Source organism: Macrosteles quadrilineatus, unplaced genomic scaffold, assembly GCF_028750875.1.
Source record: "Macrosteles quadrilineatus isolate MER2022 unplaced genomic scaffold, UCM_ALF_1.0 Scaffold_4__1_contigs__length_99947679, whole genome shotgun sequence".
Taxonomy (NCBI): Eukaryota; Metazoa; Arthropoda; class Insecta; order Hemiptera; family Cicadellidae; genus Macrosteles; species Macrosteles quadrilineatus.
Genome location: NW_026542597.1, coordinates 41,343,043 through 41,412,403, shown reverse-complemented (window position 1 = coordinate 41,412,403; position 69,361 = coordinate 41,343,043). Strand labels below are relative to the sequence as shown.

At 35.6% G+C, this 69,361-nt stretch overlaps 2 protein-coding genes across 4 annotated transcripts in view; one reads left to right on the top strand and one right to left on the bottom strand.

Annotated features, from left to right (window-relative positions):
• Positions 1 to 9,538: 9,538 nt before the first annotated feature.
• LOC128991295 (nuclear pore complex protein Nup98-Nup96) lies at positions 9,539 to 54,634 on the bottom strand. Of its 2 annotated transcripts, none has more exons than XM_054414068.1 (32): positions 54,527 to 54,634; positions 52,394 to 52,597; positions 51,751 to 51,999; positions 50,394 to 50,611; positions 49,592 to 49,739; positions 49,064 to 49,240; positions 45,882 to 45,982; positions 42,808 to 43,105; positions 41,820 to 42,009; positions 38,131 to 38,248; positions 36,316 to 36,459; positions 35,810 to 36,054; positions 35,166 to 35,237; positions 34,609 to 34,769; positions 33,809 to 34,030; positions 32,885 to 33,138; positions 31,474 to 31,596; positions 30,409 to 30,541; positions 25,946 to 26,074; positions 24,940 to 25,089; positions 23,586 to 23,836; positions 23,028 to 23,174; positions 22,477 to 22,687; positions 21,678 to 21,863; positions 20,749 to 20,983; positions 19,768 to 20,028; positions 16,559 to 16,714; positions 14,527 to 14,682; positions 13,858 to 13,955; positions 12,168 to 12,220; positions 11,138 to 11,325; positions 9,539 to 10,085 (listed from the first exon to the last, which is right to left on the bottom strand). In XM_054414068.1, exons 1-32 carry the CDS (start codon positions 54,534 to 54,536, stop codon positions 9,881 to 9,883), a joined length of 5,493 nt encoding a protein of 1,830 aa, XP_054270043.1. In that variant the 5' UTR covers positions 54,537 to 54,634; the 3' UTR covers positions 9,539 to 9,880. The 2 variants fall into 2 exon arrangements, with proteins under 2 accessions (XP_054270043.1, XP_054270044.1); XM_054414069.1 differs by having other exon boundaries at positions 41,820 to 41,997.
• Positions 54,635 to 60,578: 5,944 nt separating this feature from the next.
• The window catches only part of LOC128992172 (39S ribosomal protein L47, mitochondrial), a 10,514-nt gene continuing 1,731 nt past the window's right edge, over positions 60,579 to 69,361 (top strand). The window contains exons 1-5 of one of the 2 annotated variants that reach the window (XM_054415619.1): positions 60,579 to 60,639; positions 63,442 to 63,567; positions 66,151 to 66,321; positions 67,913 to 68,009; positions 69,104 to 69,221. In XM_054415619.1, the coding sequence (XP_054271594.1) occupies positions 63,467 to 63,567; positions 66,151 to 66,321; positions 67,913 to 68,009; positions 69,104 to 69,221 (487 nt within the window). In that variant the 5' untranslated portion in view covers positions 60,579 to 60,639; positions 63,442 to 63,466. Of the gene's footprint in view, positions 60,640 to 60,847; positions 60,869 to 63,441; positions 63,568 to 66,150; positions 66,322 to 67,912; positions 68,010 to 69,103; positions 69,222 to 69,361 lie in introns of those variants that run through there. The other variant, XM_054415618.1, reaches the window with a different exon arrangement.

Here is a 69,361-nt window from a genome sequence, read left to right as displayed (position 1 = left end):
CGTCACAACATAGGTAAGTGTTCGTCCGAAAACTCTTAGTACGCTGAGAACAAATTCGTTAGCTAGACTTTAGTCTAAAATTAACCTAAATATATATGTTTAGAATTGAATGAATTTTTAATATGTTGTACATTCAAGTGTATACTTTAATTTAAAATGATAAATTTTGGGGAATACCGTCACAACATAGGTAAGTGTTCGTCCGAACATTCTTAGTACGCTGAGAACAAATTCGTTAGCTAGACTTTAGGCTAAAATTAACCTAAATATATATGTTTAGAATTAAATGATTTTTTAATATGTTGTACATTTAAGTGTATACTTTAATTTAAAATAATAAAATTTTGGGGAATATCGTCACAACATAGGTAAATGTTTGTCCGAACATTATTAGGACGCTGAGAACAAGTTCGTTAGCTAGACTTTAGGCTAAAATTAACCTAAATATATATGTTTAGATTTTAATGATTTTTTAATATGTTGTACATTCAAGTGTATACTTTAATTTAAAATGATAAAATTTTGGGGAATATCGTCACAACATAGGTAAATGTTTGTCCGAACATTCTTAGTACGCTGAGCGCTAATTCGTTAGCTGGACTTTAAGCTAAAATTAACCTAAATATATATGTCTAGATTTTAATGATTTTTTAATATGTTGTACATCCAAGTGTATACTTTAATTTAAAATGATAAAACTTTTGGGGAATACCGTCACAACATAGGTAAATGTTCGTCCGAACATTATTAGTACGCTGAGAACAAGTTCGTTAGCTAGAATTTAGGCTAAAATTAACCTAAATATATATGTCTAGATTTTAATGATTTTTTAATATGTTGTACATTCAAGTGTATACTTTAATTTAAAATGATAAAATTTTGGGGAATATCGTCACAACATAGGTAAATGTTCGTCCGAACATTATTAGTACGCTGAGAACAAATTCGTTAGCTAGACTTTAGGCTAAAATTAACCTAAATATATATGTTTAGAATTGAATGAATTTTTAATATGTTGTACATTCAAGTGTACACTTTAATTTAAAATGATAAAATTTTGGGGAATATCGTCACAACATAGGTAAATGTTTGTCCGGACATTCTTAGTACGCTGAGCGCTAATTCGTTAGCTGGACTTTAAGCTAAAATTAACCTAAATATATATGTCTAGATTTTAATGATTTTTTAATATGTTGTACATCTAAGTGTATACTTTAATTTAAAATGATAAAATTTTGGAGAATACCGTCACAACATAGGTAAATGTTCGTCCGAACATTATTAGTACGCTGAGAACAAGTTCGTTAGCTAGACTTTAGGCTAAAATTAACCTAAATATATATGTCTAGATTTTAATGATTTTTTAATATGTTGTACATCCAAGTGTATACTTTAATTTAAAATGATAAAATATTGGGGAATATCGTCACAACATAGGTAAGTGTTCGTCCGAAAACTCTTAGTACGCTGAGAACAAATTCGTTAGCTAGACTTTAGGCTAAAATTAACGTAAATAAATATGTTTAGAATTGAATGAATTTTTAATATGTTGTACATTCAAGTGTATACTTTAATTTAAAATGATAAAATTTTGGGGAATACCGTCACAACATAGGTTATTGTTCGTCCGAACATTCTTAGTACGCTGAGAACAAATTCGTTAGCTAGACTTTAGGCTAAAATTAACCTAAATATATATGTTTAGAATTAAATGATTTTTTAATATGTTGTACATTTAAGTGTATACTTTAATTTAAAATAATAAAATTTTGGGGAATATCGTCACAACATAGGTAAATGTTTGTCCGAACATTATTAGGACGCTGAGAACAAGTTCGTTAGCTAGACTTTAGGCTAAAATTAACCTAAATATATATGTTTAGAATTGAATGATTTTTTTAATATGTTGTACATCCAAGTGTATACTTTAATTTAAAATGATAAAATTTTGGGGAATATCGTCACAACATAGGTAAATGTTTGTCCGAACATTCTTAGTACGCTGAGCGCTAATTCAATAGCTGGACTTTAAGCTAAAATTAACCTAAATATATATGTTTAGAATTGAATGATTTTTTAATATGTTGTACATTCAAGTGTATACTTTAATTTAAAATGATAAAATTTTGGGGAATATCGTCTCAACATAGGTAAATGTTCGTCCGAACATTCTTAGTACGCTGAGCGCTAATTCGTTAGCTGGACTTTGAGCTAAAATTAACCTAAATATATATGTTTAGATTTTAATAATTTTTTAATATGTTGTACATTTAAGTGTATATTTTAATTTAAAATGATAAAAGTTTGGGGAATATCGTCACAACATAGGTAAATTTTTGTCCGAACATTATTAGGACACTGAGAACAAGTTCGTTAGCTAGACTTTAGGCTAAAATTAACCTAAATATATATGTTTAGATTTTAATGATTTTTTAATATGTTGTACATTTAAGTGTATACTTTAATTTAAAATGATAAAATTTTGGGGAATATCGTCACAACATAGGTAAATGTTTGTCCGAACATTCTTAGTACGCTGAGCGCTAATTCGTTAGCTGGACTTTAAGCTAAAATTAACCTAAATATATATGTCTAGATTTTAATGATTTTTTAATATGTTGTACATCCAAGTGTATACTTTAATTTAAAATGATAAAATTTTGGGGAATACTGTCACAACATAGGTAAATGTTCGTCCGAACATTATTAGTACGTTGAGAACAAGTTCGTTAGCTAGACTTTAGGCTAAAATTAACCTAAATATATATGTCTAGATTTTAATGATTTTTTAATATGTTGTACATCCAAGTGTATACTTTAATTTAAAATGATAAAATTTTGGGGAATATCGTCACAACATAGGTAAATGTTCGTCCGAACATTATTAGTACGCTGAGAACAAGTTCGTTAGCTAGACTTTAGGCTAAAATTAACCTAAATATATATGTTTAGAATTGAATGATTTTTTAATATGTTGTACATTTAAGTGTATACTTTAATTTAAAATGATAAAATTTTGGGGAATACCGTCACAACATAGGTAAGTGTTCGTCCGAAAACTCTTAGTACGCTGAGAACAAATTCGTTAGCTAGACTTTAGGCTAAAATTAACCTAAATATATATGTTTAGAATTGAATGAATTTTTAATATGTTGTACATTCAAGTGTATACTTTAATTTAAAATGATAAAATTTTGGGGAATACCGTCACAACATAGGTAAGTGTTCGTCCGAACATTCTTAGTACGCTGAGAACAAATTCGTTAGCTAGACTTTAGGCTAAAATTAACCTAAATAAATGTGTTTAGAATTGAATGATTTTTTAATATGTTGTACATTTAAGTGTATACTTTAATTTAAAATGATAAAATTTTGGGGAATATCGTCACAACATAGGTAAATGTTTGTCCGAACTTTCTTAGTACGCTGAGTGCTAATTCGTTAGCTGGACTTCAGGCTGAAATTAACTTAAATATATTACACGTCCAAACACTCCTTGTATGCTGAGAACATATATATGATAAAATTTATATGTTTCGATTTATTTATACTTTTTGGTGCGTATATGTGCTATATTACATATACACAGTTATTAGTTTTAGTTCGGAAAACTATTAATTATCCATAGAAGGTAAATTCAAATGCGAGGTCTTTTTTTTGTGCATCGACTGTACTGCTCAAACCTAGGCGTTATCTGATTGGTCGAGAGGGCGAAGAGGGGAAATCGTTGTGGGAGGGGGAAAAATGTAGGGTCGACAGCTGGCGATAGCTGTCTTCACGATCGTCCCTTTGGGTCTATGCCACTTTATAGTGCCCACTGTCCATTTCAAGCTAGATATGGCATCAAATTTAACCCTGTTGTACAGACAGATACCTAGGTCACTTATAGTACCCACTGTATAATTTTGGCATCAGATGTGATGCCATATTGAACAGCTGTCCTCAGAAGGTATAGCTAATTCTCAAGTAGGGGTGGTGTTTGGACTCTGCTCTAGACACCAGCAACTATACCCCATTCACAAAGTTTAGGCAGTTTGAGGGGAAGTTTCCTCACTCTTAGATTGAACTACAGCTTTAAACTTCCCAAAATCCACTCTTTTCACATATGGGGGGATGGCTCCTTTTTTACCCCTTGGGGTGACACCTCTAAAGGTACATCTCACAGAGAATCAACTCATGCCCTTATTTCACCAAAGAATCCCTCACCAAGATCTGCCACAGGCAGATAAGTTCCACAACAGGAAGAAACTAAATGAACCCTCCTATAGTAGTCGTCAAATCTAAATCAGTGGTTGTAGGCCTATATATCAAGGTGTTTGAAGAACACAAGAGCCAAAAATACATTACTTCAACTATACATAACTTCAAACAGGACTTTTCTATGGGTTTTGCCAAGGCCCCCTAGAAAAACAGGCCATGCTGCAGGATCCATGACGTCACACTAGTGGATGGATTCACTGCAATATCCCATGTTTTAGGCGAATAAGCTGACTGTTTGTCGGATTTTAGAACAACTATCCACCACTATGACGTAGTGTGGCGCTGCATCATGGCATGTTTTTCTAGTAGGGCCTTGGTTATGCTCACACTAAATACAGCAACCTTGTCCATAACAGAAAATATGACAGCTGGTGTGTGTAGACCCACCACGTCCCTGCGATTTTATTACTGACAAACTCACTAGCATTCAACAATGTATTCTATTTTACTGACACAGCTGGTCGGTTAAAAATTCTTTTTGCACCTGGACATTTGGTAAAAAAAGAAAGCTACAATCAGATATCAAAAATAAAATAGACGCGGACTTTCACATGATGAATTTCAGTAAAAGTTTTAAAAATTTTGCCAAGGAATGAAGAGCATGGATATCAACTACAGTTACCATCACCCCCACTCCACAGTCAGACACTAATGTTAACACCCCGACTCCACGTGGGACTCACGGTTGATGTCCACACACCTCCACTCATCCATTAACTGAGGTTGATATGTTGAGTCGACACCTCCTCTGTGGTGTCTAGGGCTTATAAATATAAATAATTCAGAAAATACGAGCAAGGCTGCTTGGGCAGTTATGTGTTTGAAAAAAAAAAACATACATGTCTGAATAAAAAAAAATGTTTTTCCAAAAACATAAAAAGATTTATAAAAGTCATAAAGATTTATTATAGTGAACACATTTATTTGGTTTTTGTTCTAAATTTGTAGTGCAAAATCGTGAAATTTTTCATTTTTTTGGTCATAATTTTCTAAAGACAAATGGCAATTGAAATCTCTTTACATTTCTATGTAGGAAAATTAATTTCAAACATTTTGCTTATCTTGAATTTTATATGACAAATTTTGGTTCATGCAGCAAAGTTTTACTTTTAAAATTTCAAAAAACAATTTTTTCTACAGGGTAGTCCACGGGAAACGGATGGATTTTAAAAAGCTATTGCTCTTAAAGTCTTAATTATAGAAAAGTTTATTGACATAAAAATAGAGCATTTACAAAATTAAATACCTTTTTTTTTATTTTTAAAATTACCTACAATTGCGGTCATTGAAACAGGCACACATTTTCAAGCCTTGCTCGAAAACGTTATACTTTGTTCAATAACTATTCATTGATTCGTTCAATTTGGCTCCTAATTGGGGCCTTCAACTCTTCCAGAGTACGCGGTTTTTCTTTTAAAACACATGTCTTCAGGTGACTTCACAGGGAAAGGTCATTCATTGACAAGTCTGGTGAACAAGGTAGTCACACAACATCACCAAACCATGAGATCACACGACCAGGAAATAACATTTTAAATGGTGCCATAGAGGAATTGGCCTTGTAAGAAGTTGCCCCATCTTGTTGAAACCATATGTTTAATTCCATTTGGAAATTCTTCATTTTATGACGAAGAATTTGAGTAAGAGTTTCAATAGGTTTGCTCTATTGGTTGTTTATATAAATTTTCTAATATGACTGCAAAACCGCCAAAAACGCCTTGCCACTACAGAGTTCACCCTTTGCCAGTTGGGGACAACTGTCTTATCCACAGCATATTTATGAAAAAGCTCAGGGGTGCCCATCCCCCCCTAGACTCATGACGCACCCCCCCCCTAATTGAGCAACAGCCCCCCCCCCATAAATGATGTACACAACAAATGAGAAACATTATTCCCCCGCCCAGCACTATTTGTAAAAAGAAGTTTTATAATTTTGTTTAGATATTTAAAATTCAAACCCAGTTAATCTATATCAATAAAGTTATAGTTTTGTCTGTACATTGCTCAGAGTTATACATGTTTTGGGTTATTTATGTTTTATACATTGAAGAAGTTGAAACATGCCTTATCTCCATTTATGTCCGTCTGTCACGGCCCAGAAGGCATTTTATGCAGCCTACTCATGGCCTACTCTGAAGAAAACTAGAGTACCGATTATGATTCTAAAGGCCTTTTCACACCGGCGTACTGGACGTACTGTACGTTTGGTACGTTTTTTTTTCAACAAATCGCTGTCCATGTTATCATATGGGCTCGTTCACACCGCGCGTACAGAACGTACTGTACGTACAGTACGTACGCGATGGTTTTGTGAGAATCGCTCGGAGAGCGATTTTTCTAAATCGTACGAGGCGTACGCGAGCTCGCGCATGCGCAGTGGTCACACCAAAACCACGTGCTCAGCCAGTGTTACTTGTCTGACTGCAAACGAACAAGTGTACGTTTTGAAAGTTTCTGTGCGGTGTGAAAGGACCGCGTACTGTACGAACTGGCCGTACCAAACGTACAGTACGTCCAGTACGCCGGTGTGAAAAGGCCTTAATGGTTTAATTGTATCCACAGGATTGGCGAGAGAGACCTTATAGCCATTAAAATATGGCCTCACTATTTTGGAAATAAAATAACGGACGATCAAAAATACAATTTTGTGTGATTTTTCTAGTTTATTTTTTCCATGTTTACTACATACGTCATTAATTTATGAAATACTAATAATCTGTTAAGAGAACACGTCATATATGAAATTACGAACAGCTGTTTTGATAAAGATTCCTTTTCCTAGCTGTCACTGATATGTTTACATAAATGTTCTTTAAGAATACTGTGTAGGCCCTAACCATTTCCGATCACGTTTGTAAGCAAATCCAAAACCAAGTGAGATTAATAACCGTGTGGCTTTGGCTTACATAACGGGTTTGATTTATCACGAGTACTAATATGTAACTGTAAATTAAATTAAATAACTAGCCTCATCCAGGTCGGGAACCGGAGATTCTGTGTGTATCAAGTTGTACTTGAATTTTGATTACAGGGCAAAGACCATGAATCAGTGTTGTACAGGACTAGAAAACTTATCTTTCTATATAAATAAAATTAGAGTTTTATAAGTCACCTCAATTTAAGGAATTTTTATTGCCACAGAATATCCATAACGAATTGTCAGTGTCTTTCTCGATATAACGATCCCCTCTCCCTTCCTTTAAAAACATCACAGCTCCTTTGATGAAAATGAAATGGAAATAACGTTTGCGCCAACAAAATCGTCTGCTCCGTTACACTTCTGTCTGCTGTGCGCTATGTTACAATACAACAGATTTCAGATTCAGATACAACAGCTGGGGAATGATGACGATATAATGCTTAGTACACTGTGATTGAGTGATAACCATGGTAACTTTAGTTAGGCTGTGATTGGCCAATGAGTAGGCCTAAATATGGCGACTTGTTGAATTTGTGTATGAATTGAAGAGAAACCTATTAATGAACAGAAGAACAAAGAAAGAGAATAACAAGATTGTTCTCGTTACATTCTTTTTAAAGAGTGTTATAATTATCTCCAAATATAATTTTACACTTTTTTATTACTTAATATATCAATTCCTATGCACAGCACCTATAGGTAGCCTACCCGTCTATCATGAGCAGTACCTTATAACACTTTCTAAAGGTTCCTTTAATATTTACGTTATTGTTAGCAATGTAATGTTTGGCTAGTGATTAGTTGAGTTTGAGTTAGCTACAATTTTAAACGTTGCCGTTTGTACAACTGAACCAAGATAAATGATTTGAAATTTACAATAATAATAATTGTGCAATATTGAATTTCGTTTATAAAAATGTAAATCGTGACTTAATGGCTGTTTAGAGCGTTTTAATGAGTTTGTCATCTGTTTTTATACTATATTGGATTAACCGTATTTTTCATTCCCCCCCCTCTCCCTATTAACTCAGGTAATCGAGTATACACAAAAGTGTAAAGTTTTGTAGCCTATGCTACTTGCAACTTGATTGTATTTTAATGAGCTTTATGTCAACAAAGCGTTCTGCTGTGCTTAAGTCGCGGTGTAGCTGGACGTGTCTGTACCACGCGTTATCTTTTATCTATCACAGCAGTTGAGCCATCCCGTGCGCTCCCTCCCTAGATCTCACGTCTTGCTAATCTTAAATAATAACTTTCTACACGAATCCTAAACTATCCTAAAATCCTATTTCAACTAATTTAATTCAATAATATAACTATTGTCATTAATTATCCACTTTCTATCTGGCGATTTCGTAATGTATTTTGGATTGTCGTCACGTTGAACACTGTTGCAATTAACTTTAGCCCCCCCCATTTGAATTTTTTGAGCCCCCCCCAAGAATTTCAATGACGCAGTCTGCGTCACGGCCCCCCCTTGTGGGCACCCCTGAAAAAGCTTGATGTGTTACATTGGTGAACCAAACAATCAAAGCCTCGTCTAAGTACAAAATTGTAATTAATATTTGCTGGACTAGTTTCTGAGCATACATTTTTAGTAATAGATCATAAAACTAGACTGGAGTTAATTAAAATTTCAATCATTTGAAAAAAAATTAGGTAAATAAATAAATAACAAATCAATTCAAAATTACTATTATTTTTAAAACAATACTAATACAATAAACAAAATTTTATATACAGGTATGTGGTATTTTATGTTATACAGTAATAGTATTCATATAAGAACAGTTAACTAAACATTGATACAGAAAAGCAAAACTTACCAGATAAAAACTTTTGAGTTCTTGATGAAGAACTTGTGCATTTGCTTATTGAAATAAATTATACATTAAACACAGGGACAATAATATAAACTAGGACCAAGCAAAAGGTATGTTATTAACCGTCTTTGTAATATTTACACAATTTGTTTAACATTAACACTATCCGTTCAACATTGATATCAAATATAGAAACTCATAAATCTTATAAACTAGCTTAGGTAGAAAATTAAAACTATAATAATAAATACAGTATGAACAAAACACTTAAGAAACTTACAAAAAGAGTTTCTAAAACTTATGAGGAATGACTTTCAATTACCCTCCTGCAAATCAACCTTTACAGGGTGTCTACTAGTTTGTGGTAAGAAAATTACACAATTTTTAACTGTAGCTAACCAAAATAGATTGTTTAGAGCTAAACATAGAGACTTTGGCGGACCTCCATTACACTAAATTTTAAAAATGTCAACAACTCTGTTACTAACGATCACCTAAACTATTAATTACTCTTTGAGTTGGGAAAGTTTATTACAGCCTATCAAATATCTCCATTAGGAACATTAAACACCTTACCTGGCATTCCTATCCAACAAATAGAATATTCAAATATTTCTCAATTGAACCTAACTTGACTGAAAAAAAAGCTGATCGATAACAGATAAGGGATAAATACTTATACGGTTTGATAGATAGAATTTTATAACACGTTTCATCGACATAGGCTTAAACCCAAAATTACTTTTAACCACTTAGCCCGACCTAAATTGATGGAAATATCTCTACAGCACCGAAGTACAGAGTAAAAACTCATAGATTATAATCCAAAGCGAACGACAGCCATAACATTGGCTTATTTTGTGTTTGTTTAATCGTCTCATCGTGTAATTGTTCCTAGGAGACTTGTTATTATCTCCTGAAGCTCTTGTTTGCTGTAGTCCTCCGGCAGTGGCAGTTGGTGTACCAGGGTTGCCAACACTGACATTGACATGTCCATGGTCTGGGCGTTGCTGCCCTTCTGTAGGATCAACACTGTGCGGATCAGACTCACTGCTCGCTTGGCTATCTCTACTTGACATAACCTGCAAAATTAAGTTACATACAATAAAATACACTGATATAAGTGGTTATTTAATAATTCTCATAGTCTTGTTATTTTGTTTACTTTAACACCAAAGAATCTATCCAGAAAGAAACCGAGACACTTTTACTTTCTCCCCATGTAGGCCTACATACATGGTATATGTAAAAATGAAAATTATTGATTTGGTCAACATTTCTGAGTTTGAGTTTAGAGTAGGAAGGAAATATGCCTTTTAATGTCAGGCTACTGGGAGAAATTAAGTGTCAGTTTGCTGATACCGTTTATTTTATATGGTACCACCTATATTTTTACAAACACAATGGCATTAAAAATAGCTTATTTTTTACAGGTATGTAAAAGGAATTGTCTAGAAGTATGCAAATTCAATTATTGTTATTACTTCAGACATAAAGAAAAACGGAAGCAACTCCAGGTCTTTTCTAGAAGAGGGATTTACTCATTGACATTGTGCTGTGTTAGAGAAGGTTAGGTTAATTTAACTTTGTTTTGTATCACGACACCCAACGTAACATTTACGAAGTTTATCTTTTTCTAAACACATTAAAAAGGGTGAACGAATAAAAATTGACGTCTTAAAAAATCTAAAAAACAAACAAAACAAGATCAAAACTTTTGATTCTGTAAAACTTACCTTGTTTGTAGGGATGGACAGATTGTACTTTTAGTTTGGGACGGGACACAATTTTTTTCCGATGCAAAAAAAGGTTAAAAAAACTAGATTAAATATTCTTATATAATATCTTATATTTGTTTCTTATATAAGAAACAAAACCAATTTGCACTGGTAACAATTTACACGAGTAACAGGAAATGTTGAATAAAAATTGTTTGTGAACAAGTAGGGATTACTTCTTTGTGATTATCTTAAACTAAACTTTAAAAAACTAAACTCAACAATCCTAACCTACCGACCACTGCAGCTTACACTAAAGTGGGGACCCTATTCTTAAACCAGACCACAACTTAAATCAGTGCAGTTCGCCTTTTTTATTTTTCAAAATACAAATATCACAAAAGTATTGTCAGCACCTGTGTATCGCTGTAGGTGTGGGTAGCTGAGGTATCCGGGTACACAGGCTAGTGAACAGTGGCTGAAGTCTCTCTAGGTGATAGCCAATGGTGTTGTCCCTGTGCTGAGTCATCAGCAGACTCACCTGGTGCACCATGCTGAGGTAGTCGAGCAGCAAAGACCCTTCGTGGCTCCAATTACTGATTACCTGTGAGCACAAATATTGTTTAGGACTTCATCAATTACTGGTAGTTGAGAGAGGTACAGTAGAGCGTCAACAATCTGAACCAATTGGGACCTTAGGTAGTTCAGATTACCGCTACTGATTTGTTAGGATTTTCAAACAAAACCTAGAAATGACTAATAGACATATATAGAGTTTATACATTACATTGTAAACGAACAAAACACTGACGCACATTCACTCATTTCCCTGTCAGGCACCAACTGTTTGGCCCGCGAAATTGTAAAACACCTGTTGTCTCTGTGCCAATTCAATATTTTAAGACCCTCAGAAACGGTTCGGATTTTTGACGTTTTGATTTTCAACACTCTACTGTAATTGATAGAATGAGTTGAGAAATCTAGATTGAGATGGTTCAGCCTCTTAAGAAGAATGGAAAATGATAGCATTAAGAATTCCCACAAAAATGAGTGAGCTCCACAAGAACGGAAGAAGACCAAGAGGAAGACTTAGAAGAAGGTGGATTGACCAGGTGACCAGGTGGTGCTTTTGCAGCAACCCATTTATAAAACTTGGTAAGATTTTGTGATTTTTCAAATTTAAAAAATCAAAAGGTAGCAAATTGCCTAAAGTGAAAGTACAACTTTCAAATAATTTACTCGTCCTATCAACAGCTCAGAAAGCTCCTTTGCAGATATGTGAACGCCTCAGTTTCGCAAATAATCTGACACAAATTGGATTCGAACCTCTCATCGTCACAAAAGATAGATCTAGGACTTCCAAAAGGTTACAGCATGCAGATACATCGATCGTCCTGACACTCTTGATAAGTTGAGCTATAAAATGATAATTAGACATTTATTTACCTTACTATGAGGAGCCAGTCGTTTCAGCAAACCTTCCAGGTATTGGTACTTATCTAAAAATAAGAATCATAATTAGTAAATATTGTGACAAGTGTAACTTAAGTGTTTTAAAGCTTTGGGTTCACCCATACATAAAGCATATCCAAAACAAATGTTTTGATGAAGAATAGTAAAACCTTAAGGTAAAGAATACTTATACACATTTCTTATACTCATACAGTTCTTATACACATTCTTATATACATTTCTTCATCACAGCACAAAACTGTACAAAAGTATGCTAAACAGGAACCAGGAACATTCTTAAGACTTCCTTGCTTGAGCCACCCTTTTATGCAGACGTGTTCAACTATGTTTCTTGGCATACTATCTTACTACTTTGTTTTGTACGTGCTTATACTATAACTTCTAACTATATAATGATAATGTATTATTGTATTATATAAATGCGGGTTTACACGATGCCAGTAAGTGAGATTGTTAGAAGACTACTGACTGGCATGTGATTGGCAACACTTCAGGCCAATTGTCCTGAAATTCTGTTATCTCTGGGAGTAGACTGAGGACAACTGTGCTCCGACATTATGCGTATATAAAGTAAAAAAGTACAATTTTTTAAAATTTGAAATTTACTTCTGTTTTAATAAAGTGGATTCCTGTTAAAATAAACAATAAAAAAAGATATACTAGAACTTAATTTAGTCTGTAGGTTTGTTTCAACAGGATAACTTATTTAATTTTATGAATAATTTAATGTATAGTTCGGCCGCTTAGAAAGCTGAAACATTGGTTTAGCATTAGCGCGCAGGTTGCTTTCTAAGCGGCCGAACTATAGCCTTGTAGCTGATAAGACAGGTGACTTTTAGGACCAACAATCAATTCTTGATTTCAATTTAACTCTTTGAAACAGTGCTTGTAGCTAAATATGAGTTATGGGTGAGAGTAGAATGGAGTGAGATGCTGCGATTTCTTTGTTAAAAGCCCAATGATCAGAGACAGCTGGGTCCAGTTTTGTTTTGAACTATCAATAAATTACCTACCTACTTTTCTCAGAATCAAACTGGCGACCTTTTGATTAGGCCTGATAGGAATACAAATAATAATAGTAAATTATTTATAATTAACTTTGTATCAAAATATCAATGGAAGTGTGGTTTGTAAACATAAAGAGTTATCAGAATTTTAAAATAGCTAATGACAAAACAAATTGTCACTAGTATATACCAGGAGCCAGTACTTTAGGGTGATTTACTGATGTTGCTAACACAAGTGTTTCTTACCAAAAAGTACAATAAAATTTTAGGGTTTATGAAGGATATTCACTAGAAAATAAAATCTGCATTTGTGGGGTGGGGGAGTATGCTTAAGCAATTTCTATCTATTGTGCAATAATTGTGAAGTAATAATTCCATTGACCATTATAAAAGAAAGTATTAAGAATAATAAGAACTCTTCAATAGACACATGTACACAACATAATATGCAAAATATCTCCACCAATATGCAATATATTGTATATTGGTAATATGCATGCTATGCATTAGTGTGTTTACACATGTAATCCACCTGTATTAGAGGTTCTGATAGCAGAACTTATTTTTTAGAAATGTTGATATTCTAAAACTTAAAAAAAAAAGAAACTTGTATCGATTGTTTATTGCTTTATTTTTGTCAATAATATAGTACAAACCATTTATTATTGCTTTGGCAGATATATGTTGTATAATCACTTTGTGTGCTTCATTCCATTGTTCAGCTTCCAGTAGGAACATTGCTGCTTCTTTGTGTCTGTAAAAAAGATGTTGTTGTTAAAAAAAAAATAATCTCTTTGTAATTTACCAACAACTATAGCTAGCAGAGTCTGCGGCGAAAAAATAATGACTTTTCAATCTCACTATCTAAACAGACTGCAATCGTGATCAAATTCTATAATTATGTGTGGTTTTCAATCCAATCAAACTTATTTCAAAGTCAAGATTTATTTTAAATAATTACAACTTTATGGATAACATGTAACATTGGAATCACAATTAAACAATAAACATTAATGAGTACTCTATACTATCAGGCAACCGAGGAATTTGGGAACAATGTAAGGATGTGTAGATGGACTATGTATTACCACTGTTGGGGCATCAATAATTTGGGAGATAGGAACTAGACCAGTCCCATACACATCACTTCCAATTGGCAAGTTATAGATGTTTCCTCAGAATAGGTTGATAAAAACAATCAATACTAACTAGTTGGGGTTTCAGACCATGTGTACCTCCCCGATTTTCCACAAATTCTGATAAAAAGTGTTCAAAATCTGGTTACATGTTCATACAAAATTTAACAACTGTTCATAGATACTTACTGGAAGTGTGAGGAAGCCTTGATAGCCTTAACTTGGTACACCCACTGTCGAGGAATGTGAAGTTGGTTGATGAGGAATGACTCCACCTTAGCAGCATCTTCATCTTGCGACAGTGAGATGTGACGACCTAGCACATCTAACACAGCCTTGCGTCGTCTGCAACATAACATCATGTATGTAAAATATAGACTACATCATAAAAACTGTACAAAAACCACACAATTTCAACCTTTCATATGGACTGAAGAAGTCGATCAATTTAAATAATTTAATATATCTTTTTATTTTTAAAGAAACCCTAAAAAGTAGAAATGTGATTATCATAATTGTGTTAGTTATCTGAACATTTTCACATAAGCCTTTGAACTGTTTCTCCAAACAATTAATCTCAATACAGTAGACCCCCTCTTAACCGACCTCGTATTAACCGATAATCGGATTATCCGCCTTTGATTGTAAAATAATACAGTTTGTTTTAACCGACCTTGCTTTGAGAGCAGCTCGGTTTAACCGCCGCTTTCTAGGAATATCGGCATTTCCGCTCCCACGCTGGGCGATGTGAACTGAACCATACGCTTATCTCCACAGGATATGACTAACAATAAGTTATTTTGTGTTGATTACAAAAAATATTGCATAGCCTATTGTCAGTTTGTCATCATCGTTCGTAGCTCGAGCACATCTGATCAGATATGTTATCTGTGCGGATCATAAAGTGCGTTACAATTTTGAGAACTGATTATCTTATCGCTGGAGTAAACAAACAACGCAACTTGTAGGGAGGGCAAGGAAGGGGTGTTAACAACTCCAAGGTCAAGATAGTTTTTGTGCCTCAAACCTCCAGTGAGAGGCTATAAATAAACGTCCTGTTTTGTAACAAAATGGTCGCTTGTATCTTTAATGACGACAAAAGGTTCTGTACTGTATTACGATGTATTTGGAAAGCATTAATTAATACACTACAGTAGTAAAGTTATTAAAGTAGGAATTTTATTGACTCTTGCCTAGTATTATAATATATTCACTGAAAGTAGGCATATTTGACTTAACCGTGTTTTGTGTTTATTTGTGACATTTCTATCAATATGAAAAAGGAGATAAGAGTAGTTTATTTTATAAATAATGCAAGTGCAAGTATGACTTCAATATAATGATTATATAATTCTAAATGAATAGCACTTCATTATGTTATGATTTTAGGGATTGCCCGTTTTATCCGACCTTTTGAATTATCCGACCTAGGTCCGGTCCCATTAGGGTCGGTTAAGAGGGGGTCTACTGTATAAAGTTATAATGGTAAACTACAGTCTCAAAACCCCGACCCTTGATTACTCAGCAGATTGGATAACAAGGCCCAGAGTTACAGAGAATTAAAAACTACAAATGTGTATGCCCATGCAAAAACAAAATCCTATGGTAAAGCCAGAGCATTGACCCTACATATCACCAATCAAGGTATTTGCTCACCTGGTGAATGAACTGAAAACAAATATCAATCTCAACAAAAAAATGGTCAATTTTGCTTGTAAATTTCCGACTCTATTTAATTGATGTTATATATTTGAGTGACATTTAGATAATTAAATTTATGTTTAATATAATGGAGGATACATATTATAGTCCTTGCCACCATAACTTGAGGCAGCCTAAACTGACCTGCACGGCAATCACCGGCTGGACCCGTGCGACCCTTTCACAATCTTACTAGCGGCGCACTTCCATGGACACCAAAGCTCAATATTAGCATCAATAAAACTATAATCTGATATATTAATTTACTCGTTTACATAAATAGCACAAATTTAAAAAAAATTTCTGTTTACGTCCCATCTGAAACGGATAATTTTACAGATTCAAATTCTTTTTCTTCTGTGCCATATTTAATTAATAATAAACACATGAAATTCTCAGAGCATTTATGTAATCTTAAAATGTTATATTCGATATCTCAGCATTTTCACTTACTCAAACACCCCATTAGGCCGGGTTTATGAGAATTATTTCTACCGAGAATTTGTTGAGGGCAACATACCCATTAGGATCGGCAAGGTGTTGCAACACAAAGACAGCCCAGTGCCACAGCCCGTGCGCCTCCAGCTGGGCAGCAAACCCTGTGTGTATATTGGCAGCCGAAACTGCGGAAACATGATTGTAGCCGAGAGCCTCGACTGTGCGCAACAGCAGCCAACTGTGGACAACATCAACACATCAGTCATTGACTGGACTCAACACTTGTAAAGGTGCTGTCCACACAAAAAAGATGCAACAACTTCATTTCATTTCATAACACCAACAACAGATTAAACTTCTGATAAAATCGCTTGTGTGTCTACACTACAATAATTACTCAAACACTGTGTTAATTAGGTTACTGAACGTTTGGTAATGTGATGCTCTCAATACCATTATAGTATATGTTACCATTGTCAATAAGATGATTGTATCACACATTATTTTACTTTTACACATTCTTAACTTTTTTTAAATATTTTGCTAGCCACTTACCAATGCCTACCCACTACCACGGTCACAATAACCTAAAAAAGCCACAAGCTTACTCCTACCTATATACTCCATACTCCCATCTCCCTGACCTAAAAAGCCATTAGCCTACCTCTACTCCTAACTAGGGGTGTGCGAAGCAGCAAAAAATTTTCGATTCGAAGCAACGATTCGATTCAAAAGATTTTCGATTCGATTCGATGCAACTCGATTCGAAGCAATACGGTATTTTTCTATTCATAATTGTCAATTGAGTGGATTAACAATAATTAAAATTTATCACATTTGTGTAATACAAATTTTTGTTGATGTGGTATTAGGCCTATTCATACTTAAATATGAATTTTAGGTGAAAAAATATTTATTTTCAATCATATGTATTAGAATAACTGCTGGAAATACCAGTGAGCTGCTTTACTTGCCTATTTCATAATTTTTACTTGGAATTGGCTCAACTGCAAGAAAGAAGAAAATATTTTTTTATCAAGACATTCATTCTCATTTTAATAACTGTTTAAATAACTAAATAGGTACCGGTAGCTAAATTACAACAAATTTGAATGGAACTTAATATAAAAAGACCATTAAGAAATAAATTTACATATCACAAGTTTAGGGCCTGTGGACCGGCTTCAGGACTGCAAGCAAGAAGAAAATAAAAATAATATGTTTCCACCATGCAACATGTATCATTCATTCCCTGCCTCCTAACCTCCTTAGTATAATAACCTCACACTTACATTATTTGTTACATCATCATAAATAAAGAATTATTATTGGCATCAGTAGGCCTACAGCTTTACATAGGCATTATTTTTATAGGGCCTAAAATAGTAATAGGCTAGAAGCAACATGTCAAGTGGAGAACTCATTGAAGAAAAGATATTGTGTAAACTAATTTCCTATAAAACTCAAAAACAGTAAATAACATACAAACATTGTTTATGGTATAATTAATAAGGACTAAAAAATGCATATCATGTCATACAGTAGTATAGACCTACCGGTACTGCAAGAGATTAAAATCCTAAAACAACTGATTTTGATAGCTAATGAATGAAAAGAATTAAAAATCCATAAAATGAAGCTAAACAATATCACAACTAATTAGGTACCCGAAAAGTAACTCTTAAATAATATATAGAAGATTAAAATAATATTAAATCAAGAGACAAGAAAGTTAAATGCTATCTTCTAGTGCCCTTGGCAACACAGGTCAATGTTTTTAAACTACCCTCAATGTTTTTGGAACAGCAGGGCCTTTTTCTCTTAAGGAAGGGTAGTAGTATGTCAACAAAAACAATGAATCAGTCTCACCAGCCAGGCCTGGGCAACGATGTGTGAATTCAAGGTCATAGACCCTCCCCCTCCCCTCTTACACCACCCGGTTGCTACCCAGTTGCTTCAATTGCTGACAAAATGCAAGTGATGAAACAAGGAAGTAGAGACAAAGAAATATATTTCTTTATACAAAAACACAAAACTGTTAGAGATTATTTTCAAAGAAATTAATTCAATGTAATTTGTGAGTTGTAAATATTGTATTGGATCTTAGAAATATATTTTTTTAACCCTATTTAACCAAGATACAGATCTGTTCACTATATCAGATATTTCTTTTGTTTATAATTTATTATGTAAAATACTAAAATATATTTTTAATTAGGTATTGAATGAACAATAAATGATTATACTAGTATGTCTGGATAAATAGTCTTTCTATTCTTTTGACTTTGTTTTCTTTGCACTGTTAGTGTTGCATCACGGCTTTTGTCTTGTTACTCTTATCAGTAGACGACTAGACCTGGCTCTGGCTAGTGGCAGTGCGGCAATTGCTCTGTTGTGTCTTTATTCTTAAAGGTCGTGAGCCAACTTAATTTTTAATTCTCATTTGAACATTTTAATTCCTCTGTAATAGATATAATAATATAAGAGTGTTTCTTTGGAAATAAATTATTCTTTTTTTTCTTTTGCCCCAACAAAAATTCGGGGACGGGGACCGACAGACACCTAACAAAAATACCAAATGTATCAGTCTATAACATTGATCTTACTAGCTAAGTATTAAGTAACAATTTTTCAGACTTATTTTTAAAATGATTTTGGAGTAACCTACCTTGTTTTGGCTAGGTTCACAGTAGTAAAATATTTCACACACTGCTTACATCAAGACAAAAAACAAAACCTCTAATCATTTGCAATGTCAAAACAAAAAAATATAAAACAATTAAAGCTATATTTAATGCAAAGAATGTATTAAATAAGAACGCCTTCGTAAAGGAAACGCAACAGCAACGCGCTCCTGTATTGCGGGTATTGCATTGACTTTCTGCAGGCGTTTTTCGTATATGGATACTGACTCCCTCGTGAATCGAATCGTTTTTTGACCACCACTGAATCGAATCGCGATTCGATGCATCGAATCGAATCGAATCGAAATTTCGATGCATTTTCGATGCATCGCACACCCCTACTCCTAACCTAGTCAATTGTATTTTAACATATTGAGTGCAGGCTACTTCTATTGATGTAGTGTGTCACAAGCACACGAGACGTAAACTCTCGGGGTAACGCAGCACCATCACCCTCGCTCTTTTGCAATTCGTCAGACTGAAATATTTGAATGCCAATTGCGGTGCCGGGGCTTCGCCCGACTTTGGGTATGTTTTACATAATATCCTACTCATCTTGATGATCTATATATAACTTTTCTAATTTTTCTACTACTGACGATAATACCTTAAACGATTGTCCAAGGGGTCGGCCGAATGTGTCGCAGGATTGAGCAGAGGTGCAAGTGGATGTGCTCGGCTGCTGTACAGTTTCAGCAAGTGGTAGCAGACGTCGTACACTGTTTGCCCGCCTGTGCTCTCCCACTCTAGATCACCTAGGTGGCTCGGTAGCGGCGGGCAGGCGTAAGGGTCGTCATCATCATCTGAGAAGGCCGCCTCATACCGCAACAGAGCATCGGTCACAGAGGCCACAGGTGAGCATATATACCTGCACAAGGTCACATTCACCTTCAGAGAACTGAATGTAGATATTGTTGGTTCACCGAATATGGGAAATAAAATAATAAGGAGGAAAGTGGAAAGATTCAGGGTCGTCCAAAAATAATAAATTTGATAAGTTTGAGATGTAAAAAGTTTGAATAAATTGAATAGTAAAAATCTTAGATTCTTGTTCAATTATTATCGGAAACTTTTAGAACAGTGCACAAGAATGTATAGAACACTGTGCTGGTGTTGATTGAAGTTCATTAGAGACCTTAACTTAACAACAGCTGTCATAGCTTTTGTCATCAAAACTTTTCTATGTCAATTCAACCAATTCTCCTGTATGAAAGCAAAACATAAATTTCAAGAAGACACAAGAATAGATTAAGAAAATGCACATGGTTAGATAAAGTGAGGCTAAGGCTTAAACACCTTGGTTATTTTATAAGTGGCCATAAGAGTAAGAAGTCATAAGTACAGGAGATTCCCGATTATCCACAATAATATTATCCACGATAATAGTGTCTTGAGTGATTGTGGATAATTGAAATCTAGTATAATGCAAAACTAACCTAAAATGTCCAGGAAATAACTAAAATTTAGTTTAAACGTATAGTTAAGCTTCAATGCAGGTTTAGGTACCACAAAGTTTTATGTACAGTGTAGATGCCTTTTAACTTTGTTTCACAAAAAGTCTACAAAACAAATGATATTTGAACCCTACCACAAATGCAGAGCGAAGGCCCGTTTCCAGTCGAGGTTCTCGCAGATGTTGATGAGCTTGTCGGAAGCATGCAATATAGGCCGGCCAGCTGCCAACATCATCAGTTTGAGGCGGTCTTTGTCTATCAGCTTGTCTGCCTCAGTGTCCACCCACTGTGTCAGCTGCTGCTCCATCATTACCTTCACACTGCTACAACCTCCCAGCTGTGCGAGCAGAAGAGATGTGTATGCATCACCTGTCCAACACACTCACAGTCAGTTGGTATAGGTTAAAAGTGACAAAATACCTGATCAGATGTGAAGTCCTTTTAAATTGCTTGACCGAATGTGGAAAAAACTGATAACTCGGTTTTTTGTCATCCGATTTTAACAAAAAAGGTTTTATTTTATTTGGATTTCTATCTTTGATATTCAAAACAATTTTCTTAGTATTTACGGTTTTCATGAAATTTGTTTTTAAGGATTTGAAATGGCTTGAGATATTGGAATTAAATTTGTTAAGCTCTTTTTACCTTTAAAACTACATATTTGTATAAATTTTGAAATTTATATCTTAAAGATATAAAATAATTAAACAAAATCCCAAACAAACTGACAGACAGAAATCTAGGCATTTCTTCTAGGACTCATACTTATATGGCATTTTATGTTTGTCCTAGTCCACAAAATATGTCCAGACAATTTGGAAACACCCTGTATAACGTTAGTCTTTTTAGGTAGCAGCATTTGATAACCTAATGACAAGTGGTAGGTATAGAACTGATACTTTCAAGATGAAATTAGATATGAAGCGACTATAATCACTTGGCTACCCAAAAGATTTAAGACAATAATCGTTCATGGGAATCTCTTTTAAGCTTTTCCTTTCAATGCTTTCTGTGTTCAATTTGTTTTTTAACCAGTCATGTTGTACATGTCTGTATTACTTACCAATAATGTTTGCCTGGTTGCAGGCCTCCAGCACACAGTGGCCAGTCAGCAAAGAGAAAACATTAGCTGCTGTGTTGGTCGTGTCTTGTGCCAACTCTCCTCTCACCTTCTCTGTGACGACAGTCTCCAGCCAGTCACTGACAGCCTGCCGTCGTACCATCACAGCATGATGACTTGTGGGTAGCTCTGCAACCGATGCAATACAATAACAAACTCTACACATACTAGGGATGGACGGGTACGAAATATTTACAAAAATATATTCTCAACTTTTGGGTGGGACTACAATTATTTCGGGATTTTCTCGGGATCGAATTCAGCCCAACTATCATCTCTATTGCTGCGATCAGGAATGAGGATGATGGTGTATCGTAGAAGACGCTCACGATTATGTTGCTATTGCTCGAGGAAATGATTTTCCGTGATTGCTGGAAATTTTTCCACTCTTGGGAGGGATGATGTTGCTTTCGTAATAGCGGAAGCACTTGAATTTGCCACGATCGCTAGAGTTGTCCCTGCAATGGCTGCAGATAACTAACGATAGTGCCGCGGTTATACCGAATGAAAATACATTTGTTTATCATTATTGCAATTTACAAGAATTTTTACTCAAGAACTGTAAAACAAAGTCAAGTCTCCCTTGTAGCTAGAGAAGAAATTTCTGTTCTGTTCTCATCCCGAAAAATCAGGAAGCAAATAAAAACCTATCATAAACTAAATGTTCATCCCGTTCATACGTAATGAATAATTATAATTCTACATGATTGCTGCAAAAAGAAAATTTGAATGATATACACACCATGGGGGTCGAGGTCAGGCAGGTCGCCCCACAATGCTACACACAGTTGCCACACCTGTAGAGCAGGGCCGTGTGGGGGACTGTGTAGAGCCTGGTCACAGTGGGCGTGTAAAGCAGCAACCCCAGCCTTGGGAGCTGCTCTGGGGCACTCCTCACCCTCACTCCATAGCGAGTGTTCCAGGGCAATCTCCAGATGTTCTTCTATACTGGACTGAAACAATATAAAAACAAACGTCGGTTTAAAAGTTGACAATTTCAAACTGATACACTCAATAACGATTAATATCAAAGTTTTTGAGGTTAACAAATCAGTTAGTGTAATAAATCAAAACTTCAATGTACCACTATTTCATCCTTTTAAATTTAGTTGAGTAATATATTACAAGATTATGAGCTTTGTTTCCTATGAGGTGAGATCTATAAAACTAAAGCTCCTAGAGGTCCTTGTAAAAAGTTATCTCAACTTGTACTTAGACATGTTACTAATGTACAGTAAGTGTACGACTACAAAGCAACGCTCTTAACATAATAAATTATTCATTAAGTTTTACCTGGAAAGAGACATTGGATGCCTCATCATGGCCTGGGAGGATGCGGATACGCTGCACAATGGAGGGAGAAGTATCTCCGTCCTGTCTTCCCTCCAAAACTGTAGCCAGCTGATCCATGGGCATTGACCAGTCTACCGTACGAGCAACCTGGTAACAAAGAAACAAGTGAGATTTTAAATTTGGAATGCCACGGCTACCTTAAGCAGAGCGCAGGTGACAGTAGAGTATCATCTCATAATAGAGCTGGAACATTGAAATCCCAATAAACCGGCAAATTCAATAACAATCCAAGATTGATCCACACAAAATTATTAAAGTTGGTGGAAATTCTTTGGAGTGACAAATCAAAAGAATTGGAAGAACAGCCTAATGCTTAGTAAAAATCCCAACCATGCTGGTTTTGTAAGATTTCTACGGTGGCAGGAGTAAAAGGAAACATTATTAGAAGGCCTAGTGCCTAGTGTAGAAGATAGATAAAAAAGTGTAGCCTATAACAAACCACCCATAAAAAAACAAGACTTTAAATAAGGGCTACTGAACCTAATAACCAAGATATACCTTATGTGTACTGAGTGAAGCCAAGACGCCATCCTTTGCCCAGCCAACTCTGAAGCTACGGCCCTTGAACAATGCCAAGTCAACAGCACAGCGAGCAGCCACATCTGGTCGAGCAGCAAGGGAGCGTGAGTAGCAGACGACGCCAGAGTCAGGCAGCGTGAGGGCTCGGTGTTGGGGCTTGACTGTGGGTACGGGCGTAGCTGCGGGCATCTCAATCTCGGCTGAGGGCACTGGACTCATCTCTCGCTCAACTGAACAGACAAGTTTAACAGGTGCTATCTACTAACTCTGAGTAGTGGATGATGAGATCTTGATCTACTTACCTATAAAAAGCATATTTGATAGGGAAGGGAAGGTTGTGTAGCGTCAGCTGATGTTGTCTTAGCAACCATTATGATTATTGTTGTTATTGGTTTTTTAGAGGAATGTACACACTTTTAACTCTTCTAATAATTTTTTTTTATATTTAAATTTTGCCAAATTTAAGATTAAATTTGACTTCAAATCAAAATTGCTCACCTTTGATTCAGAAATTATATGAGGTTATAATCTAATCAAAGTACAAAATCAGTTATCATGACGAGTTACATTTTGCAAGCATATCAAGAGTATTATCTTTCCTCTTTTTGTTTTTAAAACGAATTTATAATTGGCTTTTAAAAAATCTCTTTTATTCCCTCTCAGATTTTTTAGAGGAGAAGAAAATTGTATTTTAGCTTGTAAAAAACATATTTTGTATGCTTATATGTTTTATGACCTTTGACTAGTTATATCCTTGACTGTTGCTAATATATGTATAATGTCAATGGCAAATAAAGATTTTTATTCTATTCTTCACAATTTATTAACTTACTCAAAAAACCTGCATACTTGTTGTAACTATTTATTGAAAACTGATTCTGTTTCATACTTTAAAGAGTTCAAAAGAATCCTGATACATGTTTAACCACTGATCTAGAAATAAACTGACACAGCAACTCTACTAGAAAATCGACACACAGTATTTTTTTATTTTTTATTCAGGTGCCAACTACAAGAATTAACCAGCTCATTTGGCTCTTAGCTTTAAAACAATCCCATCTTTAGCCCCCAGTTCCAATGTAAGTAGAATTTCTACAATGTACTATACCCCTGGTCTCAATCTCTCAATTCCCTCATTCATTGCTACCTCCAGTTGTATCTATAGCTCAGAGTTTTAACCACTGACTCAAGGGGCTTGACTGTTCATTCACTAGTAATCTACAATAGAATTTCAAAATAAGTATATTTGCTAAACTATATTGGCTTAAGCTATGTGCAAGTAAAATTAAACTTGACACTTTTTATTCTGATAAATTTAAACAAAAATAATCACCTCCAACCGGTTGAAACGGCAAGGGAGGAGTCTCTTCGTATTTGCTGAATTGAGTTCGAAACAGAGGAAAACTCTTGAAAAGCTTTGTTCCTTGGTCTAGTTCTTCTACATCAAGCATTGCGCCCATTCTATAATCGATGAAGTCACCATCTGTAATGAGAATATGATTGTTGATTGTTCATAAAATAATAGTGGGGATTGTGAGTTATTATTAGACTATAAATATTTCCTTTTAAGACTGAATGCAAACTGAATCAAGATGGAACATTGATGCTTTCTGAATGGCAATGAGTATTGTAAAATAAGGAAGCAAAATAATGGTTATAATAAGATAAATAAATAAATGTTAAAGTTGTGGATAACATTTCTTGAAAATATTTTAGTAATAGGCCTACTTCCTGAAAAGGTTATCTACACATTATACTAGTATTTCAATAAATAATTAATAAGTTAAAATAACATTTAAAATAAAACAACAAAGAATTATGTGTCATGGTTGCAAATGAAACATTGCTTGGATAAAGTAACTATTAATGTAAGAGCAAATATTTTTGAAATTGATTAACTTCCATATAAAGATTTTATTTTCCTATTTTTTTTACATGATTCAAAACAAGTAACACAACTTCTTCCTACAACCCAGGTTTTGTTGTGTCATAATTATGCAGATAAAGCCTTTATCAAGAATATCACATGTCAAAAGTTACCAGTTGCTTGGATGTTGTCATAGATTACATGGGGACACGCACAATTTTCACATGGCATGTGTATTTCTCCGTGAATTTATATAAATGAAACCCTTGTATGATGGGCAAGCGTCTGACGACTTAAAATGTAAAATTCTCAACAATGACATTTGATAACACAACCAGCGTCAAAACCTTGGTTTTAAAAAGAAGCATATAGTTTAAGGACAAAAAATAAGGTAGATTGCATGTCTTATGATTGCATTGCATGTCTTACAGAGGCAAGCCAAAAAGAGTAATATAAAACTTTTTTTACTCACTGATTGGGAATTCGTCGACCTCATCTGGGAAGAAGGAAGCCTTCATAAGTTGCACCTTCTGAGCAGACGCACCCATCTGTCTTGCTAACTGCATGGAGGGACTCAGCTGTGTTGGCTGGTAGTTGTCATCTGGCAAAAAAAAACAGAGGGTTACAAGAGTGGAAATTGAGAATAGATTTACATCACACGGAAACACCAGGGTGTCTAGTTTATTTCCATTTTAAAATTCAAGACTAAATCCAGACTTTTTGAGACTAATTCCAGATTTTTCAAACAAGTTTTTTCAACAATTAGTGATGAGTTGATACCAAAATATATTGATTCTCAATTCTTGATGCCGATACAAATTTTTATAGTTCAACAAAATTTTCAAAATAATTTGGTTATACTACACCAACCCCTGTCTTTATGTCATAAAGCATTATTAAGATAATGGGATGTTTTTCAAGTAAAGACAAAAATGAAGCAATGAAAAAAACTAACTAGAAAATTTGGGTTTTTTTTTTTATCATGAAAATCCTCCGCGACCATGTAGACATCATCATTGACTGCCGCGGACATGGAAACGTCATTGTCGTCTCCCACGGTCTCAGGAAACACCATCATCATCGTCTGCGATCGCGGCAAAATTATGAACATTTCACGCAGCCGTGTAGACATCATCATTGACTCCTGCGGTCATGGAAACGTCATCATCGTCTAGTGCAATCAAAGAAAAATCATGAAAATTTAGGACTGTGATATCAAAATAAAGACTAAATCCCGACTTTTCAAGACCATTTTGAAATTCAATACTAATTCCCGATTTTCCCGACTACTAGACAACCTGTGGATTAGATGATGAGTTTCGCTACTAAGATTAGCTGGTTCGCTGGTTCTTTAGCTAGAAAAACAATTGATTAAAAATCCAAAGCTCAAGGATCTTAATCAGTAAAGAAGCTATCAAGAACAGCTTGGGCCAGCTTCAATCCATTAAAAATCCTCGGACTTTCTCAGGATCTGGTAATCTGATTTTGATGTGAGCACTATCCTCTCAGCTACCCATCTATATTGCTTCAAACATTTGTTCCTATTAGTGTTACAAGTCACTTGATCTAGAAAGAGTTGGTTTTAAGTTTTATTCAGTTGCAGAAAATATTGCCAGATAAAGGTATGACTGCTAGCCTCTATGACATAACAGAGAGGGGAAATGCAAAGACAAAGTTGCCTTTTTGCTTAAGACTCAATTAGTTGTCTAGCTAATAGCTAGGTAATTGAAAGCGCACAAGTGGAAGATTACGTTTTCGCTCATACAGTAGGTCCAGCCAATCACCCTAATGTTATTTATTTTGCCATAAATTTCAGAGCGATATTTTACATAAGTTGCTTCTACATTCTTCCCACCCATGAAGCTAGTGGACAAGAAGTTTAGTGAAATTAGGTGAAGTAAAATAGTTTACAAACTGCTAATCTTTTAGTTATTTTAGCTTGTAGATTTACTGTCAAGTAGCTAGTAATCTTCTTTCATGTAATTGCGCTTTACCTTTTAAACTTAAGAAATTATTTGTTGATTTAACTTGATTATTTTGATACAAACATATCTTATCACATGAACAAGCCAATTTCTTGTGTACCAGGTTTTAATAGACACACACAGTAAAGATTGGTGAACAGAATCAAAATGCTTGGCTGTTGTTCAAACCAAAAAGGTTACTGCCTAACAATACCGATAAACCCAATACCAGTTTCGAAAAAGGAAACGGGCAGACTTTACTGAACATCTAAACAAATTAGCTGATTATTTTATAAGTCTAGTTTTAAAGTTTAATATAATTCAGTAACATCTGACACGTCTGAAATTATACATCTTTTCCTCCTAGTTGTCAAACAGTACATGTTTGCAACAGCAATGACAGCACAAGCATTTTGTCCAACTTCGTTCATATACCCCCATACAAAAATGTACGTCTTTTATGTACTATGGCCAATCTAGACTCTTACTACTTGGTAAGCTAGCTGCTATCCCATTATTGTAAAATTCACAATCCATGAAAAACCCTTCCTGTGACAAAACTAACCCTAAAAGAATAAAACCTAAGGTAAAAAAGACACTAAACTGTAAAGATAAAATATATTTTTTAAGTACATATGAGTTATTCATTAAACAAATCTTGAATATTTAAATACATGCATTATCAAGCAACTACTTTCCCAATGCTTCTAATGAGTACAGTTTAATATGAATTAGGCAAATAGTAAAGTAGATTTACAAGATCAAGATTACAAAAAACAAAAAATAGCCTTTATCATAAAAAAAATTTATTATAAAGAAAGTTACAGAATAAAGAAAAAGTTGACTATTTTTCTTCTTTCAGGTGCAAAAATATGATAAGAACAACTTATTAGGTACTTTAAATTACAATATATGATAAGGATAAAATAATAAAACCTTATATCTCATCACATTAAATCCATATATTTATTAATTGAAGGTAGTAAATTAATAGATTAAAACAACTTTATTGCAATAATTAAGAATATATACGATTAAAATATATTTTGATAATTTAACCCTTCCCCTTAGAGACAGGGGGGGGGGTCTTGTGTCCAAAAACAGGCAAATGTATATAAAATAAAAATAAAATATTTTTTTGCACTTTTTAATACACAAAGTTCAGTCTAAATATCTTTTAAAATTATTTCTTAGTGTGTAAAAAATTTAATAGCAAAATAAATGTGGATATATCTGCTACCCATTAGTGAATATGAAGAAGAAGGTGTCTGCATCCACATAACATTTTCATTTTACACAAAATTTTATTTGACTAGCATAACATGATAAATTTAAATGGAAAATATGTTCTAGAAAAATGTTCACATTCACATAACAAATTTAAAGTGTGAAAGTGGTACACAACGATTACTAAGAGTGTTGGAAAGTAGTGCCATAATAGTGTAGAAACACCAACCCGATTACTGTCTAGTTTGTCTACAAAATTGACCGATACATCCTGTTTCCCTTCCACTACATCTACAAGCGCATATGTGTCAACTGTCCGGGAAGGGTCAAGATTCACAAAGAAAACCACATATTTTTTAACTGGAAATAAAATCTGAACAAAATTATACTTTGATTATGTTTACCAACAAATTAACCTACACGGGAAGGTTCAAACATTAACACCTGTATTTAATGGTAACAAAATAAAATAAAGATTCAACGATTTGTTTTAACATTGAAATTGGTAGCTTTACATCTAAATTTCTAAAACAGATTCTAAAAGTCCTACAAACAAAAATATTTAACACTTAAAACTGATAAAAATCTGACTAGAATGTATGTTGTCTGAAAATATAACAATAGCTGAGATAAAAAAAAGTTGTGTATAACACTTCGAAAACCCATCTACTTCAACAAGAACTTTTCATTTTGTGGAAGATAAGTTAACTTATTTAGCTATTTTAAAGGGATGTTTGGTTACACTTTTATGACATAAATTCTCAAATACACAACTAACAATCACACTACTTCTCAACAAACATTTAACAAATTTGCCATTTAGTAATACAGATCAAATAAAACATATAATAGCAATGTATTGATAACAAATATGATACATAATAGCGCATTCATGTACAATGTAGCTGTATGTTCTGAATAAAGAATTGATTGATAGATTGATTGATCATATTCGATGAGGAAACATTATAAGATAACTAATCAATGTTATAGCTCAGTTTACTTTTCAAGAATTCGATAAAGACAAAACGATAGAAAATCAACACAAAAAGGTTACGTTACGTGCCGTTACAGTACAGTTAGTGTCTCTAAGTAAAGCTTTTCTTAGTATTTCATTTAGTAGAATGTAAAACATTTGCCACAAAAACAAATGTCCTTCTCTTTGACAAGATACTATTTCACCCCTTACTAAACAAACATTCTATAGTCAGCATGTCTTTTGACTGATGATTTAAGTAGACTCCCATTCCCAAAGCTGTAGCCAGTTTAAAAATTAAAAAATAAGTAAAGATAAATGAGCTACCGGTAGTGTGCTAATTTGGATTTAATGGTTTTTTTTTTTTTTTGCAAATACGCCAACTTTAACAAAGTCAAACATAAGGACAACTGACAACTCATTGTAAATGATAGCATAGAGGTATCACAGCAAAAACTATGCAAGGAAATTAATCAAATTTTGACAGTAGTACAAAGCTCTGTGAGGGGCTTGTATATCTGAAACAAAATTTGGCTACAGCTGGTCCATATACATGCGATGGATGCTTTAGTATTCTAAAGCCCATGGTATATCCCATCACCCGCTCAAGACTACACCTTGAAAAACAACATCTACGACATGCACCAAGTAAGCAAACTACTCCACACAAAGGCTGTAAAGGTATATTTGGAGCTTCCATGTTAACACTAAGTTTGCAGCAATTTCACGTAAAAGAAGATAGACGATCAAGTCACGAAGGTCACTAACCAAGGTCGAAGGGTGTCTTGATCAGGTCGTCATTCATGTCTTCATCGTCTTCGTCCAGCCCCAACAGTGAAGCAGCCGGGGTACTCTGGGGAGGAGGAATCCAAGCTCCATCTAGGCCGCGTTTCAAACCCAACTGAAATAAGTAAATCAAAATCAATATTTTGAATTGACAAAACACTTTAGAGTTTTTTCCTCTTAGAATAAACAAATAAATAAATTTTTGAACTACAACAAAATTGAGACAACATAATGACCAATAATTATTTATATAGTAACTTTATGTTTGTAAAGTATACTGCTAATGTACATTTAAGAACTGTTTAATAGTGGGAGAGGTCTGATTAACTTCAAAATTTTAAAACACAGTTTTATTATTTGTTTGTTATATCAATCAAAGTTCAAACCGAATTAATATTGAGCGTTGAGATAAATTTAAGATAATCTATTCAAGGTTACGGTTATTTAATGTTTAAGGTAATTAGATGAGTAAAATCGACTAAGTCACGCTAGTGAACAACTTGGCACACATACAATATAAAATGTTCTATTATTATTGATCTTTAAACAACATAAACTGTAAGTATAGCTATACACTCCTCACTAACTCTTGTGGGGAGCACCTGAGCACACTTATTGTTACTATAGGCCTAGACTGAGGACCAACTGACAACATCAGAAGTTTCAAGTCCTGGCCATTCTCAGTTATTTGACCTTGTCAAATTTATGCACCACTCCCAATGTAGAAACATCCAGACCATTAAACATGATGGGATTGTAACAAAATGTACAACATTCCTGTCAAAAGGGGGTGCCAAAAACTAACTACTAATAAAATTTGTCTCTTTAATTTACAGTAAAATAAATATTTCACAAACCTTTTTTGGTTATACACCTGTCAGTATTGCATAACTATTAACAAACCTTTAAAATCAATAAGGAAACATTTGTTATTACCAATATTGTGTTGCAATAACTTCTGTGTTATATGAAGAACCTTAATGCCACTATAGCCTTTACGTAGACCTCTAGCTAGAGCTCCTAGTGTTTAGCAGATACCGTACTTACATCTTTCGGCCCCGGAGGGAAGACCTGGGGGGGAGCTGAACTCAGCCGCAATTTCTTGATGTCCGACACCGGTTCTTCATCCTCGTCTGAATCTGAGAGTCCATACTTAGAGAAATGATCCACCTAAAAACATTGTTTTCAAAATCAGTTCTTTGGTAGATCTTTATATTGGGCCCTAGTCCTATATTAAGTTACCTTGTTGTTTCTAACATCCAATAAAGTCTCTTTAGCCTACACTTGTTAAAGGTTAAAAAGTTTTATGTGTTTTATTAATTGTAAAAGGAGTCAAAAGATTCTTGTTAAGTTTCCACAGCAAGATTTATCTTGACAGTACGCCTCAAGAAAAAGGTAATACTTAACAAGAAAAAAATGATGGGCTAAAGGGCAAAGATATAACCCTTGGACTGCTGCTCTATAGCTCATGCAAGGAGCAAGATCGGACGTCAGTCTACAGCAGGACTCAGGTGGGTTAAGAGTTTTAGAAGTATCGTCAAATTATAACCTCTGTTTGAAAGCATAATCTTGTATAAATCAATCAATCAATCTTTATTTGCCATAAGGATAGCCTACAATCACATATAATCGACAAAGTCAGGATTTGCAGTTCTCAAACCAAGTCTTAACATAAATAACAAAATATTCTTAAAGGCCAAATATTACAACATACACTATTCACAATAATGACATTCTGTACCGAAATGAAAACAAAACTAAACAACAATTTCTCCCCTAGTTAAAAATAATCATCCACGCTATAAAAAAGAGTTTTGAAGCTGATAATTATAAAACATAGTCTAAATTTGTTAATTGAACAAATATTTATATTATTTTTTACTGAACTATACACTTTAATTGATAAAATTATGTGGCAATTACTAGTTTTACTAAGGCGATGGGATTCTAACAGAGCGGTATTTTTAAAACAAGTGTTGTGACTGTGATTATTAAATTGAAGATATTCAGGGTTTTTAAATATCTAAATAATAATACACTGTTTGACAATGTCACCTGTTCCTCTAGCTGCGCTAGAAACTTGGAATGTATTCTTGTGTATGTGACAATAAAGTAATATTATTATTATTATTATTATTATTAATCAGATCATAAATGAACAAATTTACTACAGTTTGAATATTCAGATCTATAAAAAGAGGTTTGTAATGATCAGGGTGCGTTCCAGTCAAAGCTCTTAAAGCCTTTTTTTGGAGAATCAATATTTCTTTTATTCCATCACTACCATTGTTATGTATACAGTAGGCTATTTATCGTAAGGTATAATACAACATACAACAGAACCCAATGGAGTTCTGTGAATACAAGAGCCTGGAATTTCACACAGACTTATTAAAAAAAAAACAAGATAATGCAAAAGAATGGCAAACATTTTAACACAGACAGTTTACAAACCAACCTTAAACACCCAAGAGCCAGTTTGAGATCGATACTCCTTGAATCGAGCGCCCATCTTGGCACAGGCGTGGCGCAGTGTGGCCTCGTAGTCGAGTTCCTCGAGCGCAGCAGGGTCGCTGATAGGCTCACGCTTCACCTTGTCCAAAGGCCAGACACGGTCCAGTGTCACCTGCGCCGCTCGGTTCAATCCTTCACCCAGCGGAGGTTTCTTACTCTCATCAGGATACACGGTTACCTCTTTGTGACGGAAGTGTACTGTAAACAATCCATGAACATTTCCGGTTACTATACTGCACAATGGTTTAACTGGTGCTAATTACATATACTTACTTACTTACTCTCAGGGCCATGCATATCTAAGAAGATATTTGGCCGCACCAACAAAGCCTCTCCATCTTGCTCTATCCTCTGCATCCTCCTCAGTTGCTCCTAGTTGCTCCATGTCTTTCTTTACTTGGCTCCACCATTTTTGTTTTGGCCTTCCTCTCGGTCGTCTTCCTTCGGGATTTCTTAGTTAAAACTAATTTTAACTTATTTTTGCTCCTCTCTTCGTAAAACATGTCCAGCCTCTTCTACACTTAAATTCACACACCACATCTGGATCTCTGTAGAGTTCTCTCAGTTCTCTGTTGTGTCTCTTTCTCCATTCACCACCTTCATAAATTTGGTTAATTACATATAGAAACACTAATACATTCTATTTGTCCATCTTGGTGGATTAATAACAATTTTATTTCTGTGGTAAAATTGCACCATTACAACCACTGTTGTACATCCTTATTACAAAGTAAAATATCACAGTTGTTTTTAATATATAACAGACATTGAAAGATATAAATACAGGTTAAGGGCACCACAGACAATTTCTTAAATATAGGCTTATAATGACTACGTGGTGGAGCATAACTTAACTCAACTCTCTTACCTATGTCATCGAGGTTGAGCCCTGAAACGTCAAATGAGTCTGGGAAGAATATGTTGCCGTAGTTGTAGCGACCTACAGTGAAGTTATCTACGACACAGTGACCTTCTTCATCCAGCAGGTTGGCCAACTGTTCCATGGATGGAATTGTGTAGTAGCCAACACGACGCAGTGTGATACCCGTAGGACTTGGTGCGTCAGAAACTAGCTCACAGGTGTCGGAGTCTGAGGGCAAATTTGTTATATTTTGGTGAAGTACTTTACAAAATTATGAACTTTAGTGGACTTGTGTTGCTTCTGTAATCATACCTACACACAAAACCAATTACAAAGTTACCCATATATTTTATGCCGAGACTGGCCATTGCTGATTTATGAGAAATGGCATATTGCAGCAAAAACTATGCTCTTTTTACTATGCTAGAAAGCGAGTATTTTTTTAGCCAGGTAATTTTATTCATAGATTGAGTATTCTTGGTAAAAGGCCTTGGCTGGAATAGGTTTGTTTAGCTTACCTCCTATGAACGAAATATTTATTATTCGTAGATCGGTTGAATTTGTTTATTTCATGATTATTGCTACAGAGGATATAATATTTTAAAAGTCCAAATAATTATCTGACACAGCCATACATATCATCCCAGTGGCTGTCTGCGCTGATAGGTTACTGGTTTAAAAATTAAGTTTTAAGATCGGATAAAGATGCAGTGATAAGACAGTTTGAATAGAAACTGGTGACTACCAAACATCTTTGAGCAATTTAGTTTTCTATCAATAATTTCCAAATGGGAAAATTGTCAAACCTGAGCTGGTAGAGGAGGATGACTGCTCTTGGTTTTCTTTGTTGTCCAGTGTCGTGTTGGTAGCACTAGTGGTGGTTGTAGGGGAAGCCACCAGTTTACCGCCAAGTTCCAACATTGTGTTTTCTGGTTCAGGACTTTGGGCTACTGTTGTCATCAACACTCTGCAAAAACAATAGTATCACTTAAGAGAACAATTTTTTTTGCAATACTACACTTACAAATATTTAGAAAAATAATTAGGATAAATTATATTGATTAATATATTAAAAAGAAAAACATGTAAAGCTGATAAGTCAATGGATTTTTTTTTACATGACAAATCAGAACTATTTACGCTGCTTAAGGCCTCGTAGTGGTTACAGGTACCAGGTTACTAATCTCCAAACTGTAATAACTATCAACATCCATCTAAATTTACGTACTATCATTCATGTAATGTTATTTGTTGTTATGTAGGCCTACACTTAAGCTATTCAATGTATTTAACACCTTTTTTAATAATCCAACCAATTTTAATGTTAATAGAATAATAATTATACATAATAAATATTTCTTACGTGTTTGATCCTTCATCTTTAGAGGAAGCCTTGGCAGCTGTTGGGGACGATGGTTCGTTCTGAGATGAACTTCTGAATTACAGGAAAAACATATTTTTAACATAAATTTCACAAGAAAACAATTTGTTGGCAATAAAAATCATAGTTGATGGGGTAGGGATATCCAAATTATTTAAGTAGTTTGTCTTAATCTTCATAAATAATCAGCAAAAAATTTTTACTGATTGTTTGGACAGTAGATATAGGAAAAACATAGTAGTTCTCTATAACATGATTTTACAAATCCGTATGATGCTCAAAACCAAGAGTAGTTTTTTGGAGGACTAAGCATTTTGTTTGGGGATACATTAAGAAGGAATGGATACAAAACTGGTTTGCCAAGAAAAGTGTTTCAGGTTGTTAAAAGCTCAAAAGTTTACAATCTGGAATCTAATTAATTTGATATTAAGACCCACAAGAGGTATTTTTTTTTTAGGAATTAGTGTGCTTTTCTCAAGTTAGTCAGTTGTGTATCCATTCTTTCTTCATCAATCATAGTTATAATATAGTATCTTTAGAAGTTTGGTGCAGATGTTGAAGTTGTTGCAAAATCACCCTTCATAGAAAAGAATAATAGTTAGTAGAGTCGTTAATAAGTTACCCACAATTTAGTAGTGTCCGCAGCAGGGGAAGAAGTCACACTGTCCAAGGGTGTGAAGAAGCGGGGACTGGTCTTGTCTGCAGTGAGGTTCTCTAAAGGCAGGAAGGGACTGGCGGGGCCGGTTGGTTCCATGGGAGACTTGGGTGACCGAGGGCCCCGCCCGGATATCACCAGCCTCTTGATGGTTGGCTTCATCTGCATCTTCTGGAAATAGTTGGGGTCGTCTTCCAGCCCCTCGAAGAGAGATACCTACACAGAATTGGCATGTTTTAAACGGAAATTTAATGATTGATAAAGTTTTGTCTATTATTTAAAACAAATGAAATTCTTTGTCTGAAGTTCATTTATCATAATGGTAAGACTAAATGGGAGCGTTTTCCACTTGGATTGGTAAAAAAACAAAGGTTTTCACGACGTTTCAGAATTTAGAATCTCATTCAGTCCTCAGATGAGAAATTTCCTAAAGCATGGTAAGATTAATACAAACTACTATTTAAGTTAAACACTCACTTTGGTCAGCGTAGATGTCCCAATTGGTTTCATTTTGATCTTAGCAGTGTTTGTTGTAGATACTTTGAAGTTGTTTCCATTGAGAAGATTCTTTTGTGTTGCACCAGGAGCAGGTTTCAGCAACTCTTCTGTTTTACCGGTCGTCTGACAAACAATTTATTTAGAAACGTTGACATTTTTATACTTCTTTCATTTTTATAGACAATACAACTCAATTAAGCAATTGGATTCAGTTTTTCATACCTTACCAACCCTAAACTGTCATCAACATAATTCATCAAAGGAATGTTGGAGTAATACTCATTTCCACATTATATTATTTTCTACTAGCAGAGTACCCGTCTTTCGGGGTTGGCGTATAAGTATAAAATGCTTATTGCAGTGATACTCATGCTTAGCGTTTGCAATGGGAGAGGACACATTTTAAGTAAATTTGGTTTACTATAATTTACTGTATACTATAGTATAGCACATCTACCATAGCATATATGCTATACCGTACCACTGCACTTAAACAACAGAAAACAAACGGTATCAGCAATCTGACACATACTTTCTCCCATTACCTTGTCAACAACCTTTATCATGGGTAAGTGATGAGAGTAACTATGGTATTTAATAGGTAAAATCACACAAGTTTCATTAACTTTTGAACAGTAATTTTAACAGGAATGAAGGGGTGCACTATTTTGTTTGGAATTATAAGAACCATAACAGAAGAATTTCAATCAAAATCGTTTTTTTTTTTTTCAAAAATTCATTTTTTTGTTTTTTAGATTGGTGTTTTGTGGGAAAATAACATAAGTTACAATAACTTTTGAACCATAATTTTTACAGCAATGGAAGGTTGCACTATTTGTTTGGAATTGTAAGGATTATCACATACTAATTTCAATCTAAACCGGTTAAAAAAAAAAATAGTACAATTTTCTCTTATTTTATGGGGATATTTAATGGAAAAATAACATAATTTACAATAACTTTTGAACCGTAATTTTTACAGAAATAAGAGTTGTACCATTTTGTTCAGAATTCAAAGGGCTACAACCTCATAAATTTGTATCAAAATCGTTCAGGCCATTTTTGAGAAAATTTAATTTTTCCGCTATTTTATTTTATCCACTCAAAACTCAAACTCGAAAATGTTGACGAAAACAATACTTTCTCCATATACTATGTATAGGGGGAGAAAGTAAAAGTAAGGTTCTCACAGCTTTTTGTTGCTGCTTGGTTCAAATTAGATGTTTTCGTAAATGCAAAATGAATTAATAGTGGTTTTAATGAGTTGGTAGAGAAATATCTTTTTATTTAATCATAAATCACCATTACTCTAATAATAAACCGAATTCTCCAGTTTCAATACGAATTTTGTCTAATTTTAACCTACAGTTTTTACCGCCGTGTTATCCGAGATAGTCTTGATCCCGTTTAGCTCAGATAATCGGACTTCTACTGTACTGTGCAGCTAAAAAAAATCACTATTGCCAATCCGGACTGGCGGGAGTCCTGACAAGGCCGATCCAGATGAGCAAGAGCGTACTGTAATTAAGTTGTTTAATACATTGTTTAACCAAAACAATCTAATCATAACCAATAACTGGTCCCCTAGTTATTTAACCAAACAGTAAAGCACAAATCATGAAATCACCCCAATAAGGAACCAAATTTCATCAATTCCTTGCAATCAGTTTCACCAACATGAACTAGAAACGAGAAATGAGCTTTAAAATTTACAATTACACAATAAGTAATAAGAATAAGGAACTAGTACTTGTGTTGGTTAGTCTATGATACAACGTTTATATTTATACTTACAGGAAGAAGGTTTTTAAACAAAGGATTGTCACCAAACGGCATCGAGGCTAATGCTAGGATATGCTGATTGAGGGGATTAGCAGCTTGCTGGCTAGCATTGGACGATGTAAATGTACTCCTTCAACAAAACATTAGCAAATAATTTAACTGACAAAGATGATGAGCAAAGTATCTTTGATACCACATTAAAACTTAGATTGAAATAAACAAATCAACATTAGTTTTTCCGCTGAAATAAAAAATTGATAAGCAGGATATCTTTTTCTCATATCACTCATGTATTTAAAAATCTTACATTAATAAATATGAGTAATAAATATGATGGAAAGGTAAATGAATATTATTGGTTTTTGGATTAGATTAGACATCATATCAGCATTTATTGGCTGCAGTAAATTTCTTATTTCAATAAAACTAGTTGAATTAGTTGCTTACAAGTACGGTATATTACAGTAGAACCTCAATGACAAGTCTCTTGTGGAGATTATTAAATGAGGCTTTTATCAAGTGACTTCTTATCAAGGTTTGCAATAACACGTGACTAAAGGTAATATAAAATCAAGGGTATTTGAAAATGACACTTGTTATGTGACTTAGGTGTGTTAAGCGACTTGATACCGAGGAGCTTGTTATCGAGATTCCACTGTACTAATAAACACTATTTTTGCTCATGTAGTATTTTTTTACTTAGGTAACTATTGTTACACGGTTGTTTATTTGAGGTCTGGTTTGCGGCATTGTTTTTAGTTCAATAAGACCTTTAATTTGATGAGCATATCAACATAAGCTTACCTTTAAGATTTTTTATTTACTCCCTGTGGGCCGTCCCCCATAGGTCACATCCAATCACTACGTACACAGAAAAGTAGCTTACTATTGCCAGTAATGACATGCTAAATTTGGTTGTGATATCTCTTTTCGTTTTAAAGTTATTAAGTCGTCCTAAGGCTTAATTGTCACCCTGTATAAACTCTTTTGTACTGTATTTAGGAAATTCTATCTAAATTAAGAAATCTATTAAGATACAGAACAGTAAAAGTTCTACAGAAAAATGTGTCTTCAGTGTGTATTTTTAGAATGTTCTAAAGCGCTTGAAATGAAACCCAATCTCATTTTCCAAATCTACTTAGAATAAAAAATAAACCAGAATATCTGTATAGTGTATAGTTATATTCCTTTCTTTAGACTCAATGTTCTCATGTGGGTCCGCGGAATTGGCTAACTCTGGAACTCGCTAACCCCATGTAAACGCCCTATCTTCAAATTTGGTCGATGAGAGGAACTCACTTACTTGTTCGGTTTCGGAATTGGCTAACTCCGGAACCCGCTAACCCGATCTAGAGCCGGGTTAGCGAATTCCGTCCTCGTACGGAAGTCGCTAACTCGGTCCCTCGGCGGAACTCGCTAACTCCCAATCAGAAGCCTCGCGGGCCGTCCAATGGGAGCCAAGCACGAAGATTTTTAGCCAGTGTTGCCGAAAGTGTAGTACCTATATCGGTACCATAATGTCGTATCCTACGAATAATTAGGATTAAGAGCGACGTAGTCGACAAAATAAACATATATTCAGAAGTATGTTTAATATGATTCTTATGATTATTAGGGTAGAAAATGCATTATAGTCTTACCATAGACTAACCAACACAAGTAAACTTTACATCTCATTTTAACTTTGAGCATGCTTTGAGGCTCGTTGTTCGTGTCTAGTTCATGTCCGGTGACACCGATCGCTAGTGTTGACGAAATTGTGTTTCTATTATTTTATAGTTAACTTTATGATTTGTTCTTTACTGTTTGGTTATATAACTAGGGGACGTGTTATTAGTTGTGATTAGAACGTTTTACTTGGTTAAACGAGGTTTTAAATGACTGAAACAATAAACAATTGTAAACAAAACACGACCACTAAAGACAGTGCACCGGACAGATCTAACAATAAAACTGACTTCAGCTGATCCATAAGGATGAAAAATGTACTTTTAATATAAGGGGGTTTCATATTGGGTTTTTTTACTTAAATAGTTGCATGGGATGCAAAAAGATAATATTGTACATTTAATTTGGATCTTTTTCATGTAATGAAATAGCTATTTTCGTAGCCCGCCATTTCTTTCTTTTATTCAAATAAATACCATTATGTGAACTTCTGCAAATAAAATTATTAAGTTCGTATTTTATATACTGGGCTTGTTACATTGAATCATAAATCATGATAAAATTTACACGTTAAACGTTATTACAGAAATACAATGGAGTGGTTATGTTTTTTTTCAAAAATAGAGCTATTGAATTTTAATAAATATTGATCAATACATTATAAAGTGGTAGGCCTAATGTATTCATGGATTACATTACAAATTTGTCTATGCATAAATACAACTTGTAAATTTCTGAAATCGTAGGGTATTAGTTAGAACTCGGGTCATCCTCTTAATTTTGTTTAATTAATATTAATTTTACGTCTTTCAGTAGGCCTACTTTTTAAAAGTCTGGAGTTTTTATGGTTCTAAATGGACCCAGTCGTTCTTGTTTGTTATCATTTTTATGAATGGTGGCCATAGCTAAAATTACTTGATCTTATCCAAAAACAAAGCTATTGTCTATTGAGTAGCTCAGTACCGGGGAACGGGGAATTGAGCAATGGCTTGGTATAGTTTATTTCGATTGTGAAAGTAATATAAAGAAAATCCAACACTCAATTCGGGAAAATCCGTCAAGTCGTTGATTAAGAATCGTGAATTAAAATAAGCCTGTCACGTTTTAGTATATGAATATTATATCTTCTACTCCTATTATTTACTAGTGATGCTAAGGTGTACAATCTAAAAACTGTTTTAAAACATGCAACATTATTGCTAAAAAAGTCAACACATTTTAGAATTAGGCAACTATTTACTAGCAGGCGTACAATGCTTTGGTTTAAACTATTAGGAATAGATTTAGGCCTCTACAGCTATTCTATAAATTGATATGAAACTTAGTCTATGTCATATTTGTACACGTTGGACGATTCAACGACGAACATTTAATTTTAAATCTATGAATTAGTTATGAAAGTTACGATGGTTGATGACTGTATTAATTAATAGTTTTGGTTTATTACGACATTACGATTAAATTTGCTTTCCGTGTTTGATAACTTGCGTGTATTTTAGCTTAATTTCGTAGAGGTTTAATTATTTAGTACCTATTAACGGAATTTTTAATATTTTTCATATTCTATTATTTTCTTTTATACTGATGGCATCTATATTTAAGATCGAAATCATAAACATTTAATTGGCCATTGTAATGTTAAATTTAAAAAATCACTTTTTGATGATTTTTTTAATGTTTTTTAATTACTTTGGGCTAGTTATCTGTTAAAAGTAGAATTGATAACAAATAACAATAACATTTACTGTATCTTCATTGACACTGACATTTTGAAATACGGCAGTGTACGATTATTTCGTCATACAAGGTTGGCAACGCTCCGATCAGTGGGCGCGGCCGGGTTAGCGACTTCCAGAATTAGCGAATTCCGCCGCGAGACAAAATCGAGTTAGCGGGTTCCGGAGTTAGCCAATTCCTGACTTAGACGGTTAGCCAGTTCCAGAGTTAGCCAGTTCCGACACACGACCGAGTTAGCGAGTTCCTGAGTTAACCAATTCCAACGTCTCTCTCATGTTCAACGCAAAACTACTCACCCTCCAAGAAGTGATCCCATAGGCATGCTCATACCCAGGCCTGTGTTGGTGTTGTTGCCGAACGAAGTGTTGGTATTACTGCCAAAACCAGAACTGCCGAACAGTCCTGTGCCTGTGTTCGTACTGCCAAACAAACTCGGCTTGTTGGCGTTGTTACCAAACAGCGAGCTACCGCCTCCTAGATTCAGGCCTGCAAGGTTAATATCCACTGCTACATGTGTACCCGCCACCAAATTAAAAGAAAAGAAATGAAGGTTGTACAATTTCTAATCTTTAAATTAATTACAATAGGAAACCAAAAAATACCTGGACAACGTGAAAACTACATTACCTATTCAACATTATGAACACTTAAATGACATCAAACAATTACCATTGAAACAAGGGTTGGTTTTTTTATTGAGCGAAGCTTTTTGGGATCGGCTTCAATGCAAACTTTCTAACACTATCATTCAATAACAGCTGAATATATTTAAGCCAAACTTACCAAGAGGTTGTTTCGACAAATGTTTGGAAGGTTTAAGACGAAAAAATTTTAATTTTTGATAATGTCTTTATAATTTAAAAGTAGTTACAGTATTCAACAGATGTTATTTATGTAATCTAAATTAGGTTATATAACAAATAAAATATTTATCTTATGTGATTGGGAATTAAAACACTACATAAATCAGCAGTTTTAAATAACTAGGTATTGTCAAATCAATATTTTTATCTATATAGGCTGTTATGAAGATGCCGTCTTATTATTTACTTTAAACAGTGCCAAACTCTCTTATAACTGGCAGAGAGTTACTTATTTATAGTGATCAAACCTGATCAAGATTTAACTGTGAAGCTCACATATTTTTTTTATATAGGACCCAATGTACTAATTTTTTTTTTTTCAAAACAATAATAAGAAAAACATCAATAAAATGAATGGTCCTTTAGACTCAAAAAGCACTAAAAGCACCTATGTAACATCTTATAACATCATCAGCCTTACCTAGCGTACTGTTGGAGGTGGGAGTCGGGTTGAAACTGAAGTTTGACGCAGGCGGTTTAAACGTGTTGTTGCCGAACAGCGAAGTGTTCTGATTGGTGGCCCCAAACCCTGTGGTTGTTGTGCCAAAGCCCGTGTTGGTCGTTGCTGTTGAGCCGAAAGGTGATCCAAATGTGTTAGTGGGTTTGGCCCCAAACAAAGACGTTCCCGCCGTGGTGGTTGAGGATTGGCCAAAGGAAAACGGAGTTGTAGCAGTTCCAAATGCAGGCTTGGCTGGTTGCTGACCAAACAGACTCGTGCTCTGGAAAAAATTATGTCAGGTATAAACTAAATGACAAAGCTAAAAAATTACTACATTTGATTAATATTGGTTGTCTAAAATATTCTTCTTAGATATTCAGCAGTTACTGGAATGTCCTACATAAAAATACGGTGTAGAACAATATTAAATATAAATAGTACAGTACAATGGACCTATGGACCTCTCAAGTAACTAGAGCCTCTATGTAGGCCTAAATAAAATCGCTTTCTTGCCAAAAATAAAACTGTAATTACCAAAACTAGCTGTTACCCTCGGGCTTCACCGCGTTTGACTTCAAAGTATTAATAAAACTATTGATAGGTTAAGTTAAGCTGAAATAAACAAAACAGAATATAGTAATAGAAACAAATGATCACACTTTGAAAGAATAACAAACAAATAAGTACAGCTGAGGTATTTTTAACATTAGGTATATGGAAAGTTCCCTTTAGAAAGGAATTACCTTAAAGGGCAATTTTCCCTTTAGAAAGGAATTACCTTAAAGGGCAATTTATGAAATAATGGATAGTTTTGCGCAAGGTTTCTCGTCATTACGAACATTTTAAGTATATGGTTTATAGGGGTGTGACTAGGGATGGACGGGATTGAATTTTTAGTTCGGGACGGGACGGGACGAGATTTTTATTTCCTTCCCAATTTTCGGGACGGGACGGGACGGGATTTTTTTCTGTGCATAAAAAGAAAGTCTTGAGTGTTGCAGTTACCCAAAAAGGCATACAAAATCAATCTTTACCGTTTGTGGCACTGATCTATAAAAACTAAAAAATGGGTAACAATTTACAGGTACCTGTAAAAACTTGTTACTCGCGGTCAAAATGACTCACGGTCACGGTGCTATCGTCAAAATGACGGCGGTCACGAGGTGATCGTCGGTATGACTCCGTGGCCACGGCGTGATCGTCGGTATGACTCCACGGTCACGGCGTGATCGTCGGTATGACTCCGCGGTCACGGGGTTATCGTCGGTATGACCCCGCGGTCACGGCGCGATCGTCGGTATGACTCCGTGGTCACGGCGTGATCGTCGGTATGACTCCGTGGTCACGGCGTGATCGTCGGTATGACTCCGTGGCCACGGCGTGATCGTCGGTATGACCTCGCGGTCACGGCGCGATCGTCGGTATGACTCCGTGATCATGGCGTGATCGTCGATATGACTCCGTGGTCACGGCGCGGTCGTCGGTATGACTCGCGGTCACGGCGCGATCGTCGGTATGACTCCGTGGTTGCGGGGTGATTGTCGGTATGGCTCGCGGTCACGGCGCGATCGTTGGTCCAATAATTGCGGTCACAGCGCGATCGTCGTTATGACTCCGCGGTCACGGCGCGATCGTCGTTATGACTCCGCGGTCACGGCGCAATCGTCGTTATGACTCCGCGGTCACGGCGCAATCGTTGTTATGACTGCGCGGTCACGGCGCGATCGTCGTTATGACTCCGCGGTCACGGCGCAATCGTCGTTATGACTCCGCGGTCACGGCGCGATCGTCGTTATGACTCCGCGGTCACGGCGCGATCGTCGTTATGACTCCGCGGTCACGGCGCAATCGTCGTTATGACTCCGCGGTCACGACGCGATCGTCGGTCCAATAATTGGGGTCACGGTGCGATCGTCGTTATGACTCCGCGGTCACGGCGCAATCGTCGTTATGACTCCGCGGTCACGGCGCGATCGTCGTTATGACTCCGCGGTCACGGCGCAATCGTCGTTATGACTCCGCGGTCACGACGCGATCGTCGGTCCAATAATTGGGGTCACGGTGCGATCGTCGTTATGACTCCGCGGTCACGGCGCAATCGTCGTTATGACTCCGCGGTCACGGCGCGATCGTCGTTATGACTCCGCGGTCACGGTGCGATCGTCGTTATGACTCCGCGGTCACGGCGCAATCGTCGTTATGACTCCGCGGTCACGGCGCAATCGTCGTTATGACTCCGCGGTCACGACGCGATCGTCGGTCCAATAATTGGGGTCACGGTGCGATCGTCGTTATGACTCCGCGTTCACGGCGCAATCGTCGAAACGACTTCGTCTCCTGCGTTCGCGGACCTATCGCTCGCAATAGCGGCGTCATCGGCACTCGCGAAGCGGCAAAATCGCCGGCGATCGGACCAAATCCCGTCCCGAAAAATTCCCGAGTCAAATGTCATCCTGTCCCGATAATCGGGAATATTTTTTTCCCGAAAAATTCTCGAAATTTCGGGACCCGTCCATCCCTAGGTGTGACTTTTAGTTAATTCTCAAAAGTTCATGGATACTTTGGGATTTAAATATGGATATGATTGATGTACGATGATTAATCATTTATAACCCCCTCAATAGATATTTTGCCAAAAGACTGTTTTCTGATTAAAATAAATAAACAGTCTTACGGTATGTTTTTCAATTATTTTGTTAAAAACAGATAATAGTTTAGTGTGTTGTTTTTTGATGAAAGAAATAAAGAATATGGTTTTTGTTAACATTTATTTAATTTGTCATTTCTGAAGTTTAATCTTAAGTAATCGTCCGTGATATCAAATTAATTGAATCACGTAAATTGACGATTTCAATTGGCACTTTCTTATGCTTATTAGATAAAATCATACCGTACTTGAATAAAGCACATGGAATCTGTCCAATCACAGTAGATTTTAAGTCCCCAGAATGCTATGGGGTAGCCTAGTTAAAACTTATTTTTCTGCAATTTCTGGTTGTACCATTTACATAGGCTAATACGGTTTATAAATTATAAGCCTAAGGTGTTTGTCAAACCTGAGTTGCTGGTTGTCCAAAAGTGCTGCCAAATCCAGGGGTTTGTGAGCCAAATCCTGTGTTAGGCTGGGAAGTAGCCGTACCAAACAGCGGTTGTGAGGCTGGCAAAAACAAAACTCATTAGTTAGTTCAATAAAGTAATTAGGCCTACTCTAACACATGTATAACAATTAGTGATGGGCCGATTCCGATTCTCGATTCCAAAATACTCTCGATTCCGCCGGAATCGAATCGAGCATTCGATTCGAATCTCCGTGGGTTTGGGATCGATTCCAACTCTCTTCGATTCTTTGATAAAATTGGTTAAAATCAGCCATAAACGTCATATAAAGCAACAAAGAAACAAATATTCAGATTGCTAATGATTTGCTTGCAACTCTGAGCAAACAACAAGTCCTGGTCGTATCGTCACTAACTCAGCGAGACTAGAGCGAGCGTATTGCAAAAATAATAGATGCGAACTCAATACAGAGGCTTGGTACAATGAGAAACAGTTAACAGATGGGAATTTGAGATTCGGGCAAACTGGACTGGAGCGAGTAAGCATTGCGTCACAGCTCACAAGACATACAAGGAAAGGGATGAGCATCGATTTAGATCAACCAGTGGTACCAAGGCTACTAACCACGAATACTAGAAAAATACCGGTATGGATCATAAACATAAACAATGACATTTTTGGCCCGAAAATACAAATTATTTCACATTGTTTAAATGGAACTGCCAAAACATATGTTCAATGCTATTAGTAGAGGATTCGGGCCAACAACGTCATTTGTTTATGTTTATGATCCATACCGGTATTTTTCTAGTATTGGTGCTACTAACTGAATCATTGCATCGCTACAACGATGTTATCAGTAACCGATAACATCGTTGTGAAAACATCGATGTTTTTGGGACTAAGACATAGAGTTTTTTCTTCAATTTTTCGTCTGGTCTCTGTACTCTCCAGTAACGGAAAGCATCGATATCTCAATACACTTGGTCAAAAACATCGATGTGAAAAACAACGAAAATCGATAGAAAAACATCGGTGATGCGAAAACATCTACTATCGATGCTCATCCCTAAACAGAGCTGAGCTACCATTCATTACCAAAGTATAACAAAACACTTCGTATTCGGTCCCGAAACGTCACTACTCAACGAGACTAGAGCGAGCGTCCTATAGCCTAAAAGCGACTTGGGCTTGGGCTTGGAAATATACTGTAATTTTGTACAGTGAATTGGAAGGTTTTAACAACCTATAAATGTTCAAGTGCGCGATATTGTAAATAAACTCGTTTAGTGTTGCAATCAACGGGTAAATCTTCGAACACTGGGTATTTTAATGGCCGATAGGCAGAGTAGTTTTGCAGGTTCCGTTATTGTCTGCCAACAGTGGCAACACTGATAAAGTGAAAAATACTTAAATGCTCCATGCTCCAGTACCGACGGCATCAACAAATCGTATTGTTATGAAATAGTAACTTGTCAATTTGTAAGATCAACTTTAACCCCAAAAGTAAAACGTAGGCTATTGAGCTTGCCTTGTTTTTAGTTATCGTGATTGTTAGTTTGTATTATTGTTAGGTTTAACTTATTTGGACAAACAAAAATCATGTCTAGAAGGAAGAAAAGTGACGTGTGGGACTTTTTTACAAAGGAAAATGACGAAAGCCTTTTTGCTACCTGCAATATATGCAAAAAACGATTATAAAGAGGTGGTAAGTCACATACCACATCCAACTTGTTTAAACATATTAGGACTTTTCATGCTCTCGAATTTATTAAACTTAAACAGCAAAAACAGGAAAATGACCAGCTGTTAGGTTATGATGATGAAGATGTAGGCCTAGATCAACCTGGTAGGCCTAGTAGTCTTGGAGCATCTAGGCCTACTTTGCTCAACTGCTAACACTGTTTTTTTCCTTTTTGACTTTTTCTACTTACTTTTGTTGTGAATCGTGTGACTTGATTTTTTATAATGATAATGAATTATTTTTTATAGTACATGTAAAAGTTATTTTATAATATTCTATAGCTAGTATTTTACAATAACCTTGTAAATGTGTATTGAATGTGTGACATTCTAAATTCAGGGTGTCCACAAAAAATTTGTCATTAATTTCCATGACTTTCCATGACTATCCATGACCATTTACCATTGATTTCCATGACTCACGAACTTTACACGCAAATTATAATATAACATACACACACAAATAATACTGTCTGGACATGTTATTTTGCAGAAAATACTGAAATATGTAATAACAGATAACAATGGAGAACAATAGGTACAACAATGAACTAAAAGAAACCGAAAACTCATAAAATAATACAATTGTAATAAATTGAATTGTCGAACATTTGTGAAAAATCCTGAAAAATGCTATAACAGTCCGGGTTACGGCTGACTAGAGCATTGAATGGTCCCCTCAAATCCATCCATAATTGGAAATTTCCATGACTTTCCATGACTTCTTGCCTATTTCCCTGACTTTCAATGACCAACATTTTTTTCCATGACTTTCCATGACTATCCCTGACTTTCCAGAATGTGGACACCCTGTAAATTCTACATATAGATAACATGCTTGGTAAGCTTGTACTGATTTCACAATTTTAAACACATTCATAAAACATAATTGAATTTGGAATCGGAATCGAGTCCGGAATCGAGATTCGAATCTCAAATTTAAGAATCGGAATCGGAATCGGAATCGAGAAATCTTGGAATCGGCCCATCACTAATAACAATTATGATTTTAACACGCTTGACATTTATTTCTATTGTGAAGAGTAAAATCATGATAAATTTACTCCATAAAAGTCTCATCCAAGTGGTGAAGTGGCTTTGGTAGAATTCGTAGCAGTATATAACCTAATCTAATTAACTAATCCCTGGACTTAATTCCTAGACAGGAATAGCAATCCTTAAAGTTGGACAAATGATGAGTAAGCTACACTTGAGAAACAGAAACAAATAATCGGAAACAATTACAATGATAGATTTTAGCTCAGATGATTCTCGTAAATAAGTTGGAGACAGTACAAAAGGTTTTACCGATTTAGACCACATAAACCAACAGATTATAAGTATTACGTTTGCAAATGACATCAGAAAGGCATGTATTTTATGTTTGAAAGACTTAAGGTAAATTACACTATGTTTTATTTTAAATAAATCAACTCACTTCCAAAAGGTTTAACCTGAGCCATGTTGGAGCCAAAAGGGTTGGAGTTGGGGGTGGAGTTGAAAGCAAAGGAGCTTGTGGTCGTAGTTGGAGTTCCAAATGCAGGAGTTGCAGTTGTTGGTTTGCCAAACAGAGAGTTCCCTGTGTTGCCAAACACATTGCTGGTCTGACCAAAACCTGCAGTCAATCACAACCATACATCATCATTTTAAAGTCAACTTCAGACTAATGAATATTTTTCTACAAAGTCCATACATAATGTTAACATAAAAAATATACATGTATGAAAATACAAAAGGCGGAAGTGTGCTAGTGGCAGTGGCTGGCAGCTTACTGCAACCAGAAACGTTCCGACGCCAAAATGGAAGCGCTAGCTCTGCCAAGCTATAACATCTACTATCGGACATCTACATGTTTCATTTAATAACATGATACTGTAATCGTACTGTATGTGAATTAGAACCAAATATTATTAAAAGCTACAACGTTTTGATTTTATTTTTATGAATAAGGTAGAAAAAATATTACCTATGGATGTGTTGGTATTTCCGAATAAGGGTTTGTTTTCAGTAGCACCGAAGAGTCCGGTGCCAGTTCCAGTAGTATTGCTGGCACCTGCACCAAACAAGGATGGCTGCGGAGTTGACCCAAACAACCCGCCACTTGGCTGAACACCCTGGAAACATGTATAATCTGTAATATCTTGTACAAAATACACATTTAGAAAATGTACTGTATATAAAACACTTCGACTTAAACATGCACTGAATTTTTTTGTACCTACAGCACCTGAGCAAGAATACGGACATGTGTGATATTGGATCACATGTTTAATAGTCTTTATTTTATTGTCTTGTTGAAAGCATATATGGTTTATGTTTTTATTTTGTGTGATGATTTGAGTTAGTGTAGATATAGCATTAAGATTAAAATGTAATTTCTTTAACTAGTTTGTTTTATTTTGTGATTATACTACACTGGCGACGAAGATGTCTAGAAGGAAGCAGAAGAGTGATAGGGAATTTGATTAAGAGTCTCACAGCGAGTTGGAAAGAAAAATGGAGAAGTTTGTCTTTGAGAAATACAAATGTGAAGAAACAGCAGAAGAGTATATTGAACATTTTCAATGTGTCTGTCGGGTGAAAGGATTGGGGGGTTCAGATGAGCGTAATACGGAAGCAAGAAAATGGTGTTTAAAAAGTAGTCAAGCTGTTTAAACAATTGGTAAGCTTAGTTAAAATAGTACAATAAACGAATGTGTGTTTAATTTTACAATGCCCAAAACGGGCCAAAACCAGATAAATACTTCAAACAAGACATTTTGGTTTACCTGCTGCGGTCCCTTCCTATTGGCCGCGTAGTCCTCCAATCTCAGTTCTTCCAGGGACTTGCCCTCGTACTCCTTCATACAGGTGATGCAGTGATGCCGGGTGCTGATTGTCTGAGAGACGCCGTTCTTCACCATGCTGTCGGTTCCAGTGACTGCCACAAACTTGACAGCACCAGTGCCTTGATTGGCGGTAGCTCCCAGAGTGCTGCCGAACCCTCCTGAACAACAGAGTGATCAGGCCCGATTATAGCCAAGTGTTTCTTCAGATTTTATTTACAAGAAAGGTAATAAGTTCCCGACATATACACAAGCATTCAGTCCATGTATTGAAGAATCTAGTTTACACGATATAAATGCAAATTCAAAGGACCGCTAAGCTTTTTAAAAACAAGAAGACTTTACTCAAAAATGGCTGGAAATTAAGTTTATTCCCAAATAGGCTACTATTAATAAGCTCAGCTCAATTAAAAATTTCAGCACGCAAATGCATGGAATATAATTAAAAACTCTTCAAATATGTCAAAATTTCTATTCAAGAATTACAAAAATATTTAGTACAGTATTCAAGAAATTACCACGGTAGAACTCCAATTATCCTAATCAATTGTGACCGTAGGCTACCAAACTCAGATAATTGGATTGTTAATTAAATTTAGGGTGTTTTGTGTTTATGAAGATTCTGTGATTGAAAAAGTTCATGCTTTGAATGTTGATTTTTCGTGACGGCGGGAGACAATGAAGATATTCAAGATTTTGTCAATTGTGGAAAACGATGCTGATGTTTCCATGACCGTGGGAAATGTTAAGGTTTTTTCTGCGATCACAATTTCCTGCCTTCTTTAATAAAGATGTTTATTAAGTAGGTGCTAACTGTAGTTATTGGTTTTTTTTTTTTTTAATCCCTTTTCTGTAAGCAATTCAGATAATTGGAGATTCATATGGTTGGAGCTCAGATACCTAAGTTAGTTGGAATTCTAATCTACGTTAATATCACTACTTATTTAGAAAAAGACTTGTAACAGACTTTTTGCATGGAAAGAGTGTAACTGATACATAGCATAGATGTACTTATAGTATGGATTTAAAGACTATTTTCTGAAAATCTTAGACAAAATAGCTCTTTACTTTACTAAATCATTAGATTCAACTGATAACAATCAGAAATTGGAAAAAAAAATATTCAAACTAAAAATAATTCGGTGCATAACAGTTTTAAAACACAAATTCCACTCCAACTAAAATATTAGCCTAGTTACATTAGGATATGTCACATTTTATTGTTTAACTAAAATATTGTACATTATGTCACTTAAATAATTGTTTACAACTATAAATATAAGAAATTGAAGTAGCCAACCTGAAGAACCGAAAAGTCCAGTACTAGATGTGCCAGGAGTTTGGCCAAAAATGTTGGTGGACTGTGGTTGGGTCTGGGCCGTGGGTTGTTGACCAAACAAGCTCGAAGTCTGGGTGGTCCCAAACCCTCCAAACGCGGGCTTTGCTTGACCAAACGCTGATGTAGTTGTAGAGCCAAAAAGCCCACTACTGGTTGAGGCATTTTGATTACTACCGAACAGACCGGTGCCTGTGTTGCTTGAAAAGCCTCCTAGAATATAGGAATCAATACCGTAAGTCAGCATTTTAACAACACAGTTAGCTAGAAAGTAGGCTAGCCTACATTTGGACTACTCTACAAAAATGATGTCAGAGAGTAACAAGATCCGGGTTTGGACCGTTTCCTAATATAAAATGTAAAAAACATCAAAGGCAATGTACAAACACAAAAAAATGGTGGAATGAGACAAGGGCAAGAGTAAAAAGGTTGTTCAGTGATCCTTCTCACCATAATTTACATCAATATCCATACTGTAGCCTACTCCTCAAACAAATGTGTCAGTTTAGTACAGTATTTTAACTCATTAACTTAAGGGATCAAAAACATTAAAATAGGTATACCCAAACTATTGGTACACAGCTACTGACACCAAATGTACACTAACCAAAAGAGGGAGTGGTTGTTTGCGGCTGGCCAAACGCAGGTGCGGCTGTGGAGGATCCAAACAGTCCACCCGAGGAGGGTTGTGGCGTGGATCCAAACAAAGAGCCTCCACTGGAGCCGAACACTGGCTGTGTGCTGCCAAAGCTGGTGGCTGGCTTGTTAAATGAACCAAACGTGCTGGACGTACCAGTCCCAAAACCACCACCTAAAAATAAAGTGTGATTAAAAATCCTGTAGCCTATATGACTTACAAGGGTATGTTTATGAAGGTCAAAAATTAACAATTATTATTACTAAGCTAGTATTATTATTGCATATTGCTATTAACTTAATGTTTACGGTACTAACTTAGGCTATTCATTGTTCATTCAGCAACTTAGCCTAGGCCAAAGTTAGGCCTACCAACTTTTTGTAGGTACTTTTCACTAGGCCTTGGCCTACTTAATGTAGGCTAACTTATTGATCAAATGTGAAGTAACTTAGTCTCTACCTATCTTTTTTAACACACTGGTTGATTATAGGATTTATTAACTTTAACCCTCCAAGTCTTCATCGTAATGGTATTAATGTTGGCCCATTTATTGCGAAATCACAGGGTTTTATTAAAATGTATCTTAGAAACTTAAAAACACTCTAAAGTATACCCGGTACTGTTATACATCATTTTGTTTCTAAAATTATGGGCTTCAATGTAATATATAAAACATTTAAAAAAAATTTAAACAATATTGGTGGGGTCAACATTTCTTAAAAATGATAAAATAAATGAAAAAAAATTATGTTTGCGCTTAACAAATTTTTATAATTTTAGGTTGACAAATATTTTAAGGCTAACCACTTTGTTCTAAATTTTATGAGGATTCCAAAAATATAATAATAGCCTATAAGGAAGTAAATTTTCAAATAAATAAGTTAGCCTATGGGTAAAAAACAGATTTTGTACATTTAGCGTTAGCTAAGAATACATAGCCTAACCATAGCTAAGTAGGAATCTGGCAGATAATTTACATCAATATCACTACCTACTTCTTCAGGATCATCAACCAGCCCTTCAAAATCACTTAAATCTTCTTATAAACTTAATGCACTACGTATATCACTACTTTTAATTTTTAACACAAAAAGAATGATAAACGTAATAAAACACATCAGTCATCGATGTGAGGTTAACCAAGTTGTTTACAAATGCGCACGTCATCTGTCTGCTACAATATGATCGGAACTAAAATTAAAAGCGTTTAGAAACAGACATCAGGAGAAAGCTTAGAATCTGCCGAAAATAACGATACCAATCTCGATCCAGTTCAATCTGATTCAGTCAGTCCCAGAGCCTTCGCCGTAAACGATGTTTGTGAGTTGCAACAGCGACGCATAACACCACAGCGGGTGTGTAAAGCGCGTGTGTAAAACTACGCATAACACCACAGCGGGTGTGTTGTGCGTCGCTTTTGCGACGCTTAACATTCGGAGAGTTAAAAACAAGTTCACGATTCTACCAGTTTTAATTAAATGGTTGTGCACTAAAAGATTCTTTTCACAAAAATACTTAGATTGTATCCGATTACCGGTGCCGGAATCAACAAAAAAAATTCCCATCACATTAATAACTTATCATGATGATAACATCAAATATAGTCTAAGTAGGTCTGTATATGGTTGGGCCCTTCTAATGATCTTGGTGAAAGGTTTGACTCAGGTTACTTAACATGAAATGAGAAATGCAGATCTAAGAAATCCCAAATCTTAACACTTCAGTTTATAAGTTAACTTGTGGAGAACCATTTAGGCTCAAGTTAAACCAGTATAAGCCTATCTAGTAAGAAGAAATCCCAAATCTGAGCCCTTCAGATAATAGGCCTAGAGACCTAACCTATACTCAGGCCTACTTGAAGAGAAATATAATAGACAAGCATTTACCTTAAGATTTATCTAAATCTTTAATATTAGAAAAAATAATGACATAATTTAGTTGGTATTTTTAATTCACATTTTAAGTTGCATTGTGCAACCCTTGAGGCCACAAGACTAAGAGCCCTACGCAGTAAACTGACAAGCCTATTAGTAACACTACAAATGCTGCTAAGAAGAATTGTATAATCGTAAATAAGTTAGGGCCTATATAGAGAAAACTTACCTTGAAACATGATGTAAAATAAATGTTTATTAGATTAGTTGAGAATTAAAGACGTAAATCAGTATTTTCGACTTTTACTTGACAAGACATGAACTGGGCACAACCAAGAACCACAAACCAAAACCAGAAACGAAACCAAACGATCGGTTGGGTTTGGTTGGGTACGGTACGGTGGTACGCTAAACTTCCCTCCCGTGGTGGAATGGAATGACTTTTTCGTTGGCGAGGAAGGAGAAGAAGACATCTTGAAAAGAGAAGAGGGTAAGAGTATGAAACATAATAATCAGATTTTTAATAATGCTGTTTAACGCAAGGAATATAATCAAATAATCTAAGCTTAGGTAACCAATTGCATAATTCACCAAAATACGCAATTAAATCAAATTACCAGTAACGTACTATCATCAATTTGACATGGTATTTTCCTTAGAAAAAGTTCACTAAATTGAAACCATAGATCACCATAAATTGAAACCATAATACAGTATGATTTTCAAGTTTTCCTTCCCCACTTCCTACGTGGACCTGTATCCCTTTCTTTCTTCCCATGGCATTTTAGTATTTTAGATACGTTAATCTAGCTGCCCCAAAAAGCGTTCCAACACTCTTCCGCAATCCTTTATTACTTCCTTCGCCACATCCAACGTCATGGACCTCTTTTCCTTAATACTTACTTTAATACTTTTCAATGAAATGGCGACCATACAAAGTAGTTATTTTAAGCCAAGTATGAATAGAGATGAGTGTAGAATGAGTGGCGAGATATTGTAGTCATGTTAGTGACTAAGGCCGACTTATTCCTTAGACACAGCTGTTAATTAATAGCCCATACAAAGAATGGCAACTAAGGGACCTACAGGGGCCCATTTCATAATAAAGTACAAACTAATATTATTAGTAAATCAGCTGATTGCCTAATGCAAATCTAATGGAAATTACAAGTTACAAGTTGTAACTTGTAGTTTATTATGAAATGGGCCCCAGTTTATAGTGGAATACGAACCACATTTTTGCCTTAGTATATACGAATTGGTCTAATTTTCATGATAGTAATGCGGATCGTCGTAGTACTCACTCGTGCGGACGTTAATCCACACCAGGCAGTATCGCATCCACAGTGTATGCCAATAAATATAGCATTTTATTTTTTTTACTTTAGATACATTAATCTAACTGCTAGCCTTCACTACTTCATTCACCACACTTCCTACGTCACGTAGTGGACCTGTTTCCCTTCCTTCCCATAGCATTTCCCGTGGTAGAGTGGACATTATCATCGTCCTGCGTGACCACGGGAAAATTCTGATCACTACTCGCGGCCGTAAAGACATCATTATATTGTTCCCCGCGGTCGTATGGACATAGTAATCGCCCCCCACGATGGCGGCAAAATGGAAAATGGTAATTTAATCTCCCACGCTCTTGTGGAGATCACCACCGTCTTCCACAAATGAGGCAATATTCTGGTCTTTTCCCCCGATCGAGTGGACACTATCATTCTTGCGCGATCGCATTGATCGCAATAAAATTCTGATCACCCCTCGCGGGCGTGAAGACATCTTAATATCGTTCCCCGTGGTCGTTTGGACATAGTAATTGCCTCATACGATTGCGGCAAAATGGCAATCATGTCCCGCGGCCATGTGGAGATCACATCGTCTTCCATGAATGGCAATATTCTGGTCTTTTCCCGCGGTTATGTGGCTATTATGATCGTCTTGCACGATTGCTGCATAATTCTTATCACCCTCTCGTATTATTATTGTATTTCCCGCATTCCTGTAGCCATCGTAATCGTCTTCCGCGATCGTGAAAACATCGTAAACATAAGACATTACGTTTGTTAGTGCATAGGAGGACATTCAATTGATTTCTGTTTTTGAGCGGAGCAAAGCGAAGCTCTTTGGGGTAAACTTCAATGCAATCTTTATAACACCATAGATAGTGTATGTTTTATCTATTATAACACTTAGTTATAAAGATTGCATTGAAGTTAATCTCAAAAAGAAACAGAAATCAATGGAATGTCCTCCTATGCACTAACAAACGTAACGTCTTATGTTTAAGATTTGTGTTAATCTCATAGCAATAAACATTGTGTAAACCATGGATAAAACCCTACTCACTTGTGTTGGTCGTGGGGTCCCAGATTTTCGACATCCCAAAAGATCGACACTGAAATAGTCCCATCTTGTTGACAGCCCAAAATATTGACAGTGTCGATCATATGAGATGTCGATAAGATGGGATGTCAGTTATTTGGAATGTGTTGGTTAGTCTTAGCTCAGAGTAAGTCTTAGTAAAACCATAGACTAACCAACACAAGTAGACTTCTCATCCCATTGTAAAATTTGAAGCACGTTTTTCGTGTCTAGTTCACGTACGCCACACTGGGCGCTAGTGTCGACGAAATTTTGTTTCTATTATTTTAGGGTTAATTTCTTGATTTGTGCTTTACTGTTTGGTTAAATAACTAGGGGACAATATATTGTTTATGATTAGATCGTATTATTTGGTTAAACGATGTTTTAAATGACTGTATTAACGGGAAACAAATTGTAAACAAAACACGACCTCTACATAAAACCGTACAGAACTAACAATAAAATTGTCTTCAGCTGTTCCATAAGGATGAGAAATCTACTAAGGGAGTATGTTTTATCTATGGTAAAACCATAGATAGAACAATAAGGAGTATGTATTATCAATGGCAAAACCTTGTAAAACTGAAACTTGGGAGAGAACTAGCAAAAAATAACATAAATTTATCATAGTTTATCATAGATCAATCAACACGTTAATTGAAGGGAGTACAGTGTATACAGGGTGTCCCGGAACTCTATACCAATATTTTAGGGCATTGCTCCTGGGTAAGAAACATACCTAAATATCATATTTAAATTGTCCGGAAGTCGTTAGTTACTCACACAGCCGCCATTTTGTTTTTTTCAGTTATTAATTTTTTTCTAAATAATGGTTAAACATACGAAATGGAAACTTTGCACAAACATTAATGACAACTAGACAAAGCTACAAAAAAATTATGACGATTTTCAAATTCATAAAACAAAATGGCGGCCATTTAAAGTTTTTATAAAATCAACGGTTTTTGAGCTATTTAAGAAACAACATTTTAAATGGTCGCCATTTTGTTTTATGAATATGAAAAACTTCATAATTTGTTTGTAGCTTTGTCTAGTTGTCATTAATGTTTGTGCAAAGTTTCCATTTCGTATGTTTAACCATTCTTTAGAAAACAATTAATAACTGGAAAAAACAAAATGGTGGCTGTGTGAGTAACTAAGGACTTCCGGATAGTTTAAATATGATATTTAGGTATGTTTCTTACCCAGGAGCAATGCCCTAAAATATTGGTAGAGAGTTCCGGGACACCCTGTATATGTGTAACGTATCAACACGATCCTAGCGGCACCGGACGGAACCACAAATTAAATTGCCATCAGCAATTATCTATTATTTAAGATGGGGATAAGGTTGACAAATTTACTGAGGGAGTATTTTTTTTTAATCAACTTTGCCACCAAGACTGATTTTCGAATAATAGGTTACGTAATTTAGCCCGTCTTCTTCAGTCTTAATTTGTCTGGAGATGACTCTTCGGGTCAAGGACCCATTATGGATTCCTCGTCAATATCGAATTTGAATTAGTCATATATCCAACAGAAGTCTTAATCAACACGTAAATACATTTACGCCACACTACATTATTTTGACGAACTTCCCACGCAAGGATTTAGTCCAGAAAACAGCTGTTTGCCGCCAGCTTATTCAAATGGGGTTTCATTGCGTAATACTGTTCTGCAATGAGTTTTACCGGACACCAATCAGCTGATTATACTGTATTTGCGTGGCAATGATTGGTTATAAACAAAAACATAACCTCTCTTAGAGGTTATGACTGGTGATGTTTAGTCCTTAGTTGGTTGAAATATATAAGGATTCGAACGAATTAAGTAGTATGGCGTAAACTATCGTACGTAACTCGTCCAAAATGTGTGTACCGGACTCGTATGGTCATCCCGTACTCGACTTCGTCTCGCACGGGAACACCACCCTCGTCCGGTAAACACTTATTTTCAGGACTAGTAACGTAATATACTATTTCACCACACTATGATGTTTTTGGCTGTATTACATACGTTAATTGGTGGCTGAAAGTTACGTTTTGCTGGCCATGCCAGCTGTCGCCAATTTGGGGACCGAGCAGGTTTTTACAGGCCGGGGCCGCAAAGTCAGCTGTCCACTTACTTACTTAGAACATGAATGCGTTTTAAATACACATAAATCCATAGCATTGCAATATAGAATTGTGTTATTGTCACCGTTGCCTAGCAACTATTTATTTGTATTTTTGCTGATTCCTCAAATTATTTCTTAACCTTAAAGTTGTAGTTGTGTTGACGATCAGTGTGCATTATTATAGTGGTGAAGAGTGGTACTAATAGGGTATAGTGTGGTGAAAAATATCGTTCGTACCACGGACCGAAATGGTTTTGCAGCTCTCGATCGATTTAAGTTCTCGACTTCGTCTCGAACTTAAAAATTATCTCGAGCCGGCAAAACCTCATTTTCAGCCCTTGGTACGAAATATACTATTCAACGCATAAAGTTCGAAATTGAAATACATTTAAAAGACGATAGGCCGGTCACATTGACATACGGGACAAACCACGAAGCCTTTAACCATAGATAAAACCATAACATACTGCTTTAACTAACGACACAGTTATCAATATCGCATACGTGGTGGTATGGTTACACGACAGAACTATCCATTGTCTAGCTAGTGACATTGTTTTACAGTACGAAACAGTAATGTTTTATTTATACCAGCCAAAGTTGCCAATTTTCTTCAAATTAATTCTATATTCAAATTGAATTATGAGACTTGGTGAGTTTTATTCCAGCCCGCTATCACCAAGCAAAATGGAAAGAACAGAAACTGAGCTGGCGGGCTGACGGCTACAGACACAGAGCGAGCGCAAGCAATATGTCAGCATCAGGGGCCAGCCGTTTGATGCTCAGCTCAAAATGCGCAGACGCAGACTGAGCAGAAGAGCAGGCTGCTTCTTTTGTTTTGTTACAGTGTTGCCAAAAAGCGGGTAATTACCCGAAAAGCGGGTAATTTAGTTACCTGGGGGTAATGCTGCGGGTAATGGCAAATATGCGGGTAAAAAGCGGGTAAATGACAACTGATCAAATATTATTTGTTTTTCGTATTATTACTTATATTATTTCACTAGAAGAAAAATATTTCCTTGTGTTTTTTTCCATTAAAGTTATTTCACAGACTTTTTATTGTTTTACACTACTTCTCTTAATCTTCATTAGTTTGGTTCAGTTCTCACTCAGTCACTAGTGTAGATATAAAGTCAATGCGAGTAGGCTACAGCGTTCAGTCGGTTCGGTTCGGTTCAGTTTCAGTCAGTACGGTTGTTTGTAGTCTTTTCTTTTGGATTGGAGTGGAAAAACTTTTGGTTGCCTGGCCTTAAATGCCTGATCCGTGATCCTGATCTCACTTCTCACTAGTCACTATACTACTGTCAACGCTGATACCATGGTAAAGGAAAATACCGTACTAGTCTATTTCTAAAGAAGATGAAAAACATAAAACAGGGGAATAATAATGTTGATCGGTTATAATAACTATTTTCTCCCTAAAACTAATAAAAAATAAAATTTTTAACAGTACTTACTCATTATTAAACAAGTATATGACATAGGCTATCATAAAAAAACCAAATCATTGTAGGACTAATGTAATTATTTTTTTAAGGTCAGTAAGATTGCAAATTTCATTATGAAGGTTAATTACAAGTCTCAAGTCCTATATTTAGTTCTTTACTATATCTTAATTTGTGGGATTACTCAAAACTAATTTATCAGGGTTTTTATTCGTTACTTTTAGACAGGCAAGAGTGTTAAAAGGGAATTTTTGGTTTCTTGAGGGTAATTTTTAGAAAAAGCGGGTAATTCTTTGCTTTGGAGGGGGTAATTGGGCCATAGTGGATTGGCAACACTGGTTTTGTATGAAGGAATAGGAAGACGAATTATGATGATGATGATGAATGCGTCGCAATGAGATAAGTTAGGTTGGTTATAAAATTAATTAATGAAGTATATTTAGCCTTCTTAAGCCTCTTTTTAAAGGTTAAAGAAGTGTCTCTTTTGTATTATTAATGCTAGGCCTAGGCTATGTTCCTGTAAACTAAAGTAAGTTATTAAACATTGTATAGGCTATATCGCTATCATTCATTAACTCCCCGCGATAACTTAGAACAAAATTCCAGCAATAAGTATTGCAGAACGATCAATTTATTGGTAAGCTAGCTAGGCCTAAGTTAGCTGATATTTTTTACTATCATTATTATTTTTTGTAGGCCCAAACCTGTTAAAATATTACAGTGACAGGCCCTAGACTAAATAATTATACGCAGAGGATACGAGTCCGGTAACGGGACGTGGATTAGGCGTCCGGCAGTTACTGTCATAACCTAACCTAACCAACCAAACTTGCTGATAATGAAAAAAATCAAATGAAGGTCCAATTCTCTTCATAACATAAAATTATAAATGCCAAAAATTCTAACAAAAGATGTACATTTAAGAAGAAATTACATTCAAAGCAAAATCTGTGACAAAAAGTTGAAACCGATGGGTTTCGAACCAGGGACCTCTTGGATATCAACCGAGCACTCTATCCACTACACCACGAACAACGCTGGCCGAACATCGTATCGTTGTGGTAATGGTGTTCTGGGACCCCATAAGCTTAACCCGGTGACGTCACTACCGGACGCCTAATCCACGTCTGGTTACTGGACGCGTATCCTCTGTGATAATTATAATTAAAAAGGTTTAAATACCTGCTATTAAGCAATCCATTTAATTGCAGTTGCAACTAGTTTCGACTCCTATGTGGAGTCATCATCAGGCGGTACAAGGACTTCTTACTTCAAGGGCAGTCTGGACTTAAACTCCGTAGGGTTAGCGTCGTCTGTTGTCGTAACTGATCAGTAAATGTTTCGTGTCCGTAACGTGTTTTGTGTCGTGTGTAAATGTTTATTTATTTTTACTTGTTAAATATGACGCTCTTCATATGAAGAAAGAAGAAGTCCTTGTACCGCCTGATGATGACTCCACATAGGAGTCGAAACTAGTTGCAACTGCAATTAAATGGATTGCTTAATAGCAGGTATTTAAACCTTTTTAATATTATTTGGCAATCCGGAGGCTACATCCACAATGAAGATAATTATAAGCTTGGATAAGCCCGGGGCAAGTGTGGGCGAGGTGCATCCGGACCGTCTAAAACTGCTTCACCAAAATATACGAGGTCTCTCAGACAAAAAAGAGATGTTTAAAGTGTTCCTTCATTATTAATTGCCTGACATGATATGTTTGTCTAAACATAATCTGAGAGACATGGAGTTTGAAATGATTAAGTTTTTTAGTAAGCTATATACAAGCAAGCTACATACCTGCCTAATGTGTTGTTTCCAACTAAATCTGAAGTCAATCCAGAATCCCAGAAGTTTGACAGCTTCCTCGCCCAAGTAGTCTGGCTTAAGTGTGCACAGCAGTGTTTGTGTCTTGTCGTTGTTTATTTTGAGTAAATTCTGGTTGAACCATTCGTTTGCATAGACCATAAGGCATTCTGTGTCAGTGCGAAGCTGGTTCAGATACCTGCCTCTGGTAACCAGTTTGGTGTCGTCTGCAAATGGCAATGTTTTATTGTTTAAAGCCTGATCATTTATGACGATAGTCAAGAGGAGGGGGCCAAGAACTGAGCCTTGGAGAACTCCGTGTCTCAAATGCTTCACCCCAGAAGTCGCACCGCCGGAAAAGACGACTTGCTTTCTACCTTGTAGATAGGAGATAATAGTTTACAGGACCACGCCAGTTACCCCATACTTCCTGAGCTTGGACACAATAATTTTATGTGATACCACGCCAAACTCTTTACTCAGGTTACACATATTTAGCAGGACTGAGTCCTTGACTTCAAAAATGTCTGCAATCCTCTTTTTTTTTTAAAAAAAAAAAAAGATTTGTTCGACCAAGCTAGAGAGGGCTGTTGTGGTAGATCGTCCTTTCCGAAAGCCATGTTGTGCATCTGCAAGTACGTGATTAGACTCAAAGTACTAGATTAATTGTATCTTTATTACAGACTCTATGACTTTAGAGAGGGCAGGCAGTAAGTTATGGCAATAGGCCTGTAGTTGGACAGCAGTGAGGGGTCACCTTTCTGGAATTCTGGGATAGCCCGTGCAGTCTTGAGCGTGTCAGGGAAGTAGCCTTTTCTCAGACAGAGGTTTACGATTAGTCATGAGTGGGTCCACGATGGTGTGGATGACAGCCTTCAAAACAGAGCAGGAGACACCAAAAACATCCTGGCTATTTGAGTTTTTGAAACCTCTAACTAGTTTAATAATGAAGCTAGGCTGCAGAATGATGAGACATCCAGGAGAGAGGCCGCCGGGTCAGTCTGCAAAATAGGTATATTAGCCACAACTTGTGCCAGCTATTCCGGAGGGAACCCGCTGTTATAGTCTTAAGTCTAGGAGACCTGTGAGAATTAACAATGTCCCTTATCTTTAACACATCGAAGCCTTTTTTTGCTTCGTTTACAACGATGGAGTCTTTTGGTTTAGTACTTTGCATGCTATAATCAGTGTAAGGAAGCCTGTTCTGCCCGGTAACTGTGGGCACAGAAAACATACTACTATAACCCAGAATGCCAACCGCATGGTAAAAAGCATTAAGTATTTTGAGAGAGCTTTGCCTGTCAATTCGTAGGCAGCGCCACCAGCGTTGCTTGTTTTCTGTGCTGTAGGACCAATCTATTTGATTACATTAAGCACTAAATAAGTGTTTAAAATTCTCTCTTCCAGCTCAACACAAACTGTACCTCTCACCATGAATATTCTAAGGAGGAGCTGTAATGTGTTCTTAAGACTGCGGTGGGAAGGAATAGTTTTGGACTCTTTAGACAAAACAATCATCAGTAAAAATCTGTGGTAAGTTGTTTGATATGTTATTTTCAGGTGCCGTTCTTTAAAATAGGACTATAGAATTGTATTTTAAGGGATTTAGGCAATTTATTTTTTTTTCAAGCAGGAAAGGTACAAAATCAGATTTTACCTAAAACACTTCAAGAATGACTTTTCTCTAAAAATTGATCATAAGCTACCCTTAGATAAAATAAACCCGAAACTTCAAACCTTGCTTAATCAAAAAACTTGATACCTCAAAACTTTACCCTTCCCCCTTCAGCGAAGGTATACCTTATATTGAGGTCCTACTGTATAATCTTATTTGTAGGCATAATAAATTGAAAATTGTATTTGAGTGTAGGCCTATGCAATTTGAAGTTTACAAATTGGATTGTTTCAGTACCAGCTGAAAACTATGATATCAAGCACAATGTAACATGTTTCAAAAATTTCTTAGCTGTGTAGCTCATTTTAAATAATCTAGGGTGGTTAACTGACTGTGAAAAACATTAGTTGTGAGTAAATTTTTAATTCCACTGTGGAAATCTGAGTTAAAATTGAGTTAAGTTTAATTTTTGTTTTAATGTAAACTTCAGGCGAATTTAGAAGAGCTTAACAGCTAGGAAATTTCTGTAATTTCTTGCCTAAAGACTCATAAAACTTAGTTTATGAAAAACCTCACTGTTACAAAATCGTCAGTGGTCACAGTGAAATGGTGAATACCTTCTGAGGTCATGACAAACACATGAATGTTTTCTGTGTTCTCGGCAAAACCGTGAACATCACCTGCGATCCCAAAAAAATCTTCAACTTTCGACTGTGTATCTTTGCAAATGCTTTCCAGTATCGTGGAAATATACACTCAGCTTAGCTTGTCCGAGCTTATATTGGTAGATTTTATGATCATTGTTAGCTCAAACGGATCCCTCTGAGCCCCAAAAATATCGGCGACCGGCAGACTTTTATAATAAATTCTTGTTAAAATTTTCACTTTACAGCTTTGAATCTCTACCTGGAAATCGGGCACAGTTGGAACTGTACCGGTAGGCCTAATGTAAGAACTGGCAGTTAATTTTAAATTAATATTAAAAACTGGGCCGTATTTAGAACTAATGAGGCCCCTGGCGGCTCTCAGCATTGAGGGCCCTCTATATTCTGATTCTTCGGAAGGTTGGAACTCTTTTAAGTTCTAAATAAGGAGATTTATTTATTCTACCCTGAGGTAGAAATACATGTGGTATTGCTTCAACTCGATGAATTGGCGTTTTGTTTTCAACAATCAGATCGGCAAAAACACCTAGGACACAAGTTAATTAAATTATATGTCTATTATTTTTTTAAATAATATTAGGGGTCTTAGGTCGGGGCCAGACATTTTTAATTTCTTTCGGGTTGAGTAAATAATCTTGATCTTTGGGCATCGGATCAAAATCAGGTGGTTTCAGATATAATTAATTTAAAATGTATTAATTGATATGCTATAATATCTTTATAAAAAATCCGGAATTGCGGCCAAATTGTAGCTGTCATCTGCAGTAAAATCGTGGACATCTGCCGCGGTCGAGGGAGAGATTATGAACGTGTGTCTACGTTCACGGCAAAATAGCGAACATCATGTGCGATAGCTGAGACATCATCTTTATTTTCTGCAATCATGGCAAAATTATTATTGTCTCATGTGGTTGTGGGACTTGCCCGATCGAGGAGACATCATCTCGTCTCCTCCCATCGCAGCGGAGTCATGAAAGTGTTCACAGTGGCCACGGAGAAAGAGGGAACGTCTTGCGCGATCGCGGAGATGAATTTTCATCTGCTTCGATCGCACAAATATCATCTGGGTCTTCTGCAATCGCGGCAAAATCATGAATGTCTCCTGTAGTTGTGGGAAACAGTAAAAATCATGAACGACTCCTTTGGCCGCGGAGACCTAATTTTCGTCTCCTCCGATCGCGACAAAATCATGAAAGTTTTCTATGGCTGCAGAGAAATAGTTACCGTCTTCCTTCACCATGATGAAATTGTAAAAGGTCTTCCCAGTTTTTGGGGACATAATCTTTGACTCCCCCCGCGGTCGCGATAAAATCCTGGACATATTCCGCGACTGTGGATGAATAGTGACAACTCCTACTGTACTTAAACTTTGAAATAGTTAAGATCTTTTGTGGTGGTGCTGATTTCATCAACGTCTTCCGCAAAACTGATTGTTGGTGAAATAAATTTATCAAGAAATAAAATCTGAGGCTCCCTCCTAGACCGAGGCCCCCGGCAACCGCTGTGTCCGCCGTTAGGGATATACAGCCCTGATTAAAAAGGTACACTTTACGACCAGGAAAACCAGGGTTTGCTGTTGGTTAAATAGGGAAAAATGTGTAAAATCTATCCCAGGAGTTCTGTGGACCAACCTGTAATCCAATTTTAGTTTTATGTCGGTTTAAACTGTAATTTAAAAGCTGGGAGTTATTCTTACTGGATTTTTATCCATCTGATACATGCAATTGGTTTTCATTAAAAAAAGGAAAAACCTAAAAGGCTCAAAAATCCGAGAAAGCCTCTCTGTCCCTTAAGTTATTGCTCAATGTGTCAATAATATTTTGATTATTTTTTCAGTACACCTAAGACCAGTAGTTTAAGACCAATTCATACTACTGGGACAAAATGTGATTTGATGGAATTCTTCGACGATGAAAAAAATTGGGGAACTGAAGCTATAAAAGTGGGTAGAGCTTGGAAGAAAGACGAACTTAGAATCAAGAGCAACTCTGACCTCCACAAATTATGGTAAATTTTCTTTAAAATGATAACATGAATCAATTAAATTATGCAACTTTATTTGTTGGATCCAATTTATTCTTTTGTTTAAATGTAAAATAATTTCACTTGATGTTCCTTTTTATTACCGTTTCTTAGTATCAGTGCTAATTTATCCATTAAATATTCTTTTACTGTTAAGCAACTATGACTTGTTGATTGATGTACAGTAGTAAAATCAACCTTAGATGTCGCCTATTTGTAGTTTGTACACAGACATATTTGTATATCCTGTTATAATATTAAATCTTACGTAAAAGGATTTTGGGTCTAATACATGGGTTTTGATTTGTTTGTCAATTTAATTGTATCAAAACAAAATGTACATTAAACCCTTCTCTAAACCACCCTAATGGGCCCAGGCCTAGGATGGTTAAAAGGGGCCACTATCTAAACGTGTAAAGTATTCTAGAATAGAAATACATTAGCCTATATTTTTTATATTTCCTATGTGAATTAAAAACTTAACTTCATTTATCGATCCTTAATTTTGCAATAGTTTTATTTTTAATATACTGTATTAGTACTTAAGTATCGGTGGAAATATGCAAAGTGATCAAGTCCTAGCAAACCTGTACCATATAACTATTATAGAAAAGCAATCTAACTCTTCTATACTACAGTTTTGTATATTATACTCTCAAAAATAAGATTACTTTGTTGGTAAATCGTGCTAATATTTTAATTTTAATCCCATTTAATATTAAGCTAATTTATAGTCAGAGTCATAGAGCAATGGTTTCCTTGAGCTTGTGTGTTTGTTATTGAATCGTTTAAAAAAAGTAATGATTCAGTCATTGTAACTCAGCTGCAGTTCCGTGCATTCTTTCAATGAGGGCGACATAGAGAGGTTCGGTCGCAATTATCTGTATGGGTAATCAACAAAATTAAACAGAACTATTCAAATTAATCTGTTTGGATGAAAATTAAGATCCAACCTCAAAATTCGTATAACCGAGCTGTCAGACATGTTCAAAGCAACGGCTTGGTTTTGGGCAGGCCTAAAAGGACTGTTTTGTACAGCAGCACGAACTCTAGTGAATGATAGTTGTCTGGAGTCGAATCTGACTTTGGACGGCCTGTCAGCTTCTAACCCACCGCGCTGAGCTCATGATTGTGCTGCGAGAACTTCTCCATGTCGTCCTAATTAAACAAATGCACGGAACTGCCGCTGAGTTGCAATGACCGAATCATTACTTTTTAATATGACTCAATAACAAACGCACATAGCTCTGGCGACCACAGCTCTATAACTATAGATAATTGCAGTGTGTAGGCTTTCCAATGAGCCTAATCCCACCACCCTCAAACAAACTGTTGCTGAACAGTGTGCTGCAGAAAATAGAATGGGTTTTATGCCACACTCTGTATATCCTACAAACATTATTAAAATAAGCTTATTCAATCAGTTAGGCTATACCATACACAAAATCACTCTAAAATTTGTTCGAAAAGTCAGTGATATATCTGTTTTCAATTTCCTGTCCAAGTTTCTAAGGGTCTAGTTATGTACACCAAATAATCTGTAATGTATCTTGTTGAAGATAATGTTTAATTCCAGGTATATCCTGCTGAAAGAGCGGAACATGCTCATGTCTATGGAGCATGAACACCAGGAAGCTTTTGAACCGTTCCCAAACCCGGAGAGATTGGATAAGGTAACTTGAAAATAAAATAAAATATTACGTTTCTTAAAACTAACCATAGTAGAAACGGCCTATGCCTATTCGTTTCTTCAACGCCAATCAATCAATCAATTAAATAATTTTTATTTCGTAAAATGTATGTAGTGTTACATTAATCTACTTATCTTAAATATGCTAAAACTAAGTGATGCAGAAGTGTTATTAATTTTACTTGTAATGTAAAACAAAATGACTTTATTAAAATGATTTCCAAGACAATAAACCCACAGATAATTGAAACATATTAAATGCTAATTAAAATTTAATTGTGGCTTACGCCACACTACACTGTTTTGACGAACTTCCCACGCACGGATTTAGTCCAGAAAACAGCTGTTTGCCGTCAGCTTAGTCAAATGGGGTTTCATTACGTACTACTGTACTGTAATGAGTGAGAGTGGTTAGTTTATAAATAAAAACATAACCTCTCTTACAGGTTATGACTAATGATTGTTAGTCCTTTAGTCGGTGGTAATATATAAGGATTTGTACAGATTTAGTAGTATGGCGTAAAATATTGTACGTCACTTGTCCAAAATGTGTTAACCGGACTCGTATGGAAAACACCTATTTTCAGGACTAGTAACTTAATATACTATTGATTGCCATTGGTTTTCTGTAAAATGATGACTCTACAGTAATATATTGCGACGGTCAGATGTATTGCTTTTTGCCTCAACTGTTTGTTTCCATGTCACAATGGGGAAATTTGAAATTATACATTTCCCAATATTGCCTTTACTCAATGACCACACAGTATTAGAGTACTTAGTTGTTTGACTAAATATCACAACAAAAATTTAGAAAGACCCAAGCATTAAAATGATCCACTAGTGAATATCTTGCCTTTACCTCCTAAATATTATTTAGTTGCTTGGCTAAAGACAGTAACAAAAATATAAATACTTACATTGCATGATTGAATGATCATTGACTGCTTAATGATTGAATGATTCACTGTTGTTTCAATTTCTTACGGAATGTTTATTGCCTTCGCTTCAATCATGACACAGCTTTACTTGCTCCCTTCCTACAGACCTGTAAAGTAAGATTGTTTTTGGTTGTAGGTTAAAGAAAGCATGCACAACCTGGAGGAGGTGGTGATAGAACGCAACAAAGCGTACCACGAACTGGAAACAGGCGAGACTGGCATTGTACCAAGTAAACAGGTCATCAACCAGTTAGGTAATGTCATGAATAATATTAAATCTGTCTACATTTAGACCTCTCAAAAAATCAAATAATTTGAAGGTGGTGTAAAGTTTTAACTAGGCCTATTAAAGAGAGTTTCAATGATGATTCCAATCGTATGAAATGTTTTGTCA

Coding starts and splice junctions, on each gene's coding strand:
- LOC128991295 (XM_054414068.1), bottom strand. Junction 34,031..34,608: donor ATCCTCCTCTACCAGCTCAG/GTTTGACAATTT, acceptor ATTTGCCCTCAG/ACTCCGACACCTGTGAGCTA. Junction 20,029..20,748: donor GCCTTCGCTCTGCATTTGTG/GTAGGGTTCAAA, acceptor GACCTTGTGCAG/GTATATATGCTCACCTGTGG.